This window comes from Phyllobates terribilis, unplaced genomic scaffold (genome assembly GCF_046119375.1).
Source record: "Phyllobates terribilis strain yellow unplaced genomic scaffold, ASM4611937v1 Scaffold_8__6_contigs__length_399053987, whole genome shotgun sequence".
In the NCBI taxonomy this organism is placed as follows: domain Eukaryota; kingdom Metazoa; phylum Chordata; class Amphibia; order Anura; family Dendrobatidae; genus Phyllobates; species Phyllobates terribilis.
In genome coordinates, this window is record NW_027362768.1 from 120,069,609 (window position 1) to 120,141,697 (window position 72,089).

A 72,089-nucleotide genomic window follows, 5' to 3' on the forward strand; every position below is an offset into this window, starting at 1 on the left:
GGTCAGGGCCAGGGTCGCCGTTACAGCCCCCGCTCTCCATACTCAGAACAGTGACTAAACCCGTGCCGAGGGATAACGTGTATTTTCTCCTGCCAGCTTGGGTCTACGTGTGGGCGTCAGGCAGGTTAATAATGCTATTAACCTGCAGATTAACCCACTGTATCCTCACCCACTCCTTGTAGACTGTGAGCCCTCGTGAGCATTGTCCTCGCTCCTCCTGTACCAGTCGCCGTCACGTTTTGTTCAAGATTATTGTAATTGTTTTTGTATGTATACCCTTTTTTCACATGTAAAGTGCCATGGAATAAATGGCGCTATAGCAATAAATAATAATAATATATTCAGATTAATAGCGTTATTTTCTGGTGGCAGGTTCTCTTTACGTTTCCATTCAGCTTACTTCCAGTAGCTTCTCATAGCTCTACATTCCCAACAAATGTGTAAAATTGAGCCATTCTGTGAGTAATTATCAGAAAGGTTGAGGTGGAGTAAGAGCTCTGGGGTTCTATGTTACTTGGAGAGAAGTTTAAAGAGGATTCATAATTTGCTTAAAAAAATGTATTAGTTATAGTGTTGAGCGAGCACTAAAATGCTCAGGTGCTCGAAGCTCGGGCCGAGCTCACCGTGATACTCGAGTGCTTGACCCGAGCAACGAGCCCAATGTTAGTCTATGGGAGACCCGAGCATATTTGCGGCGGGATCCCCGGCAGTCTGTAGAAAGCCTAAAAAGTGCCCAAAACTATAGTGACAGTGCACAAATGACATGGGGACAGCATGGGGATTGCCCCAGGAAGCATTTCTGACCCTCGGGACACTGCTGTCAACAACGTGGTCAGAGGTATTAAGCCACTTTTACGGGCTCAAAATAAAACGTTCAAAAACGAAACTGAAACTATTTTCCTGTGAAATATGTTAAGGAACATCCTTTCCAGGGTAAAGACTTGTGTATAAGGTAAAATAAATAACCAAAAACAAAAATACTCCTCCACACCTTGGGCTATGTTCACAAGTAGCATTTTTTATGCGTTTTTGCCCTTCACCGGGAAATGTCATTTTAACATTTTACAACCTTATCTGGCCATGTGCTGTGTGACACATGCATACAGTGCCAGTGCTGAAAAGACATGGGAAGAGCATGGGGAAGACCCCTGGAAGCATCTCTGACACCCAGGTCACTGCCTAAAAGTGTGCCCATCAGAAGTGATCCTTGCCGCATCAGAAGATGCAGACTTGCAACGATCCCTGTGCAAGTCCTTGTCCCAGGGCAGTGTTCAATTGTACCTCCCCCATTCCTTGCAATGCAAGCGCAAATATGCAGCCAACTACCCACCCACCCGCAGGCTGCAATACTATACTGCTAGCTTGCACTTGAAATGGGGCCTTTTAGTTTGGAGGAGGCCGAAGCTGGCCACTACCTCATGGCTGCGTCGGCGGCGAGGTCTCCATACTCAGTCCCATTGGACGAGCCCACCAGACAACCAGAGACTCCTCCTGTGGGCCATGGCATACCCATCAGGGGAGTTGAGAGTGCCAAGGTGAGGAGCATGATGATGATAATAGAAGTTAGCATCTGCTTTGTTTTCTTGGAATGCAAGTGTAAGTGTGCAGCCTGCCACCCAACCACCCCCAGGCTGCTATACCATACTGCTAGCTTGCACTTGAAATGGGGCCTTTTAGTTTGGAGGAGGCCGAAGCTAGCCACCACCTCATGGCTGCTTCAGCAGCGAGGTCTCCATGCTCAGTCCCCAGCCACCGCTATTTATCCAGGTAACCTTCCCCACACTTTTCTTAGCCTGGCCTACCACCCACCCATCCCCAGGCTGCAATACCATACAGCTAGCTTGCTTGCACTTGAAATGAGGCCTTTTAGGCTTGTGGAGGCAGACGCCGGTCACCATGTCATGGCTGCGTCGGCAGCCTGGTATCCATACTCAGTCCCCAGCCGCCCCTATTTGTCCCGGAGCGCCTTATACACAAGCGCGCATACCAAAACATTACCTGTGCCCTCCCCAGTGTATTTAGTGGTAAGGACAGCCTATTCCGCTGTAGTGTGTGCATGCCAACCCCCTGTTTATGGCACATGCGAAGATGCCTCCCGCCCTGCACTTGTCGTTGCAGACTTGCAACTATCCCCGTTCAAGTCCTTGTCCCAGGGCAGTGTTCAATTGTACCTCCCCCATTCCTTGCAATGCAAGCGCAAGTATGCAGCCTGCCACCCACCCACCCCCAAGCTGCAATACCATATTGCTTGCTTGCACTTGAAATTGGGTCTTTTAGGCACGTGGAGGCGGAATCTGGCCACCACGTCATGGCTGCGTCGGCGGCCTGGTATCCATACTCAGTCCACAGCCGCCCGGCGGCCAGGTGTCCATACTCGGTCCCCAGTCGCCCCGCGGCCGGGTGCCCACACACGGTCCCCAGCTGCCTGGGGGCGGCCGGGTATCCATAAACAGTCCCCAGCAGCCCCTATTTGTCCCGGTGCGCCTTTTACACAAGCGCGCATGCCAAAACATTACCTGTGCCCTTCCCAGTGCATTTAGTGGGAAAGACAGCCTAACCACAAACACGTGGACAAGTGAATGTGGCCAGGGATGGTCCATCTCACTGACGCCTTCACACTGGGTTAATATTGTGGAAGCCGGGACACAGTTGGACACTGGGATGCAACACGTCCTCCAGACATAGAGGATTGCAGGTCCTGGGTCAATCAGGCTTCAACACAAAGTTCAGAAGGTAGACAGCAGCAGTGGTCGGCCTCCTACACAACGAGTAAATTATTCATGATTATGAGGCCATCCATCTCCTTAGCTTTCTGTTCCTTGGAATTCAATCGCATGTATGTAGTAGCGGCTAGGCCTGAGGTGGTCAGCGTTTTGGCGCATATCCTACCTCCTCAGAGGATTGCTGGATGTTTTCCTGCTACTATCCCAGTTCTATGACTCCCGTTTAAGCAAAGCTTCAGGTGATGAATGATGGATGAGGTGGTGGCAAAGGAGAAAGAGCAAGAGGAACATGGACCATTCACATCAATATTAGGCCAGTCAACCACACATGTCTTGTAGGATATGTTTCTGTACCAAAAGGAGCAGTTCGGCTACACAGTTATAGGTCATACAGTGAGTGCAATGCCTACCAAAAATTTCGAGGCACTCCAATGCCCCTTGGAAGTGACATGGAAGTCAGAGGGCCTTAACTAAACCGTTTTTTCCATTTATAGCAACTGGGTCTCCTGTACACTGTTGGCCTAAGCAGTGAATGGAAGGCTTTCCAAAAATTATGAGGAACTGCAATGCCCCTTGAAACAGATGTGGATTACAGCGTACTAAAAACCTTCTATCCATTATTGGGGAGTAGGTCTCCCTTAGTGTTCGCCTATGCATTGAAAAGCAAAAGCTGACTAAAATTAGGAGGAAATGCAGTGCCCGTTGGAAGAGTCGTGGAGGTTAGAGGTAATTAAAAACAATATTTCAATGCCCCTTGGAAGAGCTGTGGAGATCAGAGTGGTTTAACAAGATGGTTTTAATGCCCCTTGGAAGAGACGTGGAGGTCACAGAAGCTTAAAAAGATGGTTTTAATGCCCCTTAAAAGAGACGTAGAGTTCAGAGTGGTTTAACAAAATGGCTTTAATGCCCCTTGGAAGAGACGTGGAGGTCCCAGTGGAATAAAAAGACAATATCAATGCCCCTTGGAAGAGTGGTGGAGGTTACAGTGGAATAAAAAGACAATATCAAAGCCCCTTGGAAGAGTGGTGAAGGTCGCAGTGGAATAAAAAGACAATATCAATGCCCCATGGAAGAGTGGTGGTGGTCCCAGTGGAATAAAAAGACAATATCAATGACCCTTGGAAGAGACGTGGAGGTCACAGTAGCTTAACAAGATGATTTTATTGCCCTTTGGAAGAGACGTTGAGTTCAGAGTGGTTTAACAAGATGGTTTTAATGCCTTTGGAAGAGACGTGGAGGTCACAGTAGCTTAACAAGATGGTTTTAATGCCCCTTGGAAGAGATGTGGAGGTCACAGTGGAATAAAAGACAATATTAATGCCCCTTGGAAGAGACATGGAGGTCCCAGTGGAATAAAAAGACAATATCAATGACCCTTGGAAGAGACGTGGAGGTCACAGTAGCTTAACAAGATGATTTTAATGCCCCATACAAGAGCCAGTCAGTACAGCATATTAAAAACATTATTCCCATTATTGGGGAGTGGGTTTCCCATAGTCTTTGCCTATCCCTTCGAAGCAAAAGCTGCCAAAAATTAGGATGGAGGAACTTGCAATGCCCCTTACAAGAGCCATGCAGTACAGCATATTAAAAACATTATTCCCATTATTGGAGAGTGGGTCTCCCATCGTCTTTGCCTATGCCTTCCAAGCAAAAGCTGCCAAAAATTAGGATGGAGGAACTTGCAATGCCCCTTACAAGAGCCATGCAGTACTTCATATTAAAAACATTATTCTGATTATTGGGGAGTGGGTCTCCCAAAGTCTTTATCTATGCCTTCCAAGCAAAAGCTGCCAATAATTAGGACGGAGGAACTTGCAATGCTGGCAACATGGACCATGATCACCCTGGTGGTATAGTGGTGGTGGAGGCTGAGGATAAGGAGAAGAGCAAAAAACAGCCGAAATGAAGAAGCGTATACCCATGTGTGGGTGTGAAGCGGTGCATGGGAATACACCTTCCGAAATAACACAGTGGATTTGACTTTATGTTACTCTGCTGTCATTTGGTGGTGATGAGAATTCTGGCCCAATCCAGCCCTTGCTCATTTTGATAAGGGTCAGCTTGTCAGGATTGTCAGTTGACAGGCGAGTGCGCTTATCAGTTATAATTCCCCCAGCGGCACTAAAAACACGCTCCGATAACACGCTAGCGGCAGGGCAGGCCAGGACCTCCAAGGCGTACAGAGCGAGTTCATTCCAAGTGTCCAGCTTGGATAACCAATAATTAAAAGGCACAGAGGTATCACGGAGGATGCTGGTACGGTCGGCAAGGTACTCCCTCACCATCTTTTGAAACTTTCCACTCCTTGTGAGAGTACCCCGCGCCTCAGGGCCTCTAAGCAGGGCGGGTCTCAGAAAACTGTCCCAGAACGTTGACAGTTTTCCCCTGCCTCTGCTGGATTGGAGTTACGTCTCTCTCACTTGTACGCCTTGGTTGGGCAACGAACTGTGACCTCTGCCGCTAGCGTGTTCAGATGGGAATTTTTTTAACAGTTCTGCAGCAAGGGCCTTCTGGTACTGCCCCATTTTTGTAGACCTCTCCACCTCAGGAATAAGAGAGTGAAAGTTCTCCTTATAGCGGGGGTCTAAAAGTGTCACCAACCAGTAATGACTGTGACCAACAATTTGACATCACGAGGGTCACTGTTAAGGCAGCGTAACATAAAGTCAGCCATGCGTGCCTGACTGGTAACGGGCAAGACTTCCGTGTCCTCACCAAGATGACGACTGACCATGCTCTCCTCCTCCTCCTCCTCCTCCCACCGGTCCTCAGGCCACCCACGCTGAACCGACGGTATGACAGTTGTACAGGTACTACCGTCTACAGCTCATGATACCAGCTCCTGTTCTTCCTCCTCCTCCTCCTCCTCCTCTCCCTCATTGTCCCCCAATGCACGTTGGGATGAGATGAGGCTGGGCTGTGTGTAATCGCCCGCTACGGCTTCTTGATCCATCTCATCATACTCTGGCTGCAATGCCTCTTCTTTAATTCTCTGCAGAGAGCGTTGCAAAAGACAGACAAGTGGGATGCTGACGCTAATGATGGTGTCATCGCCACTAACCATCTTGGTGGACTCCTCAAAGTTTGTCAGGATGGTACATATATCAGACATCCAGGTCCACTCCTGAGGTCTTATGTGTGGAGTCTGACCTGAATATCGATGGCCTTGCTGCAGCTGGTACTCCACAACTGCTCTCTTCTGCTCAAAAATCCTTTGCAACATGTGGAAGGTAGAGTTTCAACGTGTGGGGACATCACACACCAGTCGGTGTGCCGGAAGCTGCAAACACTGCTGCAACACAGCAAGGGCGGCGGAAGCTGTAGCCGACTTCCGAAAATGAGCTGACAGGCGGCGTACTTTGACGAGCAGATCTGGCAACTCGGGGTACGATTTAAGAAACCGCTGTACCATGAGGTTAAGCACATGAGCCAGGCATGGTACGTGTGTGATCTCGCCTCGCCTCAGAGCCGCCACCATGTTACGGCCATTGTCACACAGGACCATGCCTGGATGTAGGTTCAGCGGTCTCAGCCACAGATCTGCCTGCTCTTTCACAGCTGTCCACAACTCACAAGCAGTGTGAGGTTTATCACCTAAGCTTATGAGTTTCAGCGCAGCCTGTTGCCGCTAGGCTGAGGCAGTTCTGCAGTGCTACCAGCTTGTAACTGATGTGGTGATATCTGAGATGGAGGCTGAATATGAGGGGGAGGAGGAGGATGATGTACAGGAGCTGTACACTGTGGGGGCAACTCTGACTGACATAGGGCCCGCAATCCTCGTTGTGGGGAGGATGTGTTCCGTCCCAAGGTCCGACTGGGTCCCGGCTTCCACTATGTTTACCCAGTGTGCCGACAGGGAGATGTACCGTCCCTGGCCCCCAGCACTTGTCCACGTGTTCGTTGTCAGGTGGACTCTCCCAGTAACTGCATTGTTGAGGGCACGGCAGATGTTTTGGGACACGTGCTTGTGTAGTGCGGGGATGGCACAACGGGCAAAATAGTGTTGGCTGGGGACCGAGTACCGAGGGACGGCCACCGCCATAAGGTTGCGGAAGGATTCCGTCTCCACCAGCCTAAAAGGCAGCATTTCCAATGCAAACAGTTGTGAAATGTGCGAATTTAGGACTGTGGCCTGTGGGGCGTTGGCTTCGAATTTGCACTTTCGTTCAAAGGTCTGGGATATGGACAATTGAACGCTGCGGTGGGACATGGACGTTGATGCTGTTTCTTGAGAAACTGCCGTAACAAGTGAAGATTGAGAGGAGGGGGCATCTTTGCATGCAGTATGGACAGGGGATTGCCTTGCACGCACAACAGGGGGTTCTCTTACACGCACAACAGCGGAAGAAGCAGTGGTGACACCCGCTGACACTGTTCGTGGACCCTGGGGTTCGCCCCACAAAGTCAGGTGCTTTGCTGACATGTGCCTGATCATGCTGGTGGTGGTCAGGCTGGTAGTTTTGTCACCCCTGCTGATGCTGGCCTGGTACAAATGGCCTTTTTGGGGTTATCAGCAGAGTCTATAAAAAAATTCCAGACTCTGGAAGTCCTACCGGTTGTACTGGCAACGTCCCTCGTGTTGGTGTTACGGGGAACGGTTGCCCGCCTTCTGTCTGCGGCCACCACACTGCTTCTTCCTGCCTGTTGGGGTACTCTGCCTCCATCCCCCTGTGTGCTGCTGGCCTCGCTCTGCGTGTCCTCCTGCCATGTTGGGTCAGTTACTAGATCATCCACCACCTCCTCCTCTTCCACTTCCGCACCACGGTCCTCCTCCTCACTTCATGGCAATTGTGTCTCGTCATCGTCCACCTCTTGTGACAAATTGCCAGCGTCGCCTTCTTGTGGCCGTGGCTGTTCAAATATTTGTCCTTCGCTACATGGGATCTCCTCTTCCACCACTTCAAGCGGAGCAGGCGAGGGGCACAAATATGGAAATGGACCAGTGAACAGCTCTTCAGAGTGTCCAACTGTGGGATCAGTTGCTGTCTGACGACACGCGGCATGGTGGGAGGAAGGAGCATCAGGGTGAGGAGGAGTATGTGGTTGAGACTCACGGTTACTAAGACTTGACCGTGTGGAAGACAGACCGGAGGTGGTGGTGCCCAGGTGACTGGAAGTATTATCTGTTATCCAATTAATAACCTGTTCACACTGATCAGTTTGCAATAGTGGTGTTGTTGTGTGTTTCCCTAGTAATTCGGTCAAGAACTGGGAGCGAGAAGATGTGGCTGTTGGTTGTGGCACATTTTCACCTTGGCCACGGCCCTGTCCTCTGCACGCACCATCACCAGAACGTCCAGTTCCACGTCCCTTGCTACATGACTTGCCCATTGTCAATGGCAAAAGGGTAATAAAAAGGAGATTAGAACCGTGGAAGAGGAAAACCACAGTTCTAGTTCTCTAGCCTACACCAGAATCTTTTAAACAGATATATTTGTGTCTGAACAGTCAGCGAGACACTCAAGCTGTTTTTTTTTCATGGAAAAAAGGCAAAAAGGTGGATAACACCCAGATTTGAACCGTTGAAGAGGAAAACCACAGTTCTAATTTCCTGGCGTATACCAGACTTTTTTAAATAGATATATTTGTGTCTGAACAGTCAGCGAGACACTCAGACTATTTTTTTTTATGGAAAAAATGCAAAAAAGTGGATAATACAGAGATTTGAACCGTGGAACTGCAAAACCATAGTTCCAGTTATCTGGCCGAAAACAGACTCTTTTAAACAGATATATTTGTGTCTGAAGACTCACAGACACACTCAATTTTTTTTGTGGGGGGGGGGAAATACCAAAAGGTTAATAAGACGGGTATTTGTACAGTCTGATTGAGGGAAAAAAAAAAAGAGGATTTAGATGAAAAGAGAAGGATTTTTCCTGGCCTCTTAGACCTGGGGCTAAGTCTAGCAATTTGAGCAGCAGTAGCACACAGAACTGTAATGCAGTGTTTGTTGGTATAACCACTGTGTCTCCTATACAGCCTGCCTGCATGCCTGGATGGATATTAGTCCACATAAGGACTGTTTGTTTGATTTTGCAGGCTTTAGAGACCCTACACTACCTATTTTGTTGTATAAATCTCTCCCTAGCTCAGCAGCACTCTCCCTACACTGTCTGATCCGGAGCGACTGTGTCCAAGATGGCGGCGCCCGGTTTTAAATACTCGAGGTGACGCTGTGCGGCCAGCCAATCACTGTAATGCCCACAACCAACATGGCTGCGGCATTACAGTGACTGGCTGGGAATCCCTGCATGTTCATTGGCTCTGTAAAGGGCACACCTGTGAAGTGAAAACCATTTCCGGTGACTACCTCTTGAAGCTCATCAAGAGAATGCCAAGAGTGTGCAAAGCAGTCATCAAAGTAAAGGGATGCTACTTTGAAGAACCTAGAATATAAGACATATTTTCAGTTGCTTCACAATTTTTTGTTAAGTATAAAATTCCACATGTGTTAATTCATAGTTTTGATGCCTTCAGTGTGAATGTACAATTTCCATAGTCATGAAAATACAGAAAAATCTTTAAATGAGAAGGTGTGTCCAAACTTTTGGTCTGTACTGTATATGATGTAGAGATTCACACTCTCACGTAGGCATTAGGTAGTGTTCACACAGGCAACACGGTTTAGTCTAAACGTGCAGTTTTATTGCTTTCATAAACTCCAAGTGATTCAAAACCAAAAACAACATCTTATGGGCACAAAGGTATAATAGCAAATATACAATTCATTCAGCAGGCACATATATGTCAGTGTAGGCTCACCCGAACAGATTACAAGATTACAGTACTTTCTTCTGAAGCAAACTTTATACACAGAAGGGCTTCGGTCCTACTAGTCTCAGTATCTCCTTCAGCCCGAGCTCCAGCAGCTTCCAGTGCTAAACAGAAGTGTTCATCTCCATGCACGGTTCACACTGAACAGACTGGAGCTTTCACACTAAATGACATCACAGCAGGTCCTTTCACACCACCGCGACCCATACAACAGACCAGACGGAGCAGAGAAAACACCGGGGACCATCGGAAGGTAAGTATAATCTTTATTTTAAATTCTTTTTTTAATAGTTTCTATGGTACCCAGGTCTGGAGGAGAGTCTCCTCTTCTCCAGACCCGGGTACCATCCGCACATAGAATCGCATAATATCCGTATGTGCAAATGTGCTGACATGGATAATATGTGTTTCAATGCAAGTCAATGGCGGCAATTACGCTGCGTGTCCGCAAAATTAATGGACATGCTGCGTATTTTTCCGCAATGATAATTCGCACTGGAAATTTCCGCAGTATGTGCACAGCACATGTTGATTATCATTGGGGACCATGGGGCACGTATTACCAAGCGTTTTTTAAGCGTTTTCGCTGCAGAAATTCCATGGCAAAAACGCTTAAAAACGACATTGGTATAATAAGAGGTGCTACTGTTTTGCACACCTATCCTTTAGATATCAAACATACAGGACAAACATCTAAACACACAAATCACCACAGAAAACACATAGTGCAATAAGACAAACTCTGTCTGTCATAAGTCAGAACAAACCTCTCAAAGAGTGCAAAGGACTCCTACCGTAGAAAAAACTGAAACAGTCTTACCAAGTCCTGCAAATCAGTATGGCTCACTCAGTGCCAGTGTGGCATCAATCTCATAAGTCCCACTAACTGGTCACATAGAAGAGAGATAGAGGTGCGATGCTTCCTACGTGGTTCCTCTCATTCAGATTCATCAGGGGAGACTTTCATGACAGGTCCCTGCGAGACAGACTTGTACATAGCCACTACGTCCAAAGATCAGAGACCAACTGGCTTCAAACCCCTATTGAAGGATGTTATAAATGTGACAGCTGTGTTGCATGTAAGGCCATTACCCAAGCTAAAACATTTGATAGTAAAGTGACTGGAAAGGTATATAAGATTAATACATTCATCAACTGTAGGTCTAAAGGGATCATATATAAAGCTACATGCCAATGCAATGTTGAATACGTGGGAAAAACCAGGAGAGAATTTAGAAGAAGGATTTGTGAACATTTGCAAGATATAATTAACAAGAGGGATACACCCCTGGCTAATCATGTCAATATCTTACATCAGGGACGTACGGACTGCATCAAATTTATTGGTATTGATAAGATCAAATCCCCACTAAGAGGGGGTGACTGGGATAGGATTATCCTACAAAGAGAAACAAGATGGATACACGATCTACATACCATGGTACCCAGGGGACTGAATGAGCAGGTATCATACAAATGTTTTCTGTAAGATGAGGGACAGGAGAGTAGGGCTAGCCGCCGTGGAGTGGGGGCGCCATTGCTCAGGTTGAGGGTGCCAACCTCCACTGTCAGGTAGGGTTAGATGTTGAGAACCAGTTTTAGGTCTGAGATAGATGCACCCTTTTCTTCACACCCTGCTCTATTAGATATTTCTCCATAGTCATACCACTAGTCTGCCCCTCACCATCTGTTATGTATACAGAGCCTCTCCAGCGACAGTTGACATTGCATTTACTCCTGAGGGTAGCTCTTTTCTCTTTCCAGAGTCCCAAATACTTTCTATTAGGTTATCTTATATCTGTTTTGGACACACGTGGGTTTGGGAGGACCTTATGCTCATTTTTATCCCTCTACATATTTTATACTGTGGCTATAATACAACCCATACTTCAGGTGGTGGGTGGCACACGTTGAGTATGTATATATATATTTATCCGTACCCCCCCCTTTTTATCCCTATTTAGGCTACTTTGGATCCAACACCTGATAGTATATTGTCATGTCTTTTTAGGATGGGTGGCCATTAAGGGATTTATCTCTTAAGAGGGACTGAGGACTGAAGATTATATATGTATTTAGTTCACCTCTGCCCTGCTTATGTGCGGTCCCCAAGTTATGTGTGACTGCCTCTTACATAGCGCTGCTTCTCTGCGGTCCCTAAGTAGTGTATGACCGCCTAGAACATAGCGCTGCCTCTCAATGCACAAGTGCATTCCACTGCTATATTATGCGTTCCAGTGACCGGCGGCAGCACTACGTCACCAGAAATGACGACCAGGCGACTGAGGATGCGCTCCACGGCTGAAGCTTGCGCTCCAGATGCCGGAAGTAGGTCAGACGCAACCGGAAATGACGCAGCCGTGAACTCTAAGGGCGGCTGGCATAAATAGAAGCTCCATGGTGTGAGCTATTATGGCGCTCATGGTCAAATGGGACCACCTAGGAGGATAATGACAGGATGGTCAGTTTTGCTGGAGCATTCCCAGTCATGAAAGTCTCCCCTGATGAATCTGGATGAGAGGAAACGTGTAGGAAGCACAGCACCTCTATCTCTCTTCTATGTGACCAGTTAGTGGGACTTATGAGATTGATGCCACACTGGCACTGAGTGAGCCATACTGATTTGGTAAGACTGTTTCAGTTTTTTCTACGGTAGGAGTCCTTTGCACTCTTTGAGAGGTTTGTTCTGACTTATGACAAACAGAGTTTGTCTTATTGCACTATGTGTTTTCTGTGGTGATTTGTGTGTTTAGATATTTGTCCTGTATGTTTGTTATCTAAAGGATAGCTGTGCAAAACAGTAGCACCTCTTATTATACCTATGTCGGACTCTAAATTATCAGTGTTCTTAAGTGCAATTTGTGTACACCTGGTCACCATTTGCCTAGTTTCTTAGGTAGGTGTATAACTCTATTATCTTTAACCTACCTTACTGCAATATCTTCTGGGTATGCATTGAATCTGTATGGGTATAGACTTTGGCTAAAGTTATACTCATTTTAGTGGTTGATATATATACTTAGTAAAATTTTCTGCTGTAGAATTTTATATCAGTACATGCACTTGTCTCTGGATTTGGGGTCATGAGGACCTTGTGTGTTTAATTTGTGATTTGAGTAGATACTCACTTTGATCTATTTTATTGCATATCTAATAAAAGTTACATTTTAATATTACCACATCTTGCTTTTACATTTCTATTGATAGTGGCTATAATATCCCCCATTGCTTACTTGTTCTTTCATAAACAAGTTTTAGAGTTATCATTTAAATCTAGCCATCAGTGCAATAAAATGCTATGCTGTGAGTATAAGCATAAGGGAGGGCCAATTCTCCATTATATTTTGGTTGCATTAATAGTTTGTGAGATGATCTAGAAGGTTAAAATACCATAAAAAGTGAGAAAAAAACCTCAGAAATGAGAAAACGCTGAATTTATATTCACATTTGTATAATATAACCATTCTAAATGATTCTCTAATGCAGATATCCAATGTCTTAGTGAGCCATTGTCACTTCATCCTCTCAATCATAGCATCTATGTCACAATGATTTAAGGTTCCTCATTTATAAATAGTTTAAATTGACATATATCTGTCACTTTTCAATCATAAACATAGACATATTTTACTTTACTTTCTTTATGTTAATAGTCGAACAGCAATAATAGAATCCATGCTGAAAAAATAACTATTAATAATGTGCAATTGTGAATAAATCTCACAAAATTTGCATTTCATTTATTTATGTTTTTGAGTCTCTAACAAATAAACATTATTTTGGTACTTTTATTATTTGTATTTACTTACATAGCTTTTATTCTATATTTATTGGGCTGGACTGGAGTAAGCAGGGAAGAATTGATCGGTATAATCCCAGTATATTTTGGGGATACAAATAAGAGATAATATTAACTAGCAGTGTTTTTCATACAAAGGAGGGCTATGTTTAAATTTAATGTCACAGGGAGACAATCATTTCTTCACCCTAAAGACCCCTACATTAGATAGCTATATTTCCTGACTCCCCCATAAACAGGAATGGCCGGTTCCATGGAGCACTCTTGCGTTCTCAATGATAAAGCCGCTGCCAAATTCTTTTGGCAGAGCCTTTTTTCCTGGGAGAAAAAAAGAATCAGCCTCTGAAATTCAGTAGGGTGGATCCTTCTTTTTCCCAATATAATCTGTCTGGGGAGAGTTGGGAAGCTCCTATACACATTAAACTGTCGGCTTATACCGCCATATTGAAGGGGTTTAGCCGACTTAAAGTTAATGTTTATGACGGTCTTATGATTTCATTGGCATTAACACAATATTGCTCTGATCTCTTTAAATGGTTAACTTGTGTATGTTCTAGCTGTATTGGGGTCAACAGTTAGGTGTCGTTCACGTTTGTTTTTGTCATATCTTTTTCACTGACAGAACAATGATACTATTAATACTTTATATGATATCGATGATGTCGATTTTCTCACTTGTCATGGTTTTTATTTTTGCTGATTGATAGTTCGGATAAAAAAAAGGCATGTCCTACTTTGGTCCGATTTTCGGATCAAACGGATCAAATTTGAGCCGAAATTGAGCCGAAATTTTGTGACTTTTCAAGCTTTAGATGACAGAATACTGGAATTATATTGGGCATTGTATACACGCTCATTAGATGCTTCAATACAAAAGATAGAGTCAGCGTCTCTTTATTGTGACCAATGTACCTGTTTTGTTTCCTGTAACAACAGGAAGCTAAAGTTCAAAGAAGTCGCAGTGGTCAGTAAAAAATAAATTACAAGAGTTGTAATATTTATTTTTAATAAAGATTGTGATATATAAAAAAACATTGTCAAAAACATTAAAAAAAAGTACATTTAACACAAAAAAATCTTAAAGAATATGTCATTTTCTAATGATGGTTTCCCTTTAAAGTCTATAGTACATTTTAAGCATAGCTTTATAAACAGTGTTTTTTGTGTTTTTGGTGACAGTTCTGCTTTTTCAGGACTCTGTATGCTCTAAGCGTGGAATTTTTCAACATAGGCTTTTCTATAGAAATTAAAAAATGCTGGTATAAATAGCTGTAAAAAAGGAAAAAATGCCACCAAGAACACATAAAATAAGTTAGAAATACATGAAATGCATGGCGTTTTTGCATAATTTTTTAAAAAGTGTGTTTGAAGGAGCTATTTTAATGGCTAAAGATGTGCACATTTAAGATGCTTATCGCAATTCTTCTTTTTGATCGCTAAAATAACAACAGTGTTATTGCCTGTGAAGAGCATAGTTACTAACCCATTCACCCAAGCAGCATATATGGGTATGCAGATTTTTGAAAGATAAATCAATCAACACCTTTATATTTTATATCTGTTGCTGCAGTCCTGAGAATTCAGCATTTTAATTGATATGCAGATGAGGCGTTAAGTGCTTTGGGTGTGACAGAGCACTCCCCAATCCTTTGCCTCCCAAGGTTGTTTCCCTGCCTAGCATGAGTCTCTTTAGCTTGATTGATAGCTTATCTGATTTCCCTGCTTGGTGCCAGACATCTCACAGGCAGTGAACTATCAATCAAGCTAAAGAGGCTTGTGCTCAGTGGGGAAACAACCTTAGGAGGCAGAGGCTTGCTAAGTGCGCTGTCATGCCCAGAGCACTTAATGCCTCATATGCATTTTAATTAAAATACTAATTTCTCAGAAATGCAGCAACAGTAGAAGATGTAAAGATGTTGATGCATTTAGCTTTCAAAGACCTATATGTGCAATGTTGGGGGAGGGGTTGATCTTACTGGCAGATTCCCTTTAAAAGCTTATTGCAGATCAGTTGCTTACACTTTGACTATCTCAGGGTTATATTATGGCAAGGTAATTTAAATCTGCAGGTTTCTTTTTATTCACTGTGATAAAGCTATAAATTAATCTAATGTAAGGCGAATAACATCCAAAAATTGCAGCACAATTTAGCCAAGTCTAAAGTTCCCATTTTTTTTTTCATCATCTAAACGATCACAAGTTTTGGCAACTACTGGTTCTGTGAAGTTAAATAAAATTGAAAAGATCAAAGTTAAATCAGTCTTGTTGAAAGGTGAGAAGGTGAAATCTTTTGTGCTCTGCTGGATCAGAAGGAATAAAAATGCACAGTCCTCTTGTGTTCGCACATGACACTCTGTTTGATTAGGCGACTCGTTTTCATTGACATTCATCTATAGTAACCCTGTCTGTGAGGTTTATGGCTGTAGTAACTAAGAAAGTACAATAGCAAGTCACGAGTGAATACAAATACTGCAGACCATGATTAAAATGCTATTGAGTATCAATATATACAACGATGTGTAATAAAATATAAAATATATCATACATATAACTATATTATTCATTTAAAATCAAGTTCTCTACAGACACCAGATCATAATAAACGTAACATGAGAAAAAAGCCTTTTACTCATCTCCCCATTCCCCTTTGATCCCTCTGCTTCTCATTGCCACCCGTCTGGTCCTCACCAAATCTTCTGCCACCCGTCAGGTCCTCACCAAATCTTCGGCCACCCGTCAGGTCCTCACCAAATCTTCTGCCACCCGTCAGGTCCTCACCAAATTCTGATTCCCCACCGCTTGCATTGGAATCTTTGTTCCTCTCACACTGTGCCGGACTTCTGGGTGTCATGGCGCCTGGGTGGGTTCTGCCCAGGCGCACGGGAGGTCAACAGCGTCATGATATCACAACGCGCACTGTAACCTCCCACGCACCTGCGCAGAACCCACCCGGGTGCCATGACACCCAAAAGTCCGGCACAGTGCGAGAAGAACAAAGATTCCATTGTGAATTATGGGGAACAAGAAGATGCAGCAAGGACTGGATAGGTGGCGGTGAGTAGCGCAAGAACCGAAGAGGTGAGCGATGAGTATAAGATTTTTTACATTTTTTAACCTTTTTGTTGCCCATTATGATTCCGAAGCATAGTGACCAAATTACAAAAAAACCCCACAGATTTTTCTAAAATTTGAGTAAAATTCAATGCCACTCAAAACTATTCGCTCATCGTTAACAGTGGCTGTAATTGCTTCCTGCGCCGCCCCTGATGACTGGAAGGGTGCGGGCGCAGGGAGGATATACAGGTGCATCTCACTAAATTAGAATATCATCAAAAAGTTAATTTATTTCAGTTCTTCAATACAAAAAGTGAAACTCCTATATTATAGAGTCATTACAAACAGAGTGATCTATTTCAAGTGTTTATTTCTGTTAATGTTGATGATTATGGCTTACAGCCAATGAAAACACAAAAGTCATTATCTCAGTAAATTAGAATACTTTATAACAACAGCTTGAAAAATGTTTTTAAAATCTGAAATGTTGGCCTACTGAAATGTATGTTCAGTAAATGCACTCAATACTTGGTTGGGGCTCCTTTTGCATCAATTACTGCATCAATGCGGCGTGGCAGGCGATCAGCCTGTGGCACTGCTGAGGTGTTATGGAAGCCCAGGTTGCTTTGATAGCAGCCTTCAGCTCGTCTGCATTGTTGGGTCTGGTGTCTCTCATCTTCCTCTTGACAATACCCCATAGATTCTCTATGGGGTTAAGGTCAGGCGTGTTTGCTGGCCAATCAAGCACAGTGATACTGTTGTTTGTAAACCAGGTATTGGTATTTTTGGCAGTGTGGACAGGTGCCAAGTCGTGCTGGAGAATGAAATTTCCATCTCCTAAACGCTTGTCGGCAGAGGGAAGCATGAAGTGCTCTAAAATTTCCTGGTAGACGGCTGCCCTGACTTTGGTTTTGATGAAACACAGTGGACCTACACCAGCAGATGACATGGCTGCCCAAACCATCACTGATTGTGGAAACTTCACACTAGACCTCAAGCACCTTGGATTGTGGCCTCTCCGCTCTTCCTCCAGACTCTGAGACCTTAATTTCTAAATGAAAATTGGAACTCTCGGACCTTGTAGAGTGTGTCAATGACTGCCTTCTGGACATCTGTCAAGTCAGCAGTCTTCCCCATGATTGTGGAGCCTACTGGAACAGACTAACAGACCTTTTTAAATGCTTAGGAAGCCTTTGCTGGTGTTTTTTGTTTATTATTTTAATTTACTGAGATAATGACTTTTGTGTTTTGATTGGCGGTAATCCATGATCATCAACATTAACAGAAATAAACACTTGAAATAGATCACTCTGTTTGTAATGACTCTATATAATATATGAGTTTCACTTTTTGTATTGAAGAACTGAAATAAATTAACTTTTTGATGATATTCTAATTTAGTGAGATGCTCCTGTACAGTACAGACCAAAAGTTTGGACACACCTTCTCAATTAAAGATTTTTCTGTATTTTCATGACTATGAAAATTGTACATTCACACTGAAGGCATCAAAACTATGAATTAACACATGTGGAATTATATACTTAACAAAAAAGTGTGAAACAACTGAAAATATGTGTGATATTCTACGTTCTTCAAAGTAGCCACCTTTTGCTTTGATGACTGCTTTGCACGCTCTTGGCATTCTCTTGATGAGCTTCAAGAGGTAGTCACCGGAAATGGTTTTCACTTCACAGGTGTGCCCTGTCAGGTTTAATAAGTGGGATTTCTTGCCTTATAAATGGGGTTGGGACCATCAGTTGTGTTGTGCAGAAGTCAGGTGGTTACACAGCTGATAGTCCTACTGAATAGACTGTTAGAATTTGTATTATGGCAAGAAAAAAGCAGCTAAGTAAAGAAAAACGAGTGGCCATCATTACTTTCAGAAATGAAGGTCAGTCAGTTCGAAAAATTGGGCAAACTTTGAAAGCGTCCCCAAGTGCAGTTGCAAAAACCATCAAGCGCTACAAATAAACTGGCTCACATGAGGACCGCCCCAGGAAAGGAAGACCAAGAGTCACCTCTGCTTCTGAGGATAAGTTTATCCGAGTCACCAGCCTCAGAAATCGCAGGTTAACAGCAGCTCAGATTAGAGACCAGGTCAATGCCACACAGAGTTCTAGCAGCAGACACATCTCTTCAACAACTGTTAAGAGGAAACTTTGTGCAGCAGGCCTTCATCATAAAATAGCTGCTAGGAAACCACTGCTAAAGACAGGCAACAAGCAGAAGAGACTTGTTTGGGCTAAAGAACACAAGGAATGGACATTAGACCAGTGGAAATCTGTACTTTGGTCTGATGAGTCCAAATTTGAGATCTTTGGTTCCAACCACCATGTCTTTGTGCGGCGCAGAAAAGGTGAACGGATGGATTCTACATGCCTGGTTCCCACCGTGAAGCATGGAGGAGGAGGTGTGATGGTGTGGGGGTGCTTTGCTGGTGACACTGTTGGGGATTTATTCAAAATTGAAGGCATACTGAACCAGCATGGCTACCACAGCATCTTGCAGCGGCATGCTATTCCATCCGGTTTCCGTTTAGTTGGACCATCATTTACTTTTCAACAGGACAATGACCCCAAACACACCTCCAGGCTGTGTAAGGGCTATTTGACCAAGAAGGAGAGTGATGGGGTGCTACGCCAGATGACCTGGCCTCCACAGTCACCAGACCTGAACCCAATCGAGATGGTTTGGGGTGAGCTGGACCGCAGAGTGAAGGCAAAAAGGCCAACAAGTGCTAAGCATCTCTGGGAACTCCTTCAAGATTGTTGGAAGACCATTTCCGGTGACTACCTCTTGAAGCTCATCAAGAGAATGCCAAGAGTGTGCAAAGCAGTCATCAAAGCAATAGTTGGCTACTTTGAAGAACCTAGAATATAAGACATATTTTCAGTTGTTTCACACTTTTTTGCTAAGTATATAATTCCACATGTGTTAATTCATAGTTTTGATGCCTTCAGTGTGAATGTACAATTTTCATGGTCATAAAAATACGGAAAAATCATTAAATGAGAAGGTGTGTCCAAACTTTTGGTCTGTACTGTATGTTAATTTTTTCCCTGTAGCCGCTGCTGCAATAAGTCAGGCAGACATGAGTTATATGCTATTTATATGTCAATTATCCCTATATTTGGTAAATAGTGTTTTGTAGACATGACAGGTTCCCTTTAAAATATATAAATATGTGTATCAAGTATAAAAAAAAATTCATTATTTTAAGAGGTATTGATGTAACTTAGTTTAGAATTCATAAATAACTCACAGGGAAACTACAAGCCATGTACATATATAATTATATATATGTTAATATTTCCTCTGCAACCCCCGGCTTTTATTTTATACCGTATTTTATTTACGTTTTTTGTCTTTCAGGCAAATAATTGCAAAATAAGGATGTGAAATACAGTACTGTGTGTATTTATATAAAACATTAATTACACTACATTAAATCAGAATTAATTTATGTTCTGAGCTGCAAACCGCGGAATATCTGTTTATTAGGCCGGATTGCAGCACTTTGTAATGATCTCCCTCTTGTGGACAGCGCTTGTATTTAGTGATGCAGGGTGAGAAAAATCTAACGGTAAATCTCAAGAATGCGAAACAAAAATATAGATTTGTGCAAAGCCACCAAGGAGTTCTGTGGCTGTATAAAAGCACAAGCCCTCAGGCTATGAACTGGTATACAAAACCCAGGAATCCGAGCAGTCTTGTAATATCTGTAATAATGTGCAGAAAGAGCTGTACTGTTCATTAAAATACACGGTTTTATTACACCGTGTGTATGCCTTCTATATATTATTTACAAAACGTATCTATATATGATGTTGACTTTATTTTATATATATATATATATTGATGAGACATTATGACTAAATACCATACTAAAATAAGTAACATATATTTGTAGCACCCCATAGCAAAGCCTGGAGCCCCCCGACCATAAAAAAACTGTAGAAATCAAAGAACAGAATAACTATGTTTATTCGAGCAGTAATCTAAAGATAGAAGGTAACCAGAGATGAGCAAATCGATTCCAATTAATTATTTTAGCTATGTATTTCCCCAAAAATTCAGATTTACTCGTTTCTGGTCACCATTTTGCTAATTTCTTTTATGCAGGGAAATGGAGAAAGTAAAACCAAATGTATACTCGCCTTTACTCAGTCCCCTACGCTGATCTTTTGTTGTTCGGTCCTTTTGTTCTTCCACCATTCCAGTGGATAAGATTAATAGGTGGCCTATGATTGGTCAGGAAACCAGCGTAGAGCAGTGACCGAGGCAGAGTAGGAAAGGGGAGTCTAAAGGGTTTTTTAAACACTTCCTCTTGACAATTGGTTCAGTTTTGATTTAGTCCAAATTTATTTAGATTTAATAGAATTTGATCAAATCTGCCCAAATCGAATTTAAGGAGATTAGGTCATTCGTAAATGGTAGCATATTACTGAAAAGAACAAGAGAGAACTTACACAGTACAACTAGATAGCCAATACTCACCACCATATTTTTCCTGCAAATAAAACAAAAAGATATATCTGAACTTGTGTGGGCCTTATCTGCTGCCAGGTCTGTACGACCAGCTATGGTATAAGTTGTGGCCATCAGTATAGATTCATAGCACTTAAAAAATTAAGTGACTCCAGATATGACGTTGAGGAGAAAACTAAAGATGTACCAAACCTTAAATGGAACCAGATATTGTACATGCTGCCTGATCCATGTTTCACACACTGGCTGCATGATTTCAGCCTGGTATGCTTCACTCTGTAGCACTTGAAAGAAAACATACTTTAAAAGTCGGTTTCTCCCCCCTACTGCCCTGGAGTCACAGGTCTCTCCCTATACTTGCACGCAGGGAGAGACCTGTCACTCAATGGGAACAGGCAGGGAGAAGTCGCTCAAGACCCGCCTGTCCATTTAGTCTCCCAGGGGCCAGGCGACTGTGTCCTCGGCAGCTTTTAGGGTATATTTTCTACTGAAAACCTGCTGATGTGTTCAAAGCCCTGTCGACCTGTAGCCTTGCCAATAACAGAGCATTTTTCAGACTGGGTGAGCAGAGTTTTGGTTGCATTGGCTGCTAAACATTTTACCCCCATTATGTGCCATTCAGAAATTGCAAGTGGCTCTCACTGGTATATCAATGTAGTTACATTGATCTGAAGAATCACATTACCAGATCATTTTTACTGCATAAATGAACACCATAAACAGAAAACCCCAAAACATTGGCAGAATTACATTTTTTCACAATTTATTTCAACTTGCAATTAAAGGCAGCGTGTTCACCGAAGGGCTGGAGTATGGTATAGTAATGACTACAGGCAACAGTGAAACATGGTGGAGGGTCCTTGTAAGCTTGGGGCTGCAGTTCAGAAAATGGAGTTAGGGATTTAGTCAGAATTAATGGTGTCATCAATGCTGAGAAATACAGGCAGATACTAAACCATCCAAGACCATCAGGGAGTCACTTGATTGATTCAAAATTTATTCTTCAACAGGACAATGTCCCTAAGTCCTGGAAGTGATGATGTGGCCCCCACAGGGGCCTGATCTCAACATCATCGAGTATGTATATAGGGGCAGGTTCCTTAGTATACCTTCAGCCACATGAAAGTATGAGTTTGCAACCCATTTTGGGCACATCTCTTGCATATTTCCACTAACATCCCAGATATACTAGTTGGTATCTCATTACACATATAGGGATTTGAAATTGTTGTGTGGTTTTTGCAGGGGTGTTTTTTCCTCAAAGGTTTTGTGATCATTACTTTGTAATAAACCCCTCTTCACACAAAGATCATGGGATTGAATACAATTACCCCTTTTTTGTATATGCACTTGCGCTTTTTAAATTATTGTAGGGACAATTGATCCTATTACTCTGCTATTGGGTTTATAATCAATGTTTTTTTCTTATTGGGTATAACTCTATTTATTATCTTACACTTGATTATATACAAAAGATGAATTCGTAGGTATAACCATAAAACCATTTATTTATTGGGCTATGTGAAATATTTGTACGGCTATGAAGTGTTTACGTTAAGGGAACCTGAAGGTCTCTGCTTTTTAATTGTTTTTTATTTTTTGTTTTAATATATGCAACAATAAAAATATTTATTTTAATTCATTGGCACCGTACCTTCCTTTTAAGCTGAACTGATGTAGCTTATGCTTGTGTGGTAAATATCATCGATTATGTGTAGGATTACATGAAGAAACAGAAGGATTTGCACAAGCCTCATATGCAGAAGATCTGTGGTTAGTTCTCCAAAATATTTGGAACCACCTCCCTGAAGAGTTTCCCTAAAAACTGTGTGCAAGTACCTAGAAGAATTGATGCTGTTTTGAAGGCAATGAGCAGTCACACTAAACATTTTGATTTTCATTTTTCTTTTGTTCATTCATTTTGTATTTTTTAATTGATAAAAATTAACTATTAACACATCTATTTCTTAAAACTTTCTTACTTTGCAGCATTTTTTCCACACCTGCTTAAAACTTTGGCGCAATACTGTACTTGTTTTTATTTTTCAGTGGTTAAAAAAAATGTTGAACTTTGCACAAAAACAAAATAGCTTATGGCAGTATTTTAGGAGATGCAGAACTTTAAAATTTGTCCTTCAATGGACCTGTCTGAGGGTTGCAATTTTTATTGATAAAATTTTGGGTCCATACAATCTTTACACTTTTTTATTGATTTTTTGGGGGCAGTGTTATGATCAAAAATATACATATATAAATATATACAGTCATGGCCGAGAGTGTTGGCACCCTTGAAATTGTTTCAGAAAATGAAGTATTTCTCCCAGAAAATTATTGCAATTACACGTTTTGTTATACACATGTTTACTTCCTTTGTGTGTATTGGAACAACACAAAAAAACAGAATAAAAAAGGAAATTGGACTTCATTTCACACAAAACCCCCAAAATACTCCAGACAAAATTGTTGGCACCCTCAAGTTAATATTTGGGTGCAAACCCTTTGGAATAAATAATTGCAATTAATCGCTTCCTATAACCATCAACAAGATTCTTACACCTCTCAACTGGAATTTTGGACCACTATTCTTTTGTAAACTGCTTCAAGACTTTAATATTTGATGGATGCCAACACTTTCGGCCATGACTGTATATATATATATATATATATATATATATACATACTATTTTTTTTAAATATATTTTTATAAACATGTATTAAATAATGTTCACTTTATTTTTTAGTCCCACTAAAAGACTAAAACCTGTGTGTGTATTATATACGAGAGATGAGCAAATCAAATCAGATTAGTGTTCAATTTTTGGGAATCTGATAAACCTAGTGAATTTGAACAGCTTGCGATTTTATACATGCAAATCGTCTAATATGGCCACCGCCTCCAATGGGCTTTAGGAAAATGGCCTCTGGAGGTAGCACATGAACAGATCTCTGCCGAGATCTCAATCTGTGCATGCGCTGCTGCCAGTGGCTATTTTCCTGAAGCCCCACGTCAGGAAATTAATGCGCAGGGCGTGGACTCTAATCCTGCCTCACGGCCGACATGTTATTAAAGCCCAGGTTTCCACAGCCATGCATTGCCGGGACAATCCCTCCTTACAGCCCAGGGCCCACAGCATCGTCCCTCTCCTGCCACCGTCGGCTTCCTGAAGCAGGGACCCTGTCTCCTGTGACCCTACTCCATCGCCGCTGCCCCACCTGGTAAGATATGGTAAAGTCGAACTATAAGACAGACCAACATTTTATTGAAAACATTTTTTTCCTCTTTTCCTCCCCAAAATCTGGGGTGCGTCTTATGGTCCAGTGTGTCTTATAGTCAGCAAAATATGGTATATAGTGCAATATTGGAGCACTGCAGTATATAATAAAAATAGTGAAACTGACCAAGATGACAGCAATGAGTGCCTTTATTAGGCCACCAGCTGCCATGTCAACCCATCAGTTACCATGATTGCTTTGCTGGGGGAGGCAATGATAGCCGGTTCACACACAACCAAAACATTTAAATATTGCTGACAGCGGCATCTAAATGGTTAGCCAGAAGTGAATGGAGTTAGCTCCAGTTGTTGCTGCCAGTGATTGACTTTCTCCAGTTGCTGCTGCTGTCAGTGATTCACAGTGTCATCTAAATGGTTAACCAGAAGTGATAGGAACTTTCTCCTTTTGCTGCTGTCAAAGGCAGATACTGACAGTATAACACAGCCAGCACCTACCCAGTATGGTGTGTGCTCAGCCTCTGAGCGCTCTCCATACACCGGCACTATGACAGCGATGTACTATTACTATCAGGATGACCAAAGCTTTAAATGTCAGTTAGGAAAACTTTCCAAAACAATTTTATTGTAATTCTCACACAGATGAAAAAAAAGGACACCGGTGTCGTCAGCTCTAATAGATCCATGTAATAATGATGTTTGTATCTTGAGATCTGGTGGCGCTGTATTGTACAGGCCGTCGCGTAGCATCGGCGCTGACTTATTTACATAATGTAATTAACTATTTTGACATAAATGATGAAGGCAACAGGCGATGAATAAACTTCCTGGGGAATATTCACAGTAACCTATCAATAATCGGAGCTAATTATCTTCTGAACTGTAAGTTTTCTTTTTCTCTACTGTCTCCAAATACATAATAATGAATGTTCTGAGCCTAAAACCAAAGTGCTTTTTTTGTGCTAAAAATACAGTTGTTTATTCTAATGTATTGACATTCATGAAGCCAACTTGTCTTTTACTAGTGTCAGATGTGAAAATAAATAGATATTAAACTGTCAATCAGTGAAATTACAAAGTCCGGGGAACATTTCTCCGACTTCCTATGTTTGCTTTGATGGACACAGGTGTTTAAGTGTGATGAAATACCACAGGGCTTCAGAGAGAATGAGACACTCTCAGGTAGCTTTGAATTTGCCACACAGCATGGATGAAATTCCCAATCCTCCTCCCCCACGTCCCTAAATGTTGACTTCTTGAAAAGCAGCAAAAAATCCGCCTGCCTCCATGTTTTCCATACGTGCAGAATCTCCATCCATCCCTGGAGGTCATCATTGTACTTTGCATAGTTCCCGATGCAGTGCAGAGGTTGCACCTCGTGGTTTTTCTACATAAATCTGCAGTAGGAACCAGAAATCTTTCCAGATTTTCAATTATTCAGGAGACACTTCAAGCCAGTCATCTGTCACTAACAAACAAACATTAACACTATTAAAAATTAATGGTCATCTGATAGCGAAGCGAGTCTGGAGCTTGTCTCTTTTTGATGGGATCTCATGAAAGCTTTCTCGGTGGCTGAGCGCCGTAGACCATGTCTTCTTACCTTCCTGCGAGAATTCTCCATGGTTTCGTGTTATGGTTTATCTGTCAAAACACTACAGAAATTAAGATCTTTTACATCATTACAATTTAAAGGGGCCATTATAAGTGATGGAGAGATTGACAGTTGAAAGACATCTCCCCAAAGATTCCTCAAGGCATATCAATGTAAAGGTTCGCACAGCCAAAGCCTTTAGACCTTATCTTTCTTCTGTCTCTTCATTCCGGGAAGTTCTGATGGGCTATTAGTCACAGCATTGTTTCAAATAATAAAACCTTTACTCTTTTGTATTAACCCTTTAATGACCAAGCCCAAAAGGGCTTCAATGACTGGGCAAATTTTTCTTTTGGTATTGTCTCTCCGTCTTTAAGCAACTATTACATTTTTATTTTTTTTCACAGACATGGTTGCATAAGGTTTGTTTTATGCCCGATAAATTATTTTTTTTTTTCAGTATGGGTTACATATGAATTCCCGTGTAACTTTTTTAAGTTTTGTTTATGACACAAATATCGAAAAAAGTGATTTTTTTTTTTTTAGTTTCTATCATTTATATTTTTTGATGTTCATGTTTCACACCAAAAAAATGTGTTGCTTTAATTCTCCAGACTATTGCGCGTAGGTACCTAATATGTGAAGGTTTTGGATTTTTTTTTTCTTATATATAAGTAATAAAATGTATTTTATGTGAAAAATATCTGATTCATCCAAAGGCGGGGAGAATGAAGCAAGCGCTGAATGGGCGCAGGGACTGTGTGACATAACAATGTCATGCAATCCCCAGGAGAACCAGTGCTGACACTCATCGGAGGTGAGTATAAGTGTTATTATTTTACTGGGGGCATCATCCTAATTGAGAAGGGGTGATCCGAGTAGTGGACAACTGCTTTAAAAAGTGGTATTTTGTGTTGAACTTGGAGAAACAACTTATTATATTACCGTATATTCCGGCGTATAAGACGACCTGGTGTATAAGACGACCCCCCTACTTTCCTGTTAAAATATAGAGTTTAGGATATATTCACCGTATAAGACTACCCCTTTTCCAACGCATACCAAACACCGGTAAAAATAAAAAAAAAACAGATTTGAATTTAACATGGTCCTTTTTTAATTTAAATTCTTATGACATGCAGGTATATAGCAGGAAAACTGTCACTCATAAACATAAGGCATACAACAACAACATTACTATCATCCATTTTCATCAGCGGCATACACCGGTACCAGACAATTTACAACAGAAAGAATAGAGCTTCACACATAGATTAGATAGATAGAAATATGTCAGTCACATATATATGAAGTACAGTGACATTGTTGCTTACTGTACTTGTCATTTAGTGTAAAGGATTTATTTAAAAAAATAATAGTGTTTTCATGCACCGTCTCTTTAAAAAAGCCGGCCGGCAATTCAGCATCTGTAGCCGACAATTTAGAATAGAAGGAATAGAGAATCATACATAGATTAGATAGATAGAAACATGTCAGTCACATATATATGAAGTACAGTGACAGTGTTGATTACTGTACTTGTCATTTAGTGTTAAAATAAAGGATTTATTTAAAAAAAAATTGGCGTGGGGTTCCCCTTAATTTTAGTCTCTAGCGGAGGTTAAGCAGACAGCTGGGGCAGATGTTTGAAGCCTGGGAAGGGGGTAATACCCACGGAGCTTCCCAGACTACTAATATCAGCCCCCAGCTGAATACCTAGCCTTTACTAGCTATTAAAATGGGGGACCCCCCCAAAAAAATGACGTGGGGTCCCCTCTATTTTCATAGCTAGCAAAGGCTAGGCAGACAGCTGGGGGCTGATATTAATAGCCCAGGAAGGGTGCCATGAATATTGGCCCCCTCCCAGGCTAGAAACACCAGCCGTCAGCCGCCCCAGAAATGGCGCATCCATAGGATGCGCCAATTCTGGCACTTAGCCTCGCTCTTCCACGCTGCCCTGGTGCGGTGGCAGGGGGTAATAGGGCTGGGGTTCATGTCAGCGCCAGCTGCCATGAAGCCCAGGTTAGTAATGATGGGCATCTATAAGACACCCCCATTACTAACCTACAAAGTGTTAAAAAGAAAAAACACACACTACACCAAGAAAAAAATAATTTATTTGAAATAAACCACACCATTTTATTTAATTCTTAGTTTACTAAAAAAAAATAGTTACCTGTCCACGTTCCTGCGCTGATCTCCCATGCACAGCTGTCACATCTGGAGATGGTGACAGCTGTGCATGGCTGCTGTAAGCTCACGCTGCCGGGAACACGTCCGCTCCCGGCAGCGGGAGCCACTGACTGAGGTCACCGGAGTGCATTCAGTCAGCGCAGCTCCGGAAACCTCCTTTACGGCACTGCTGTACCGTGGGAATTTCTCACGATACAGCAGGGCCGTAAAGCAGCTAACCGGAGCAGCGCTGCCTGAACTCCGGCGAACCCGCTTATGCAATGACGGGGCTGCTTTACGGCCCCGTCACTCTAGCGGCGGCAGCGGTTCAGAGCGGTCACATTCTATGTGGCTGCTCTGAACTGGAGATCTTCGTGGGACACTCGTGGACTACTACGGAGGAGTAAGGATAAGGTTGTGGTTTATTATTTTATATTTTATTACAGGAGATCGATGGCTTCGGGGAATTAGGTGTCTAGGTGAGTATAGGTGTAGTTTTTTATTTTTTACTTTATTTTAGGTGGCGATCGGCGGGGACAGGTAATGTATGAACTAATTTATTGTAGGTAACCACTGGCCACCAATGACATGTATTTAACATTTATTGGGGACACAGTAGGGCAATTTATATAGCAGGATCAGGCTGATGGGAACTACTGCTCCCATCGAGCTGATCCTGCTGGCAGGAGTGGACGGGGGACAGACATAGGCCGATGGGAGTAGTAGTGTCACATCGGCCTATGTCTGCCTGCACGCACACACCCGCACACATCGCACAGACACCGCGCACACCCGCAGACATCGCACAGACACCGCACAGACACCGCACACACCCCCAGACATCGCAGACACCGCGCACATCCGCACACACTCGCAGACATCGCACAGACACATCGCACAGACACCACGCACACCCGCACACACTCGCAGACATCTCACAGACACCGCACACACCCGCAGACATCGCACAGACACCCCACACACACTCGCAGACACACGCACAGACACCCGCACACACCAATCATGATGGGTCTGGGAGGTGAGGCTGACCTGTGCGACCGTGGGAAAGTTCATGTGAGTTCATGCAATGCAGTCAAGCATAAACTCACATGAACCCTCTGAGGGCACCGCGGCGACTTCAAATGAACAGCTGATCGGCATCACCTGATACCTCAGCTGTTCATTTGAAATAACCGGCGGGAAAGCGCAGCACAGAACGGGAAAGCCGGTGGTGAAGTCTTTTCACTGCCGGCTTCCCCGCCCGGGTCCTTCGCTCCCCGCTCCTTTGTGCTGCACTCCCCGCCCGGTCCTAACTTACGATCGGGATGGGAGGTGGCGAGGGGAGCGGAGGATCGGGGTGGGAGGCTGCGGGGAAGCAGTATGGGGCTGTGTGATTGTTTAAAAGCCGGCGGCTTTTTACCGCCCGCCGGCTTTTAAACAATCAGGAGAATTCTCCCACGCTGGGATGGCATTCTGATGACAGGCTGGATCTCAGCTGAGCTCTGCCATCCAGCTTGTCATCCTTCAGAGACACTGCAGAGCGCAGGCATTATGGGAACTTCCGATTCCGGTATTCGATATTGTAAAAGTATCGGAATTAAGTATCGGAATTCCGATACCGCGAATATCGGCCGATACCCGATATTACAGTATCGGAATGCTCAACACTACTTGTCACAGAAGCGATGCGAACTTCCCAGCTCCAGACACAGCGCAGCGCTTCTGTGACAAGTGAAAGCTGTCGGCACAGAAGCCCTGCGCTGTGTCCGGAGCTGGGAAGACACTGCGATGTGTCAGAAAAGTTCGCTAGGTTCTGTCTGTCTCCGCTGCTGGGAATACGCTGCGCTGTGTCCCAGGCCTGAGAAGACACAGCGCAGCGATGTGTCAGTTTCAGCACAGAAGCGCTGACTGTCTGGACCTACCGCCGCCGTATTTTAACTCCCTCCACCTTATATTAACTCCCACATGGCAGGGATACGGCCACGGCAGCTTATTAACACCCCCAGAGTATCCCCGCATGTCAATTTCTGAAAGTTCAAAACATTACCGGCGTATAAGACGACCCCAGACTAGACAGAAGATTTTTCAGTCTTCAAAAGTCGTCTTATACGCCGGAATATACGGTAGCTGTTTTGAGCTATTAAAAGGGAATCTGTCATTGACGCGCCCCCTGGGCCATATTCGTTAGTGGGAATATCCGGAGCCGGATCAGATGGGGGTTGTAGTCTTCCGAGTGGCTGTGACCCGGTCCGTGCCCAGGGTGTCAAACTCAGTTGTATGTGGCAGTCCTACAGATGTTATAAGTTCTTTATTGTCGACTACGCCACCCGTTGTATTGCGGTCACTATGGCCGCCGCTGCAGCAGGGTCCGCTGAGGCTGATGGTATAGGTGCAGCTTGTGATGGTATAACCCCCAACGGGTGGGGTATAGCCTCAGGGGGATCAGGTGCAGAGGATGGGAGTTGTGGTGATGCAGTGTAGACGGCAATCAGAGACAGAGTCGGGTTATGCAGTTTAGGATGTTTACTCACTGCTGATGTTCTGGTCACTCCAGCTTCGAGTGACCTCCCGAGCCGTGCTGCGTCCACCAGGTTCTGGATCCAGCCAACTCCCAAATAAGTCCGGAGCGTGACCCTGAGCTCTCCTTCTGTCCTTTCTCTGGCCGTCCCCACTATTGATCCACCCAGGTCCAGCTCCCTCGGGCCTTCTGTGGGGAGACCCTTGGCCTGGGGTTCCCTGACCCTCCTCGTGGTATGCCTTCGTGGTGGATGTGGTGGGTGACCGTGACAAACGCTGCCCACGGTCTCCGGTCTCTGGCTGGGGAGTGTTTTTGCCCCCACCAGCTTGGGTTCCGGTACCCTGTGCCGACTCTTCACCCGGGGATTTAAGTTGGGTTCTTGGAGTCCTTTTCTTCTGGTTCCCCCTCTGGGTCTCTCTCTCTCCTCTCTCACTCTGGGTCTCTCTTCTCCTCCGCTCGCTGACTTTCTCTCTGCAACTGACCCTGTCCTTAGTTGGTGCCCACCTTATATACACCCTCTATGTGTGAGCTCAGGTTACCAGCACCCAATGAGCTCCTATCTTTACCCAGGCTGCTCCCCCTATCTGCCCCTACACTACTTGGGATGTACCACCCCCCTCCCACTCCAGCCAGGAACAGACTCGGTCGTACCTGCACATTTCTAAGTGGGAGTACCGTCGGCCTGCTCCTCGGAAATGGGATGTGTGTAGTGCATGCAGCCTACCGAGCTCAGATCCACACTCCATCCTTACCCGGGAGTGGAATATCACACCTCTGGATTGAGGTGCAATACCCCTGTAGCAGCCGAATCCTCAGGGTGCTACATCATCAGTAAATGATCTACTGTTTGAATCAGGTTTTAAAAACAAAATTAGTAATCTTGCAATTTTCATAATGGAAATTGAGGCTTTTTTAGACTCAAACTTCTTGCCCTTTCGGGAAGAGTTTTCAACAGGCTCCTTATCAGCAGAGGCAGGATTACAGTGACGGGTTACACCTCTATATACGGCTGTTAACACAGGATCCATCGGTCACAATAGGCGATATCGCATCTCCCCCTGTTTCCCCTCATTTCACATTGACCTTTCCACATGCTCTTTAAATGCTTCAATATATCAAATAGTGTAGGAATCTTTTGATTATGGCTAAAGTACACATGTTGTTTCCTGAAACATCACGTAGTTGAAGTCTAAAAAGGCCCCACTGGCCATTGTGAAAACTGCAAGATTTCTATTATTTTTATAAAGATTTTATATGGAAAAATATATTGTCAAAAATGTGAATAAAATTCATTTAAAACAAAATCTGATTTAAACATTAGGGCATTTTCTGATGATAGTTTCCATTTGAATTGCTTTTTGTTAAAAGTACTTTATTGCAAACAATAGAAAGTTTGCACATTTTGTTATTAAACCTAATTCAATGGGGGTTGAATAATTTTGATTTTAACTGTACATAGGTCACATTTATCAACAAGGGAAAATCACATTTTATTCTCTGCTCTATCTAAATGGAGAACGGGATTTGTGAATAAGCAAACAGAGGATGGAGACTTCATGTCACAGGCATCACTGTCTATCATGGATGAACTTGGCCTTGCTGTCGGAATTGCTCACCCCGGATTCGTAGATCTGTCCACCCATTTGTTGTCAGTCCATGTACATTTCATTTCTGAAAAGCAAACATCAAATGCAAATCAAGACATGCATGAGAAGCATTGACAAGTGATTAATGTTATCATGCAGGGTATTACTGTACTGGGCAGCGAGACTTAGAGAGCAAAACTTTCTAGAACATCAAAATAATGATTATTGTTCTTGCCTGTATTATTATTATGTCAGATTCACACATCAATTGAATCCATGGAGTGACCTTTGGGGTATCTGGACCCACACTTAACAGGTTCATACAGGACTATGAGTCTGTTGAGCCCCGGTTGGGACACATGTGGCTGGTTCGAGAATCACAGACCGTGACACACATCTGTGTGAATGCAGGTTTCTTAGTAGAAATTATCTTGTTTTAATTATATTATATATTATATTATTATTAACAATAATTCTAATTTTATTACTATGTGCTTGGGGCTTTGAAGAGGCACTATCCCAATGTCTTTGATGCAGCCAGATACTATGAACATGTGAGGGTTTTTTCTCTCTTCCTGAATTGTCACCACTACCACCCAGTGATGATCCAGTACTTTCTATACCAGTGTTTCTTAGCCTTTGTAGTAGGCAAATTTGTATATAAAAAAGACTAAAGATGTCTCACTTTGTACACAATGAAAACCCTGAAGTCAAGAAGGTGAAGACCAGAAGTCAAGCTTGCTTTGCTTAAATACCATCCAGAATTGCTTGATTGACATGATTGACACGGTACATCATCCCAAGCCTTCATGAATTTTCACATATGCACTATTGGTGTCCACTAGTGATGGGCGAGCACTAAAATGCTCGGGTGCTCATTGCTCGGGTCGAGCACATTGGAATACTCGGGTGCTCGACCCGAGCAACGCGCCCAATGTAAGTCTATGGGAAACTCGAGCATTTTTCAGGCGGCTCCCCCCCGCGTCTTCAGAGGCCTTGAAACTGCCCAAATCGATGGGAACAGTGCTCAAATGATATGGGAACAGCATGGGGAAGACCCCTGGAAGCATTTCTGACTCCCAAGTCACTGCTGTCAATTGTCAGAGGTATTACCCCACTTTTACGGACTCACAATAAAACATACAAAAATTAAACCAAAATTGATTTTCCTGGGAAATATGTTAAGGAACATCCTTTCCAGGGTAATGACTTATATGTAAGGCAAAATAAATAACAAAAAACAAAAATACTCCTCCACATCTTGGGCTATGTACACACGTAGCGTTTTTGCACTTTTGTATTGCTTTCAACCGTGACAAATGCATTCACTGGGAAATGTCATTTTAACATTTTCCAACCTTATCTGGCCATGTGGTGTGTGACACATCATCAACCACATCCTGTTTCATTTATGAAGGAGGGACTCTGAAAGTCACAAACCTATTTTTATAGGGCCATCAGGCGGCCTTTACTATTCTTAAAGGGCCAGCAGTCGGCCCTCGCTATTGTTAGAGAGCTATCAGCCGGCTATGCTTTGTTGTTCCCATTATTAACGAGTGGGTCTCCTATACTGTTATTGCATATGCGGTGAAGCAACGGCTGCCAAAAATTTTGAGGAACTCCAATGCCCCTTACAAGAGACGTAGAGGTCAGAGAGCCTCCTAAAAACAGTGTTCCCATTATTAGGAAGTGGGTCTCCCATAGTGTTTTCCTATGCAGTGAAGCAACGTCTCCTATACTGTTACTGCATATGCAGTGAATGGCAGGGCTGCCCAAAATTTGGACGCACCCCAATACCCCTTTGAAAATTTGGACGCACACCAATACCCCTTTGAAGAGACTTAGTGGAGGGCCTCATGAAAACAATGTTCCCATTATTAGGAAGTGGGTAAAACATACTGTTTGCCCATGCAGTGAATGCAAGGGCTGACAAAAATTTAGATCTACTCCAATGCCCCTTGGAAGAGACGTAGAGGAGGGCCTCCTGAAAACAATGTTTCCATTATTAGGAAGTGGGTCTCCCATTGTGTTTGCCTATGCAGTGAATGCAAGGTTTGCCAGAAATTTTGCAGGCACTCCAATGCCCCTTGGAAGAGACGTAGAGGGCCTCATGAAAAAATGTTCCCATTATTAGGAAGTGGATTTCCCATAGCGTTGGCCTATGTAGTGAATGCAAGGGCTGCCAAAAATTGGAAGGCACTCCAATGCCCCTTGGAAGAGACGTGGAGGAGGGCCTCATAAAAAAATGTTCCCCTTAGAAAGGAGCGGGTCTCCTATACTTGTAATGCCCATGCACTAAGTGTATGGCTGACAAACATTTACCCCTGGGGGGTATACATGAACATACTGTATAAAAAAGATTTTTTACAGACATCATAAACACCCCTTAAAAAAATTATGTGGGTGTTGCATCACAGACCACGGTAACCCTGGTGATATGGTGATGGAGGATGAGGAGAAGGAGGAGGACAAGAGCAAATAGCCAAAATCAGGAAACGTATACCCATGTGTGGGTGTGAAAAGGTGCATGAGAATACACCTCCCAAAAAACGACACTGGATTTGAGTTTATGTTACATTGCTAACATTCGGTGGTGTTTTGAAGTCTGGCCCAATCCAGCCCTTGTTCATTTTTATAAGAGTCAGCATGTCAGCATTTTCAGTTGACAGGCGAATGCGCTTATCAGTTATAATTCCACCAGTGGCATTAAAAACCCGCACTGATAAAACGCTAGTGGCAGGGCAGGCCAGGACTTCCAAGAGCCAGTTCATTCCAAGTATCCAGCTTGGATACCCAATAATTATAAGGCACAGAGGAATCACGGAGGATGTTGGTATGGTCGGCAAGGTACTCCCTCAGCATCTTCCCAAACTTTGCACTCCTTGTGAGAGTACCCCACGCCTCAGGGCCTGTGCGATGGGAGGGGCTGAGAAAACTGTCCCAGAACTTTGACAGTGTTCCCCTGCCTCTGCTGAATTGAAGTTGTGTCTCTCTCACCTGTAGTTCTTGGTTGTCCAACAAAGTGTGCCCTCTGCCGCCAGTGTTTTCAGGTGGAAATTTTTTTAATAGTTCCGCAACAAGGGCCTTCTGTTACTGCCCTATATTGTAGACCTGTCCGCCTCAGGAATAAGAGATATAAAGTTCTCCTTGTAGCGTGGGTCTAGAAGTGTCACCAACCAGTAATGATTGTCACCCAAAATTTTGAGAACACGAGGGTTATGGGATAGGCAGCGTAACATAAACTCAACCATGCGTGTCAGATAGCTAACAGTCAAGACTTCCGTGTCCTCACCAAGAGGACGACTGACCATGCTCTCCTCCTCCTCCTCTCTGTCCCCAGGCCATCCACGCTGAACAGACGGAATGACAGTTTTGCAGATAGTACCGTCTATAGCGCATGAAACTAGCTCCTGTTCTTCCTCCTCCTCTTCCTCATTGTCACCCAATCCACATTGGGATGAGATGAGGCTGGGCTGTGTGTAATCACCCTGTATGGTTCCTTGCTCCAAATCATCATGCTCCGCCTGTAATGCATCCTCTTTGATTGTGAACAGAGAGTGTTTCAGAAGACAGAGAAGCGGCATGGTGATGCTAATTATGGCGTTATCGCCGCTCACCATCTTGGTGGAGTCCTCAAAGTTTTGAAGGATTGTACATATGTCTAACATCCATGTCCACTCCTGAGGTCTTATGTGTGGAGTCTGAACTGAACACCGACAGCCTTGTTGATGCTGGTACTCAACAACTGCCCTCTTCTGCTCACAAATCCTTCCAAACATCTGCAGTGTAGCGTTCCAACGCTTGGGGACATCACACACCAGTCTGTGAGCCGGAAGCTGCAAATGCTGCTGAAACACAGCAAAGGAGGCGGAAGCTGTAGGTGACTTTCTAAAGAGGGCACACAGGCGGCGCACTTTAACAAGCAAATCCGGCAGCTTCGGCTAGGATTTGAGAAACCGCTGAACCACGAGGTTAAGCACATAGGCCAGGCATGGTACATGGGTGAGCTCGCCTCGCCTCAGAGCCGCCACCAGGTTCCGGCCATTGTCACACATGACCATTCCTGGCTGTAGGTTCAGCGGTGTGAGCCACAGATCTGCCTGCTCTTTCAGAGCTGTCCACAACTCTTCAGCATTGTGCGGTTTGTCACTAAAGCATATTAACTTCAGCACAGCCTGTTGCCGCTTGGCCGAGGCAGTGCTGCAGTGTTTCCAGCTTTTGACTGATGTGGTCATTTCGGAGATGTAGGTTGAAGAGTAGGAGGAGGCTGAGGAGGATGAGGTGCAGGAGCTGTAGACTGTGGGGGCAACCCTGATTGACCTAGGGCTTGCAATCCTTGGCGTTGAGAGGATGTGTTCCGTCCCAAGGTTCGACTGGGTTCCGGCTTCCATTATGTTAACCCAGTGTTCCGTCAGCGAGATGTACCGTCCCTGCCCACAAGCACTTGTCCACGTGTCCGTGGTTAGGTGGACTTTTCCGGTAAATGCGTTGTTGAGGGCATGGCTAATGTTTTGGGACACGTGCTTGTGTAATGCGGGGACGGCACACCAGGAGAAATAGTGGCGGCTGGGGACCGAGTACCGAGGGATGGCCACCGCAATCAGGTTGCGGAATGCTTCCGTCTCCATGAGCCTAAAAGGCAACATTTAGAGCGCAAGCAGTCGCAAAATGTGGGAATTTAGTAGTGTGGCCTGTGCGTTGTTGGCCGAGTATTTGCGCTTGCATTCCAAGGACTTGGTATGGACAACTGAACGCTGCGCTGGGACGAGGACGTGGACGTGCTTCCTGATGCTGCTATTTGAGAGTGTGCAACAACAGGTGCAGGGAAGGAGGCATCTTCGCATGCACCATGGACAGGAGATTGACTTGCATGCACAACAGCAGAAGAAGCAGTGGTGCCACCCGCAGACACTGTTCCTGGACCCTGGGGTTCGGCCCACAAAGTCGGGTGCATTGCTGCCATGTGCCTGATCATGCTGGTGGGAGGCAGGATGGAGACATGGGGAGCAGGATGGAGACATGAGGGGCAGGATGGAGACATGTGGGGCAAGATGGAGACATGGGGGAAGAATGGAGACAGAATAGAGTCATTGGGGGACTGATATAGACTTGAGGGACAGGATGGAGACATGGGGGGCAGGATGGAGACATAAGGGGCAGGATGGGGAAATGGGGAGCAGAATGGAGACATAGAGGCAGAATGGAGACACGGGGGTAGAATGGAGACATAAGGGGCAGGATTGAGACATGGGGAGCAGAATGGAATCCATGGGGGGCTGAATAGGAAACATGGGGGGCAGGATGGAGACATGGGGAGCAGAATGGAGACATGAGGGGCAGGATGGAGACATGGGGGGCAGGATGGAGACATGAGGGTCAGGATAGAGACATGGGGGGCAGGATGGAGACAGCATGGAGGCAGGATGGAGACATGAGGGGCAGGATGGATATATGAGGGGCAGAATGGAGACATGGGGGCAGGATGGAGACATGGGGGCAGGATGGAGACATGAGGGGCAGGATGGAGACATGAGGGGCAGAATGGAGACATGATGGGCAGGAGACATGGGGGCAGGATGGAAACATGGGCAGGATGGATACATGAGGGTCAGGATGGAGACATGAGGGGCTGGATGGAGGCATGGGGGGCATGATGGAGGCAAGGAGGCAGGATGGAGATATGAGGGGCAGGATGGAGACATGAGAGGCAGGATGGAGACATGGAGGGCAGGATGGAGACATGGGGAGCAGGATGGAGACATGAGGGTCAGGATGGAGACATGAGGGGCGGGATGGAGACATGGGGGAAGAATGGAGACAGAATGGAGTCATTGGGGGACGGATATAGACATGAGAGGCAAGATGGAGACATGGGGGGCAGGCTGGAGACATGGGGGGCAGAATGGAGACATGAGGGGCAGGATGGAGACATGGGGAGCAGAATGGAGACATGGGGGCAGAATGGAGACATGGGGGGTAGAATGGAGAAATAAGGGGCAGGATGGGCAAAGGAGGAGAACGACTCAGCATATATTGCAAGAAAATATTTATTCATTAATATAAAAAGATAGATAAAGATTCAGACAATGAGGTAACCAGATGATAAGGTGCTTTCAAGTCAGATACACTTATAATAGTATGATCATAATAAACCCATGGATTAGTATAATTGTACATTGCCCATAATAATAATAAAAATTGTAAATAGTAAATTTAAACAAGTGAACTGGGGTCAGGGACACCGGATCAACCTATACTGCATGATCCCACTAACTGCTAAATAGACAGGGGTGGAAGAAAACCAGTGTTACACATAGGAAGCTCTGTGTCCAATTCTAAATGCTAGAAACATATTGATCCAATGGGATAGTTACCTGGCAAGAAAGCACTGCCCGAATGGGGAGGGGATGGTGAGGGTGAAGGCCCAACGCGCGTTTCGCGGCGTCCCAGGCCGCTTTCTCAAGGGCAAGTAGTGTCCACATTGTGCCCCAGGATGCATATATATGTATCTCATATCAACTGAACTGGACTGAATTGTCTGCCTACTCTACATCTTCAGTGGGTCCTCATATCTCAACATCCAATGTCCCTAATAAAATGCAGACCAGAAAGTCCAATAAAACGAAAGGATCGAGTCATGCTGGCCCTGTGGTCTCCTCTCAGGGCGGGCTTCAGATAATTAATCTGTCCTCACACACACTATCTAGGGCACAGATCGAGGTCCTGGGGAGGGGATTGTCTTTCTCTCCCACTAATGCTTTTAATCCGTTTTCAGCGATAAAGGGCCTACATCTCTTCTCTCGCAGATTGATATTGAAAAAGTTGCATTACAGGTGTAACACCTCTTTTGGGCTACCACGGTACGCTGGGTGTTATAGGGGGTCTCACCTCTCTAGGGCGCAGTGCCTCCACCCGAATCTTGATTGGAGCTCTCACTGGGACTGCAGAAGGACTGGTATCTTCTGCCAGGGGCTGATTCTGATTCGGGAAGCCCCTGCCACAGCTCAGTACACACTCATCCGGGACAGGAGTAAAACGGTTTAACAGGTTTATTGCTATGCAGCAGAAATGAGGTGGATTTAAAGAAATAACATACAATACAGGTAACGGTGCTCTATAAAAATCATATACACATCACAATCTAATTCTTCCCCAACCCTGCAAATATAACGTAGCAGGGTTTCCCTTTTCTTGTATTAACTCAGTCCAAACGTTGGGGCCCAGTTGCCACGGATGTTGGCGCGCAAATTTATAACTGTTGGTGCACTTAGATGAACATTAACGTAAAAAGTCTGGGGCGTAGTGTACTCACTGTAACTGGCGCTGGTAGAACCACAAGTCTCAAAAGGGGCACTCACGGTGCGTCTCAACCGGTCGTATGTTTCCCTGGACACCAGCTGGGGGCGGCAGGATTCAGGCCTTTATACGGTGGGAGTGCCGGCAGAACTCTCCGAGTCCTTGATGTCACTTGCTTCACCGGGTGACAGGGCTGTGCTCTCTCCAGCAGCACGGGTATATCAGAGGGGACGGCAACGCTCCACAGTGTAGAGGGATACAAGTCCACAGCGCTCCGTCTTTCACAACAACAAGCTGCCACACTTCATTTCCTCTCTAGTTTTACTTTCACTTTCTCTCCAGTTCCCTCCCCCAAGTCCCTCCTCCCTCCTATCCTTCCAGGCTGTGTCATCTGACTGAAACAAGGGTCCATGGGAATTGCAGTCCACTGCAGCTCAGGGAAAAAACAATTAGTGTCTGTAAGTCCCAGTATACAAGTAGCTGCTCTGACAGTTCCATGTGCAGGTGTTACACAGGCGTCCTGGAGTCATAGATACTGTGGTGGCCGAGGAGGAGGCGTTAAGGTGCTTAGAGGAATTGGCAGATGAACATAATAATCATCCACGAGGTGGGTTCCCTCAATCAATTATGCCCAAATCTACAAGATTTCCCCCCTTTTCTCTTTGCCCAGCGGTGGATATATTCACCAAACTCGTCACTGAGGATTTTCTAAAATCATCTACAAAACGGAAATTTGATAATCTTACGCAACAACATCGTCAGGCGTTACAACAACTCCAAGAACTCAGTGATGTAGTTATTAAGGGTGCAGATAAGGGGGGCAATATTGTAATCTGGCCTATCCAGAAATATGAACGCGAGGCATTCCGACAATTGAGGGACCCTCATACTTATACTAAACTAACATCTTGCCCCTTGACTTACTTCTCGGCCAAACTACAGGATATCTTGACTCAGGCCCTTGAATGCGCAATTATATCCAAAAAGGTATATGAGGATTGACAGTTGCCTTCCCCAGGACCCCGACCTTTTACCTGTTACCTAAAATCCACAAGGACCCCGTCGACTACGCCCGATTGTGTCCGGTATTGGGGCGCTATGTAAGCCCATATGTATATTTATCAACTACTATTTGAAACCTTTAGTGGTTAATTTACCATCTTACGTAAAGGACACGACGGACGTCCTTACGAAGGTCGACGGCGTCATTGTGGATGAAGGGACTCTCTTAGTCACTGCCGACGTCGAGAGCCTATACACCAGCATTGACCATACTGGTGGTCTGGATGCGGTCCGCCTCTTTTTGGGGGCCTCCGACCTGGACGGCCACTTGAGTGAACTCATCCTGGAGCTGCTGGAGTTTGCCCTGACCCACAATTTTTTTGTTTTTAAGGATCAATTTTATCTCCAAAAGCGTGGCACAGTCATGGGGGCAACCTGCGCCCCATCCTACGCGAATCTCTTCCTAGGGCAGTGGGAAAGGGAGATTTTCAATGGGGTGTATGTGCCGGCCGGCCACCATGTGCTGTGCTGGCTAAGATATATTGATGGTATTTTATTTTTGTGGCGGGGCTCCGTCCAACAGCTCGGGGAGTTCATGGACTCTCTCAGCGTGAATCGATATAATATCAGACTGACCTACACTTTTGACACTAGAAGAGTGGACTTTCTGGATATCTCCTTGAGTATTGATGCCAATGGGGGTATCCAGAAGGATGTATTCAGGAAGCCCACTTCAGTCAATTCCTTGATCCACGCTGAGTCTGCCCACAGTCCGGCTACCATTGGGGCTGTCCCGGTCGGACAGTTCCTGAGAATGAGACGGATCTGCTCCACTGAATAGGGCTTTGAACGCCAGGCACAAGAGTTAAAACAACGGTTCACACAGCGTGGTTGTAGTCGGAGATGTATTAGGAGGGGATACGACAGGGCAGTCAACACCCTCCGTATCTCCCTTCTCCATCCTAAAACACCAGTAATGGGGAGGGATGAGACTATTCAGTTCATCTCCACCTATAACCATGAGTGGGACAACATGAGAGCAATCCTTCAAAAACATTGGGGCATTTTGATGGTGGAGCCCGCCCTGAGGGGATACCTCAGGAACAGCCCTTCCATGACACATGACACCTAGGAGATGCCGCAATCTCGGTGACATCCTAATGAAGAGTCATTATGTAGCACCTATACCACGCCTATTTGGCTCTGGGGGTCCGTTGGTAGGTAACTTCAAATGCGGGCACTGTGTGGCATGCCCCAATGTCCTCCGTTGTACTAGCTTCTGTTCGGCTGATGGCCATAAGACATTTGACATTAGACATCATATCACCTGTGGTACGTCTAATGTCATCTATTATGCTACCTGCAGCTGCTCACTAATTTATGTTGGGTTGACATCAAGGGAGCTGCAGGTACGCATACGGAGCATATTCGGGACATTGTGGCAGCTAGTTCGGCTAATGACCCAGATCAACTCAAGACGATACCACGTCATTTCAAGGCCAAACACAATTGTAACCCCCGCTCCTTCATGGTGCGCGGCATTGATGCAGTGCACATGGGGATTCGGGGGGGCAATGTTAAGAAGATTCTTGCCCAGAAGGAGTCACAGTGGATCATGCGCCTGAACACAGTGACACCTAATGGCCTGAACGAGTCCTTGAGCATTTCCTCATTTCTATAGCCATAAAGTTTTTCCTGCACACTTTTATTCACCATTTATGTATTATACATTTGGGTCGGGTGAATATAAAAGAAGTTATTTCTACATGTTTTTAATGTTGATGGTTTTATTGATTATTTTTCCTTTTCTATTCTTTTCTTTTCTATCGGTCCATATTTATGAAAGCCCTCTTAATTTCATCTGTGCCTGGAGAGCAGTGAGACCTGAATTTGCATACTGGACCTTTTGTCTTGATGGGAGTGATGATTTACCGGGATCTACAATTGCTATTGGCCGCATATGCGTGACTTCAATTTGTATATGATCTTTCCGGGATAATAGTTTTTCTATATAAAGTATTTATTGTCTGATTACGATTTTCTTACTGCATATTTATTCTCCCTGTCTCACCTACTCTCCACCTGGTTTACCGAATTCTTATAAGAAGTGCTGCAGCGCTATTTACTTACGTGGTGAGCACGTGCCAGCGGTGGGGGTCGTGTCGCGTGCTCGCCTGGCCGTCTGTATGCTGCTCTGTGCCTGCGTGGAATTCAGTTCCGCGCCTGCGAGGTAGCAGCTTGACGGCCGGGGCACGTGCGGCTCGCTCCCTGATCCGCGCGCATGCGCCGTTATGGCATTGGCCCCACGTCATGTGACCTGTGAGGCACGCCCCAGTATAGCTGGCCACTTTCGGGTGCGGGCCTCGCTCCCCAGCTGCAGACAATTGAGTCCAGTTCAGTTGATATGAAATACATATATATGCACCCTGGGGCACAATGTGGACACTACTTGCCCTTGAGAAAGCGGCCTGGGACGCCGCGAAACGCACTTTGGGCCTTCACCCTCACCATCCCCTCCCCATTCGGGCAGTGCTTTCTTGCCAGGTAACTATCCCTTTGGATCAATATGTTTCTAGCATTTAGAATTGGACACAGAGCTTCCTATGTGTAACACTGGTTTTCTTCCACCCCTGTCTATTTAGCAGTTAGTGGGATCATGCAGTATAGGTTGATCCGGTGTCCCTGACCCCAGTTCACTTGTTTAAATTTACTATTTACAATTTTTATTATTATGGGCAATGTGCAATTATACTAATCCATGGATTTATTATGATCATACTATTATAAGTGTATCTGACTTGAAAGCACCTTATCATCTGGTTACCTCATTGTCTGAATCTTTATCTATCTCTTTATATTAATGAATAAATATTTTCTTGCAATATATGCTGAGTCGTTCTCCTCCTTTGCCCATGTCATTTTCAGCATGCATATGGATAGATGTCTGTCAAATAGATAGTAATTTGTCCATTTCTCTGTATACCAGATGGTATTTTTTGTGTATTTAATAAGGGGCAGGATGTAGACATGGGGAGCAGAATGGAGACATGGGGCAGAATGGAGACATGGGGGGTAGAATTGAGACATAAGGGGCAGGATTGAGATATGGGGAGCAGAATAGCGACATGAGGGGCAGAATGGAGACATGGGGGCCAGAATGGAGACATGGGGGAAGAATGGAGACATGGGGGGCAGAATGGGAAACATGGGGGCAGATTGGAGGCATGGAGGCAGAATGGAGACATGGGGGCAGGATGGAGACATGGGGGCAGGATGTAGGATATTATTACTGCTGTGATGCATTTTATTTTTGAAGATACTGTTTTCAGTGGGTTGAGGGTCCAGTTACTGTGCAGGGCGACACTGTGTCACTTTTTTTTCTTCATCTGGTGCAGTGTAGAAGTTGGGGAAAAATTGGGGAATATGCTCTGTAAGCTGCTCTAGATAACTGTGTTGTTTTATGCAGAGACAAGTCTTGGCTGGAAGAAGTGATGGTGGTCTGTGCAGGCTGAAGAGGAACGGCGAAAAATGAAGGATTTCAACTAGAGACGTCACTGATGAGTCAGTGTGTTATCTGTACAATTACACTATACACTGTATACTATGTACAGAGATCTTGTGTATGATGGCACTTATGGTAATATTAGTATTCTGTTTTTTTATTAATGATAAGTATTGTAGTATTCGGTCACTATGTGGTGGTAATATGTGATCTGGTCACTGTGTGGTGGTATTTGTTCCTTGTATCTTGTATTATTCGGTTACTATGTAGTGGTAATATGTTATATGGTCACTGTGTGGCGGTATTTGTCCCTTGTATGTGGTATTATTTGGTCACTATATGTCTGGTAATATGTAATCTGGTCACGGTGTGGCGGTATTTGTCCCTTGTTTGTGGTATTATTCGGTCACTATGTGATGGTAATATGTGATCTGGTCACGGTGTGGTGGCATTTATCCCTTGTATGTCGTATTATTCAGTCAGTATGTGGTGGTAATATGTGATCTGGTCACAGTGTGGTGGCATTTGTTCCTTGTATGTGGTATTATTCGGTCACTATGTGGTGGTAATATGTGGTCTGGTCACGGTGTGGCGGTATTTGTCCCTTGTATGTGGTATTATTGGTCATTTTAAAAAATGTGTGTGACACATTCCCTTAAATAAAAATATAACTAAAAAGAATATTGGGTATTATAAGAAATGTTTAATAGGTTAGACTAGGGCTTGGCCAGAAGAGTCTCCTCTAGCGGCTTAAATTTTTTTTGGCCAAAACAAAAGCTGCTGGCTATGTATGTGATATGGTGTTCGATGGGAACTGTTAATGCGTGATTGGTGAAGACAAGGTGCAGAAATTAGAGTTTTTCCAAGAGTGGGTGGTGGGACTATGGAAGGTTTGAGGGATGGAGGCAGAGCTAGTGTGGAGACTGGGAGGAGTCTCAAGGGGGCCCGAAAATTTTGCCAGTATGGGGCCCGAAATTCTTGATGGCAGCCCTGCCTATGGGGCACAATGCACTGAAATGGAAGCTGAGGGATATAAAAAAGGGGCCTGTTTCTGTCAGTGGTGTAATTCTACGTGACTTCAGCCTAAGGACCATGGTTCCAGCTGGTAGATTACAGAACTGCTCTACTGTCCAGCACTGAGCGCAGAAATTCATTTGGATAACCCAGGTTGGGACAATCCAGTCACCTGTCCACATACCTCACTGTTCTCGGTCAGCTTCCTAAGCTTGCCGCTACCTCCTCTCAGTGGGTGCCCACCAAAAGTAGGGTGCTATTGGTTGGGTTAGTTGGCCCTGGATGCCCTGAAGTTGCAGAGGTTCTAGTTCCTGGCGAGCCAGGGGGAGGGTGTGACTCTGTTACTTGTTACTTGTCTCCCTGCTGGAAATGTACTATATGCTAATAACTGTTGGTGATCCAAAAAAGTCTTACCAGAGGGTGGTACCCTCACCCTATGCTTTCTGAGAAGTATTCTGCCCACAGGGAAGGTGTGCAGGCATTCAGCTCGGCCCGTGCGGTCTTTCTAAAGACAGCCAGGCCAGTGAACAAGAGCACCCACTGACCCTCATGTCTCCACAAATGTTTTACTTTCATGTGTCATTATTTGTAAGCCAAATCGAGGATTGGCTATAACATACAGAAGGTACAATTGTTCTATCCATCATATTTATATTTCTCTATAGACATTTGACTACACTGTGGCTTATAGAAAGTATTTGTAAGCCAAAACGATGGGTGACTATAAAATACCCCCAAAAAAGTACATGTGTTTGCATAATCATATTCATATTCCTCTATAGGCGGCATTACCAGTGTGAGACATGTAGATGAGGAGAGCAGACTGTCAGTCATTACATGTCTCACACTGGTAACTCCCCTTTTCATTTAAAATAATCTCTGGAGGAAGATTCTCGGGAGATCTATGTCTGGTCCATAGATCTTAACAGATCATTTACATATTAAGAAAAACTGGGTGTGGGGAGGACACTACAGGTCCCTAGTGCTCCAGGACCCACTTTACAATGAGGTATTCTCATTCCCTCCTTCACAGGCATCCTTTTTTTTATTCCTATCAAGATTTATTATAGTGGCTCTAATATTCCATTCAGAGCCCACTTTTCCTTGTTTAACATAACTGAAACTCACATTGGATATACTCTCCTTGTCGCACTTGCGCAATATTGGGGGTAGTAGTTCTTTGTTTTACATGCCTCATATTGTTAGGGGTAATTATCTAACCTCGTTTAGGTGTACAATCCTGTAGGTGCTTTATATGACATCTTTCATATTCATTAGACCACATTGTGTATCCCATCCCCCCTATTTTTGGAGGTTTATTTTCCTTGTCTAATTTTTTACATTTTTTAATCCTTATTTGAAATAAAATTGTTTATATTTTATTTTCACGTTGTCAGAATCTCTTCTTGTCTGGCGGTTATATGCCGCTGTAGATTTTTCTGTGGTATTATAGTTTGGAAGCTGTCTGACCTCATGTTTTTGGACTAATTTTTGATTTAATATTAAGAAAAACGTTGACTCCTCTGGAATAAGACATCGAATTACAAATATCAAGGTATCAGTTTTCGCTGCCAATGACAAAACTGCAAATCCTCTACTTGGAAAATACACGTATAACACTCCCTTTGAAGCTCCTTAATTGAACCACAGTCCTTTTATCCCTTTCCCACATTAGGATGTGAATTAATGTCCTGGGAAAGGGTCCACATGTGCGGAGGAAGCAATTGAGTGATTCTTGCTATTTTACATCAGTCCATAACTGCCTTAGCCCCAGCGGTTAAGCATTTGAATGCTTCTCAATCTCAAACAGTGGCCATGCTCCGATGCGGCTCCCATTGGCTCCCCGCAACACAATCATGGGGGACCGTTGACTACCATAGAAATTGGAGATGTGCTGAAGATGTGCAGACTTTGCCACTGATCAGGGTATTTTTTAGGTTGTACCTACAATACAATGTGCTTTTATCAGATACATGCTTACCAAACACTTTATTAGAGTGTACTTGGATCCAAGAAGAAAGTCTAAACTCACAAATCACAGAATCTAAAATCATTATCAAAGCAAACTGAAAATGTGGTCATTAATGCCCAAGATTAAACGGATAATTAGAACTGCTGTACGGCAAGATAGCATCTTCACTGTGGGATGAGCAGCAAGGATCCTGGCCGTCTGCCCGCTCGAGGTAGCCTGCAGCATCCCCTCATCTCTTTAAACAATTTCTCTCCTTCCTAATTTATGCGCACTTGCCATATGAAAGCAAGCCATATGAGCTGCTTTTCTGTCTCTTAGCAGTCTGTTCAAACTCTGAGGCCTCTGTTGGAGTCTGCCTTTATGATTCATTGACTCAGATTTCCTGTAGAGCGTACATCATGTCAGCTATGCCCCATACAGTTTTGTATCCATTATAACTTGTGCCCAGCAAACAAGACACCAAAGACGGGGAATCTATATGTGAATAACTAGCTCCTTTCTTGGCTCCCGACAAAAGATGAGCACTTTTTGCATTCCTCAATTCCTAGGTGATGAGTAACAATAAAAAAAGAGATAGAAAAAAAAGAAAGAAAAGAAAACCACTGCGAGATGACTTTAATGAACAGGTCAATAACCAATTTACAAGTTTAAGAAATTAGTCTTGTCAGGCAATTTAGGAAGATTTTTTACTTTATTTTAAATAATTTAATCTGTTATTTTGAAGGGAAGACTAAAAGTTTCTTGGCACCAGAAAATGCCTTGAATTTACAAGCAGATATACTATTAAGTCTTGGCTAGATTTAATTTACTTGTAACAAAATTGAATGACATGATGTCTGGGAAATTAAGACAATTCAAAGACAATGGGAGCAAAGAGCGGAGCTTAGACATGTCTCCGGTAATTTGACTAACCTTGGTCTTTTAGATTATTTTAAAAGCAACCACCCGGAAGTCATAATTACTTCTTACTTAGTTTTTTAAGTGCGCATTTGGTTTAAATTTTGATCAAGATACACAAGAATTACCACTAAGGCACTTGAGGTGTTATTATTTTTTGTTAAAGAGGTTTCCTATCTCATACACACAGGATATGCCACAAATGCCTGATTGATGTGGGGCTCAAAATGGGCACCTTACAACATTAATGTCTGCAAGGGGAATACACCTTTAAGACTAATGAAAGGGTCCCTCTGGGAAGAAGAAACCTTGGTAAAGAGCTATACAAAAACACTTCTCCTTGCCAGGGGTGTAGCAAGTAACCAAGTGACCTCATGGCAATACTTGGAACATGGCCCCCCTTCACTATGACCACATCATCAACAAGTGCAGAACGTGAAACACATACGATTATTTTGGATTCTCTAACACACGGTGATGTCACCATACAGGGATAATGCACACAGTGATGTCACAGCACAGAGATAATGCACACAGTATTATCATAGTACAGTGAAAATGCAAACAGTGATGTCACAGTACAGAGATAATGCACACAGTAATGTCACAGTACACAGATAATGCACACAGTGTTGTCACAGTATAGAGAAATATAAAATAACTTTACAGTACAGGAATAATGTACACAGTGGTTTCCTAGATGTCAGAGTAGAATAATAATGCACACAGTGATGTGACAGTACAGTTAATAATAAACTCAGATATGTCACAGTACAGTGATAATGCACACAGTGATGTCACAGCATAGAGATAATGCACACAGTATTATCATAGTACAGTGATAATGCAAACAGTGATGTCACAGTACAGAGATAATGCACACAGTAATGTCACAGTACACAGATAATGCACACAGTGTTGTCACAGTATAGAGAAATATAAAATAACTTTACAGTACAGGAATAATGTACACAGTGGTTTCCTAGATGTCAGAGTAGAAAAATAATGCACACAGTGATGTGACAGTACAGTTAATAATAAACTCAGATATGTCACAGTACAGTGATAATGCACACAGTGATGTCATGGTACAGTAATAATGCACACAGTGATGTCACAGTACAGTAATAATGCACACAGTGATGTCACAGAACAGTAATAATGCACATAGTGATGTCACAGTACAGTAATAATGCACACAGTGATGTCACAGTAAAGATTCAATTCAATTACATCAGCACCTCTCAGGTGAAATGTCAATTTAATGGTAAATCTGTTCTTGGCTATAAATCAAACTCCTTTCAAGGGTTTTTCACGAAAAATTAAGTTAACAGATAGGGATTAATTGTTGATCACTAGGGGTTCTGGAACCTGAGAACAGGACTCTATAGTCCTGTCCTGGATAGAGCTGAAATGCCTGTGTTCCATTCATTGTCTTTGGGACTGGAGAGTACAGCACCTCTGTTTTTTATTAGTCCCACAGAATGGAGCACAGGCCACACATCAGCAAGGTATTCCCTAACCCATGTGCAATAATAATAATAATAATTTTTATTTTTATAGCGCCAACATATCCGCAGCACTTTACAATTTTTGGGGGGACTTGTACAGACAATAATAAGCATAACTCAGATATCAAAAGGAGTGATGTCCCTACTCGCAAGCTTACAGTCGTAAGAAATAACTTGATTTTTTTAGGAATAACCCCTTAAGATATGCTCACATAGGTCAGATTTGTGGTGGATTTCTCCATTGCGAAATCCCTTCACCACAATGCAGCGCCAAGATCTCTCTTAGCATATGTCATTCCCATTATAAGCATTGGACACACTCCATATATACAATGGTGACCAAAAGTTTTGCATTTTTTTTTAAAGTGTGATTAATTCTGTCTGGTTGTTGTGATGACATTTTCTTGGTGAGTTTAGTAAACCAGAAGCAAATGACTGTCAGCTATAAGAAAATTGTTTTGACATTGTTTTATCCCTTTAAGTGTTAGTTTTCAACAGTTGCTGGGCCAAATGTTTTGCATATTTTATCATGGGTAGTCGAATTTTGTCTAAGATATATATTTTTTATGTGTGTGTTTTTAGGTTGAAACATGGCAAAGACAAAGCCAAATTTATCACCAGATGTCAGGAAACTTATTATTCTGACAGTGTAGTCAGGTAAAAGCCAAAAAGAGGTAGCTATGGAATTCAGCTGTTCTCAAGTGACACGTATATTAAAGAAAGAAAAAGAAGGTTATGGAACAGCTGACAAACCTAGAAGTGGACGACCACTGAAAACTTCCTCCAGAGTTGATCACATTATTGAGAAAAAGTCAGTATCTGATGCCCATAAAAGTGCTGGACAGATTTCGCACAAAATGAACGAAGAATATGGGGTCAAAGTGAGTCACCAAACTGTGATGTGACGGCTAAGAGCAGTAGGGTTGAATGCGCGAGTTCCAGTCGAGAACCTTTCATCTCTGCAAAGAACCGGAAGGTCCAACTTGAGTTTGCCAAAGAACACAGCCAATGGAAAGAGACAGATTGGTCTAAGGTGTTGTGGTCGGAGGAATCCAAGTTCATTTTGTTTGGTAGTGATGCTAAGCATTAGATATACCACCCAATTGGAAAACGTAATGATGTAAGGTACCAAACACCTACAGTGAAACATGGTGGTGGCAATGTCATGGTTTGGGGCTGCTTTTCTGGATCTGCCATTGGCCCTCTGCATAGAGTTGATGGAGATATGAATGCTATCATGCACAAGGGTATACTGGAGAACGTAATGCTGCCACATGGTAAAACCAAAGTAGGCAGGGGATGGAGATTCCAGCAAGACAATGATCCTAAGCACACATCCAATTTAGTAAAAAAATTGTTAGTAAAGAAAAACGTTCACCTGTTGCAATGGTCAAGCCAATCACCTGATTTATACCTTATAGCGCACCTTTGGGATGAGTTTGGGGCGATGAGTTAGGAGGACCAGTACCCATAGCAATAAAGATGAATGGAATCCCTCAAGATGTGTTGAATACCCTAGTGGCTTCAATGCCCCGTCGGTGTGGTGCAGTAATTACAACAAGAGGTTATGCTACAAAATACTAAGTTATGGCATTGTAAGCAATGAATTACTCTCTATGTTGTGATCAATAAATAGTATATGCAAAACTTTTGGCAGTCAGTTTTCTTTAATTAAATGACCAGACCTATATTCAAAAGCATTTTGGTTAAAATTAATTAAGATCTTGCATGATGACAACTTCATGCAATTTCAATTCAGCAGCAGGGAAATGGCATCACAACAACCAGACAGAAGTAATCACACTTTTAAGAAAAAGTGCAAAACTTTTAGTCTCCACTGTACATTGCTTACCTATACAGCAAATGTGCACCACAGACATAGTGTGAACATAGCCGTATCATTAAAAAATATACAGGGCCTTCTAGCCCTTAGACTGTAAGGACATTTAACATGATTGTTCCTGAGTTAATAAAGGGTAAAATGTTGCACTTGTTACAACTAGCATTTCATGGAGTGATCTGTAAAAGAAAGCCACATGTTATTTAGTGCAGTTATTGACAATCTTTGATCTGAGACCAGAAAACAGCCTAATTACCTGAATAAGCCATTCTCTTGTTAACACCCGTACTGTGACCACTTGTTATTCTATAGCTGTCACATCACAGAGGGGTTTCATTATGGGGAGAAAGTGAACAAGATCAAATGCCCTGGCATTGATTCCAATCAGATAGACAATGGAAGGCCAAAGTTGTCATTAAAGTATAGTAACAAGATCCAGCTCCAGCGAGATATGTGCAGTATACTAGAAAGTGATTTAAGGTTTTACAGAATGAGACCAGAGAGAGAAAAAGAAAAAAAAAGAAGGGCTTAGAGTTGAATCAGAGATTTCATGGCCAGGAATAAATCTTCAGAGTCTTTATCAATTGTTTAATTTCACTAATAATTTGCTTCCATATAGAAGCTAGACAGATTATTACTAGTGTTGAGCGAGCACTAAAATGCTCGGGTGCTCGAAGCTCGGGCCGAGCTCACCGTGATACTCGGGTGCTCGACCGAGCAACGAGCCCAATGTTAGTCTATGGTAGACCCGAGCATTTTTGCGGCGGCACCCCCGGCAGTCTGTAGAAAGCCTAAAAAGTGCCCAAAACGATAGTGACAGTGCTCAAATGACATGGGGACAGCATGGGGATCCCCCCAGGAAGCATTTCTGACTCCCAGGTCACTGCTGTCAACAACGTGGTCAGAGGTATTAAGCCACTTTTACGGGCTCACAATAAAACGTTCAAAAACGAAACTGAAACGGTTTTCCTGTAAAATATGTTAAGGAACTTCCTTTCCAGGGTAAAGACTTGTGTATAAGGTAAAATAAATAACCAAAAACAAAAATACTCCTCCACACCTTGGGCTATGTTCACAAACAGCATTTTTTATGCGTTTTTGCACTTTGTATTGCTTTCAACCGTGACAAACGCATTCATCGAGAAATGTCATTTTAACATTTTACAACCTTATCTGGCCATGTGCTGTGTGACTCATGCATACAGTGCTTAAAAGACATGGTAACAGCATGGGGAAGACCCCTGGAAGCATCTCTGACACCCAGGTCACTGCCTAAAAGTGTGCCCATCAGAAGTGATCCTTGCTGCATCAGAGGATGCAGACTTGCAACTATCGCCGTGCAAGTCCTTGTCCCAGGGCAGTGTTCAATTGTACCTCTCCCATTCCTTGCAATGCAAGAGCAAGTATGCAGCCTGCCACCCACCCACCCCCAGGCTGCAATACCATACTGCTTGCTTGCACTTGAAATTTGGTCTTTTAGGCACGTGGAGGCGGAATCTGGCCACCACGTCATGGCTGCATCGGCGGCCTGGTATCCATACTCAGTCCCGAGCCGCCCGGCGGCAGGGTGTCCATGCTTGGTCCCCAGCCGCCAGGGGGCGGCCGGGTGTCCATACTTGGTCCCCAGCCGCTCCGCGGCCGGGTGCCCAAACATGGTCCCCAGCCGCCTGGGGGCGGCCAGGTGTCCATGAACGGTCCCCAGCTGCCCCTATTTGTCCTGGTGCGCCTTATACACAAGCGCGCATACCAAAACATTATCTGTGCCCTTCCCAGTGCATTTACACTGTGTTCCAAATTATTATGCAAATAATATTTTCTCAGATTTTCCCAAATTACCTATATGAATTGCAGTCATTGTAATTTTCCAGTCAAATAACTATTAGAGTACAATTGAAAGGTTTTTGTACAAACTGCCTATGATAACAGTATATTTTTAAAAAAATAAAAAACTCAAACTGCACTCAAAATGCATGTTCCAAATTATTATGCACAGCAGAGTTTTCAACCTTTTCATTTTAATAAAGAACAAAAAAATGGTCATTTTTGAAATTATAAGCATTAGCAGGTTATTACAAACTGAAATCAAACAGTTTTCAACTCAAAACTTTATTCTAGGTGATGTTACATTTGCACATAGGACCCCTTGTTGGAAAGGAGCTTCTGAACTCTCTCGTCCATTGAATTTGTCAGGTTTTGGATGGTTTCTGCTTTAATTGTTTTGCATGAGGACAGAATACCCTCCCAGAGCTGTTGCTTAAATGTGTACTGCCTCCCACTATCATAGAAACTCCTTTTGATGATGCTCCAGAGGTTCTCAATGGGGTTGAGGTCAGGGGAGCATGGATGCCACACCATAAGTTTGTCCCCTTTTATGCCCATAGCAGCCAGAGATGCAGATGTGTTATGTGCAGCATGAGACGGGGCATTATCATGCATGAAATGATCTCGATGGTCCAGATGGATGGAGTGGAGGATGGCTGGTTGATGGACACCCCATGCAAACACGGCTACGGCGCTAATAAGGAGGAGGTGGAGTAATGTTTTGGGCTGGAATCATGGGGAGAGAGATTGTTGGCCCTTTTAGGATCCCTGAAGGGGTAAAGATGAACTCCATAATGTATGCTGAGTTTCTCAAACAGCACTTCCTTCCATGGTTCAAGAAGAAGAACCGTGCATTCCGCAGCAAAATCATTTTCATGCATGATAATGCCCCGTCTCATGCTGCACATAACACATCTGCATCTCTGGCTGCTATGGGCATAAAAGGGGACAAACTTATGGTGTGGTACCCATGCTCCCCTGACCTCAACCCCATTGAGAACCTCTGGAGCATCATCAAAAGGAGTGTCTATGATGGCGGGAGGCAGTTCACATCTAAGCAACAGCTCTGGGAGGGTATTCTGTCCTCATGCAAAACAATTAAAGCAGAAACCATCCAAAATCTGACAAATTCAATGGACGAGAGAGTTCAGAAGTTCCTTTCGAACAAGGGGTCCTATGTGCAAATGTAACATCACCTAGAATAAAGTTTTGAGTTGAAAACTGTTTGATTTCAGTTTGTAATAACCTGCAAATGCTTATAATTTCAAAAATGACAATTTTTTTGTTCTTTATTAAAATGAAAAGGTTGAAAACTCTGCTGTGCATAATAATTTGGAACATGCATTTTGAGTACAGTTTGAGTTTTTTATTTTTTTAAAAATATACTGTTATCATAGGCAGTTTGTACAAAAACCTTTCAATTGTACTCTAATAGTTATTTGACTGGAAAATTACAATGACTGCAATTCATATAGGCAATTTGGGAAAATCTGAGAAAATATTATTTGCATAATAATTTGGAACACAGTGCAGTGGGAAGGACAGCCTAACCACAAACACGCGGACAAGTGAATGTGACCAGGGATGGTCCATCTCACTGACGCCTTCACACTGGGTTAATATTGTGGAAGCCGGGACACAGTTGGACACTGGGATGCAATATGTCCTCCAGACATAGAGGATTGCGGGTCCTGGGTCAATCAGGCTTCAACACAAAGTTCAGAAGGTAGACAGCAGCAGTGGTCGGCCTCCTACACAACGAGTAAATTATTGATGATCATGAGGCCATCCATCTCCTTAGCCTTCTGTTCCTTGGAATGCAAGCGCATGTATGTAGTAGTGGCTAGGCCTGAGGTGGTCAGCGTTTTGGCGCATATCCTACCTCCTCCGAGGATTGCTGGATGTTTTCCTGCTACTATCCCAGTTCTATGACTCCCTTTAAAACAAAGCTTCAGGTGATGAATGATGGATGAGGTGGTGGCAAAGGAGAAAGAGCAGGAGGAACAGGGACCATTCACATCAATATCAGGCCAGTCAACCACACATGTCTTGTAGGATATGTTTCTGTACCAAAAGGAGCTGTTCGGCTACACAGTTATAGGGAATACAGTGAGTGCAATGCCTACCAAAAATTTCGAGGCACTCCAATGCCCCTTGGATGTGACATGGAGGTCAGAGGGCCTTAACTAAACTGTTTTTTCCATATATAGCAACTGGGTCTCCTGTACACTGTTGGCCTAAGCAGTGAATGGAAGGCTTTCCAAAAATTATGAGGAACTGCAATGACCCTTGAAACAGAAGTGGATTACAACGTATTAAAAACCTTCTACCCATTATTGGGGTGCTGGTCTCCCTTAGTGTTCGCCTATGCATTGAAAAGCAAAAGTTGAGTAAAATTAGGAGGAAACGCAAGGCCCGTTGGAACAGACGTGAAGGTTAGAGTTAATTAAAAACAAAATTTCAATGCCCCTTGGAAGAGCTGTGTAGTTCAGAGTGGTTTAACAAGACGCTTTTAATGCCCCTTGGAAGAGACGTGGAGGTCAGAGTGGTTTAAGAAGATGGTTTTAATGCCCCTTGGAAGAGTGGTGGGGGTAAAATTAGCTTATCAAGATGGTTTTAATGCCCCCTGGAAGAGTGGTGGAGGTCACAGTAGCTTAACAAGATGGTTTTAATGCCCCTTGGAAGAGTGGTGGAGGTCACAGTAGCTTAACAAGACAGTTTTAATGCCCCTTGGAAGAGTGGTGGAGGTCTCAGTAGCTTAACAAGACGGTTTTAATGCCCCTTGGAAGAGTGGTGGAGGTCAAAGTAGCTTAACAAGACGGTTTTAATGCCCCTTGGAAGAGTGGTGGAGGTCACAGTAGCTTAAGAAGATGGTTTTAATGCCCCTTGGAAGAGACGTGGAGGTCACAGTAGCTTAACAAGACGGTTTTAATGCCCCTTGGAAGAGTGGTGGAAGTCCCAGTAGCTTAACAAGACAGTTTTAATGCTCCATGGAAGAGACGTGGAGGTCACAGTAGCTTATCAAGACAGTTTTAATGCCCCTTGGAAGAGACGTGGAGGTCACAGTAGCTTAACAAGACAGTTTTAATGCCCCTTGGAAGAGTGGTGGAGGTCACAGTAGCTTAACAAGAAAGTTTTAATACCCCTTGGAAGAGACGTGGAAGTCACATTAGCTTAACAAGACAAATTTAATGGCCCTTGGAAGAGTGGTGGAGGTCAAAGTAGCTTCAAAAGACGGTTTTAATGCCCCTTGGAAGAGTGGTGGAAGTCCCAGTAGCTTAACAAGACAGTTTTAATGCCCCTTGGAAGAGACATGAAGGTCAGAGTAGTTTAACAAGACGGTTTCTATGCCCATTGGAAGAGCGGTGGAGGTCACAGTAGCTTAACAAGATGGTTTTAATGCCCCTTGGAAGAGTGGTGGAGGTCACAGTAGCTTAACAAGACAGTTTTAATGCCCATTGGAAGAGACGTGGAGGTCAGAGTGGTTTAACAAGATGGTTTAAATGACGCTTGGAATAGTGGTGGAGGTCACAATAGCTTAACAAGACAGTTTTAATGCTCCATGGAAGAGACGTGGAGGTCACAGTAGCTTAACAAGACAGTTTTAATGCCCCTTGGAAGAGTGGTGGAGGACACAGTAGCTTAACAAGACAGTTTTAATGCCCCTTGGAAGAGACGTGGAGGTCAGAGTGGTTTAACAATACGGTTTTAATGCCCCTTGGAAGAGTGGTGGAGGTCACAGCAGCTTAACAAGACGGTTTTAATGCCCCTTGGAAGAGACGTGGAGGACACAGTAGCTTAACAAGACAGTTTTAATGCCCCTTGGAAGAGACGTGGATGTCAGAGTGGTTTAACAAGACGGTTTTAATGCCCCTTGGAAGAGTGGTGGAAGTCACAGTAGTTTAGCAAGACGAATTTAATGCCCCTTGGAAGAGTGGTGGAGGTCAAAGTAGCTTAACAAGACTGTTTTAATGCCCCGTGGAAGAGACGTGGAGGTCACAGTAGCTTAACAAGATGGTTTTAATGCTCCTTGGAGGAGACGTGGAGGTCACAGTAGCTTACCAAACGGTTTTAATGGCCCTTGGAAGAGTGGTGGAGGTCATAGTGGTTTAACAAGACAGTTTTAATGCCCCTTGGAAAAGACGTGGAGGTCAGAGTGGTTTAACAAGATGGTTTTAATGCCCCTTGGAAGAGTGGTGGAGGTCACAGTAGCTTAACAAGACGGTTTTAATGCCCCTTGGAAGACACATGGAGGTCACAGTAGCTTAAAAAGACGGTTTTAATGCCCCTTGGGAGAATGGTGGAGGTCACAGTAGCTTAACAAGAAGGTTTTAATGCCCCTTGGAAGAGACGTGGAGATCAGAGTGGTGTAACAAGACAGTTTTAATGCTCCTTGGAAGAGTGGTGGAGGTCACAGTAGCTTAACAAGACAGTTTTAATGCCCCTTGGAAGAGACGTGGAGGTCAGAGTGGTTTAACAAGATGGTTTTAATGGCCCTTGAAAGAGTGGTGGAGGTCACAGTAGCTTAACAAGACAGTTTTAATGCTCCTTGGAAGACACGTGTTGGTCACAGTAGCATAATAAGATGGTTTTAATGCCCCTTGGAAGAGTGGTGGAGGTCATAGTAGCTTAACAAGACAGTTTTAATGCCCCTTGGAAGAGACGTGGAGGTCAGAGTGGTTTAACAAGACGGTTTTAATGCCCCTTGGATGAGTGGTGGAGGTCACAGTAGCTTAACAAGACTGTTTTAATGCCTCTTGGAAGAAACGTGGAGGTCACAGTGGCTTAACAAGACGGTTTTAATGCCCCTTGGAAGAGTGGTGGAGGTCACAGTAGCTTAACAAGAAAGTTTTAATGCCCCTTGGAAGAGACGTGGAGGTCAAAGTAGTTTAACAAGACAGTTTTAATGCTCCTTGGAAAAGTGGTGGAGGTCACAGTAGCTTAACAAGACAGTTTTATTGCCCGTTGGAAGAGACGTGGAGGTCAGATTGGTTTAACAAGACGGTTTTAATGCCCCATGGAAGAGACGTTTAGGTCAGAGTACCACAACAAGACAGTTTTAATGCCCCTTGGAAGAGACGTGGATTTCACAGTAGCTTAACAAGACGGTTTTAATGCCCCTTTGAAGAGTGGTGTGTGACACCCCAGGGGTCTGGTTGTCACAGTGATAGAGATATTACGTCTGAGAGCAGGTGGGAGGTCCTTTGGTCAGGGATCCTGTGCATGCCACACCTCCTGCCCAGCCTTGGGAGGGGAAGAACTTCCCCTGTATAAACCCGGGGCTGAGGCAGGGTTAGTGAGTCCAGGAAGAGTAGAGACAAGAGCAGCATAGGAAGCAGCAGAGTCACAAGGAGTCAGGGGCTGGCAGCTAAAGAGCTCGCCCTGACTAAGAAGATTCTTTACCGGACCCGGAGTCCGAGGCTGTGGGGACTAACTTCTACCCAGCAGCAGAATCCGTCAAGCAGGGGATTTCAGGTCCCCTGGCCCAGAAGCCCGAAGGCCCGGTCGCACGCGTGGGACCAGCACCGCCATCGTGGAGCGGAAGCCATTAGAAGGCCCCGAGTCACCGGCCATACGGGTGAGCACCACACGGTACACTCAGGGACGTGGGCTACTTACATCAGCTTCTAGCAAGGTAGCCAGAAGAGTACAGTCAGCTTGGGAGGCCTACAACTACGCCTGGCCAGGGGAGATCCCATCTGCTCAAGGACTGACCAGGCCCCGTTCGCTAGCAAGTACTCCGGGAGGGTCTATCGTTGTTACCAGTAAAGACCCTGAACGCTACCATACCGTCTCTGAGTGGTTCCTGCTACCCCCATCATCCACGTCGGCTGCCCTGAGGCCATACCCCTCCCGTTGGGGGTTATACTATCACGCTGCACCATCCTTCCACCGGCCTCAGCGGTCTGCCCTGCAGCAGCAGCCCCCTGGCTGCATTCAACGGGTGGCGTAGTCATCAACCATTTTCTACCGCTAACAGACTGCCGTCCAGTTTGACTCCCTGGGCACGGACCGGGTCACTGCCACGAGACTACAACCCTAAACAGATCCGGCTCCGGGTAAGCTCCCGCGTGCGCAACGCAGCGCGACACAGGCCCAGGGGCGCGTCAACTTTGGCGTAGTCGGCAGGATCACGTGCCCGCAACCACCGGGTACTGCGTGCCTGAAAAGCAAAGACTGTTCAAACTTACCAGTGGTGAAGATTCCCGCCATCGGTGAAGATTCCCGCCATCCGGCGCCATCTTCAGCCTTCTTCCCGCCATCGGTGAAGTTTCCCGCCATCCGGCGCCATCTTCAGCCTTCTTCCCGCCATCCGTGGAGTTTTCCCGCCATTGGACGCCATCTTGAGGACGCCGCGCGGGAAGAAGAGGGGCGTGGACTCCGAAAGCGCGCGAGAACTGAAGCCCCGCCTCACGTCCGGACGTTGCGTAAGGTCCTGGAAGGAGCCCAGCAGACGCCGACGTCACAGGAGCGCGACGGAAGGTCCTCAACCCTGACGATCCACTGCGGAGCCGCGGCCTACGGAACAGGATCATCGCAAGGTAGGCCACGGTCCACTAGGGGGGAGGAAGATGTCGGATACGGAAGAGAGCTCCACTGCCTCAACCCCCGCCAGCGCTACCGCTGTTGCAGTTATGCCCTTCACCATGCCCTATATCCCGGGAGCAGCTTGGCTACCCCAGTACTCAGGGGAGTCACATACCCTGCATGACTTTAGAGAAAAGCTGGATAGCCTCTTCCAGGTGTACCCCCTCACAGAAGAGCAAAAAGTGAGCATCCTGGTGGCCCAACTAACTGGGGCAGCCAAAAGGGAAGTAAAATCCTGGCCACCTGGGAGGAAGACTGTCGCAGGGATACTAACCCGGCTGAAGGACACCTTTGATACCCGCACCTCAGCCGAGATTAAACTTAGATTCTACGGGTGCAAGCAGCGAGCGCATGAGAGTATAAGGGACTATGCACTCAACCTACAAGAGGCCCTGAGGGCCATTAAGCAGACCGACCCTAATGGAGTGGGAAACGAGGACAGGCTGTTGACCGAACAATTTATAGAGGGTTTATATTGCAATGCCCACCGCACCCAGTTGCGGGCAATGGCCTTACAGGACCCTCATCTAGAATTTGCACAGTTCAAGGACAGAGCCATCCGGGTGCTCCGAGAACCGGCACCAGGTGGCGTTGTGACCCACAGACGCCCCACTACCACTTACTACCAGGAGGCGGCGCCCTTGTCAGCAGGGCCTGTGGGAGCTGATGCGCAGGCTTTGGACAATGACCCGGCTCCAGACCTACACCATCAGGTCCAAGAGCTAGCTAAAAGCGTTGCTGCGCTAACCCGAACTGTGCAGTCTTTACAGGTTTCCACTCCAGGGAAGATCCAGCTGGCATCCGGACCGGAGGACATCCCGTGGCGTCGACCAAGGAGGACCCCACCGGCCAGAGGATGACCCAGTGACCGATACAGCGAGGACGGACGACCCATCTGCCGCCGCTGCAATCAACCCGGACATATGGAAAGGTACTGTTCTTTAAACGGGCACAACCTGGGGTAGAGGGCCAACCCCCAGGAAAAAGATCACCAGGCCCATCGAACTGGCGCGACAGATATGTGGGAGGACGTCCAGTCTTGCCTGTGGTACTGGATGGCATTCCCATGAGTGCCCTACTGGACACCGGGTCACAGGTCACCACCATCCCGTACGTGCTCTTCAAGCAGTACTGGAATGACTCGGATATTACCCGCTACCCTGACGACGACTTGAGTATCATCGCCAGCAATGGTCAGCCCGTGCCACAGATCGGATTTAAAGAGGTGACCATCAAAATTGGTAGAGTCGAACTGGCCGCACAGGGACTGATCATTGTAGATATTGACAAACATGAGAGTCACCCAAAAATAACTCTAGGAACTAATGTAATTGAAAATTGTCTTGCAGAGGTGATTTTCCTTTTACAGCAGGTTGCCAAGAATGCCAGCTCCGGCGAGCAGCTTGTGCTCCAGAAAGAGATCCGGGCACTGATGCAACGGCAACAAGTGGAACTCTCCGGCGGTGAGATTGGTAGCGTAAGAATGTGTGACCCTTTTCCTATTGCCATGCCCCCAAAAAGTGAAATGATGATTTGGTGCCGGGCAGCTATTGGTCTGAGAGGTAGAGATTACCAGGCAATGGTAGAACCAGTTTACTCAGACAGTAGGCCCACCATTTTGACAGCACGGGGGGTGGTCAATGTACGCCATGGGAGGGTGCCCGTTCGCATAATAAATATCGGGGAGAGGGAAGTGTACCTGCCCCGGTATGCCACGCTAGCCAAATTATATACCACTAATCAAAATTCTATACAATCTGTGGAACCCTTGCCTCCATCTCACCCGGAGGAAGGTAACGGCTCTAAGAAAGACATGGAGGACTGGTGTCAGCAACTACATCTGGGTACTGACTCCACTCCCTCACACCAGAAACAAGGAGTCTATCGGGTGGTTCAAGAGTATGAGAGAGTGTTTAGTAAACACCCGTTAGACTTCGGGCGAGTCAAGGGGGTAGAACACCGCATCCCCACGGGAGATCATCCTCCCATAAAAGAGAGGTATCGACCCGTACCCCCTGCACATTACCAACACGCCAAGGGGATGCTTAGAGACATGAAAGAGGCTGGGGTAATCCGGGATAGCTGTAGCCCCTGGGCAGCCCCACTAGTTTTAGTCAAAAAGAAAGACAACACCATGAGGATGTGTGTAGATTACCGGAAAATCAACCGTATCACACACAAGGATGCGTACCCCTTACCAAGGATAGAGGAGTCATTGGCTGCTTTAAGATCTGCTAACTTCTTCTCTACCTTGGATCTCACTAGCGGGTACTGGCAGGTTCCTGTAGCAGAGGCGGACCGGGAGAAGACCGCATTCACCACCCCGATGGGACTTAGCGAGTTCACCTGCATGCCGTTCGGACTCTGCAACGCCCCAGGAACCTTCCAACGATTAATGGAGTGCTGTCTGGGCCACAGAAACTTCGAGACGGTCCTGTTGTACCTGGACGATGTCATCGTATACTCCAAAACGTATGAGGACCACCTGAAACACCTGGCGGAGGTGTTCGAAGCTCTGGCGAGTTACGGCCTAAAGGTGAAACCCTCCAAGTGTCACCTCCTGAAACCAAAGGTGCAATACCTGGGACACGTGGTGAGCGCTGACGGAGTGGCTCCCGACCCCGATAAGATCACCGCAATCAAAGGATGGCCAAGCCCTTCCAGCGTAAAAGAAGTGCGGCAGTTCCTAGGGTTGGTAGGCTACTACCGAAGGTTTATTCCCGGTTTCACCAAAAAGGCGGCGCCTATGCAGGACCTCCTGATAGGCCAGTCCCGGAAGGCCAAGAACCAGAAGCCGCCCTTCAAATGGGAAGAGCTAGAGGAAGAGTCCTTCCGCCAGCTGAAGATGGCCCTCACGGGGGATGAAATCTTGGCGTATCCGGACTATAGCCAGCCCTTCATCCTCTACACCGACGCCAGTAACGTCGGGCTAGGAGCCGTACTGTCCCAGATTCAGCAGGGGAAAGAGCGAGTAATCGCCTATGCCAGCCGAAAACTGCGACCCACCGAAAGGAATCCCGAGAATTATAGCTCATTTAAGCTAGAGTTCCTGGCCGTGGTATGGGCAGTCACCGAGCGCTTTAAGCATTACCTCGCTTCTTCCCGGTTCACCGTATACACGGATAACAACCCGCTGACACACCTGGACACGGCAAGACTCGGTGCCCTGGAGCAGAGGTGGATGGCCCGTCTGTCCAACTACGAGTTCACAATTAAATACCGGGCAGGGCGCTCCAATACCAACGCGGACGCCCTGTCCAGGATGCCCAACCTGCCGGACGGAGGAGAAGATCCGGAGGGACTGGAAGAAGTTGAACTCCCTGCGTTCCACCGTCATGGGACTATCCAGTATTCCCACCGGGTAAGGAGTAAGCAGGCTGCTACGTTGAACCCCTTACCTCACTACAACTGGGCGGAAACGCAAGACAGCGACCCTGCCGTCCGACTGGTGAAGGAGATGCTGACTCGCCCGGAGGCTAGCCTGGAATCAGACGCTCCAGAGGAAGCCAAACAACTATGGGCAGAGAAGAGTCGACTGTTCCTTTACAAGGGGAAGTTGTGCCGCAGAATGGTTAACTCCAGGACGCATGAACTACTCTGGCAAGTAGTGGTGCCACGAAGAGACGCAGCCATGGTGATGGAGGCATACCACGACGGAGCTGGACACTTCGGGTGGAAAAAGCTGGAGTTCCTGCTGCGCGAGCGGTTCCACTGGGTAGGCATGAGGGGAACCATCGAGAAGTGGTGCAGAGACTGTGGCCCGTGCAATCTGAGAAGGAAGGACCGGGCCAGCCAGAAGACTCCCCTGCAGTCCATCGTCACCCGGCAACCGTTGGAACTGGTAGCCTTGGATCATGTAAAACTGACCCCCAGCAGAAGTGGCTACGTCTACGCGTTAACCATCGTGGATCATTACTCCCGGTTTCTGGTTGTCGTCCCCGTCAAGGACTTAACGGCTCGAACAGCAGCTAGAGCCTTCCAGCAGCACTTTTGCCGTCCACACGGGTACCCGGACCAAGTGCTGACGGACCAGGGACCTGCCTTTGAAGCGGAGGTCTTCCAGGAATTCTGCAATCTGTATGGCTGCCGGAAGATAAGGACGACACCCTACCATCCGCAAACTAATGGACTTTGTGAGAAAATGAACCAGGTGGTAATGGATCTTCTAAAAACGTTGCCCCTGGAAGAACGCAGTCTGTGGCCTGAGAAGTTGCCCGATCTGGTGGACCTATACAACCACATCCCGGTAGGTTCCACCAACTGTACCCCGGCTTACCTAATGAGGGCAAGACCTGGTAAGTTACCTGTTGACCTGGAAATGGGAGTCCTGACGCCCGAGGACACTTCACCAGAAACAGACTGGGACACAGAGAGGCAGCAGCAGTACCGGAAAGTACAGGAGAGCGTGGAGCGAAGTCTCTGTCAGGCTAGGGAAAGACAAGAGAAGACTTACAACCAGTATGCTCCCGCTGTTCCCCTGGTACCCGGAGAGCAGGTCTTGAAGAGGAAGAGACGGCTCCACAAGTTGGACGACCAGTGGGAGAAGGACCCGTACACCGTACTGCCCTCAAGCCACGAGAACCCGAAGGTCTGTACCATCAGTAAAGACGGAGGGGAAACCACAGCCATTGTATCCCGGGACCACCTGAAGAAGTGCCCCGAACAACTGAGGAACCCTGAGGAGGAACAGGAAGACCATCGACCCGTGGAAGAAAGGGAAGATATGGTTAGTACCGTGCTCGGGGACTTCCCTCGGTCTTGGACTCAAGTCAATGGTGCAGTTGTGGTACCCGTACTCACCTTCCTCCAACCATCATCCCAAGAACCTACGGAGCAACGGGTAGAGCTGGAAGAGCAGCCGGTCCAGGAGGCAGAAGACTCCACCCAAGCGGAACAGGAGAATCCACCCTCTGCTTATAGTGAGCCTGCCGTACCCCTAGTGAGACAAAGAGCCGGTAGACAGCTGCCCAGTTTACCCTTGACAGCTCCTACACCCTGTAGTTCAGGGCCAGACAGTCAGCTCCGTAGGTCCACTAGGGCCACTAGAGGCCAGTTACCCGCACGTTGGAGGATCTAAATATTTAAGTTGTTTTACAATGTTTACCTGTTTATTGTTGCTTGTGTGTAATTTTGTGTTTCTAGTTGTTTTTAGGAGTCTTCGGTGGATTTACCGGGAATCCTTTGTATATAGTTGGAGCGTAACCCAGGATGGACTAGAGACTGTTAAGGACTCGGGGTAGGACAGACCCCTACCTGGTTACGTCTCCCTGTGTTGGTGAAATGGACACCTTTGCTTTTCTTCAAAGACTGCACCCGGTTGCGGACATCCGTGACCATCTTATTGTGTTTCCTTATTGTATTTTATTGTTCTTTGATATACCTTGTTATATTTTTCTAAAAAGTGTTTAGTCCCGGAGTACTAAATTTCACTAGGGGGGAGTGTGACACCCCAGGGGTCTGGTTGTCACAGTGATAGAGATATTACGTCTGAGAGCAGGTGGGAGGTCCTTTGGTCAGGGATCCTGTGCATGCCACACCTCCTGCCCAGCCTTGGGAGGGGAAGAACTTCCCCTGTATAAACCCGGGGCTGAGGCAGGGTTAGTGAGTCCAGGAAGAGTAGAGACAAGAGCAGCATAGGAAGCAGCAGAGTCACAAGGAGTCAGGGGCTGGCAGCTAAAGAGCTCGCCCTGACTAAGAAGATTCTTTACCGGACCCGGAGTCCGAGGCTGTGGGGACTAACTTCTACTCAGCAGCAGAATCCGTCAGGCAGGGGATTTCAGGTCCCCTGGCCCAGAAGCCCGAAGGCCCGGTCGCACGCGTGGGACCAGCACCGCCATCGTGGAGCGGAAGCCATTAGAAGGCCCCGAGTCACCGGCCATACGGGTGAGCACCACACGGTACACTCAGGTACGTGGGCTACTTACATCAGCTTCTAGCAAGGTAGCCAGAAGAGTACAGTCAGCTTGGGAGGCCTACAACTACGCCTGGCCAGGGGAGATCCCATCTGCTCAAGGACTGACCAGGCCCCGTTCGCTAGCAAGTACTCCGGGAGGGTCTATCGTTGTTACCAGTAAAGACCCTGAACGCTACCATACCGTCTCTGAGTGGTTCCTGCTACCACCATCATCCACGTCGGCTGCCCTGAGGCCATACCCCTCCCGTTGGGGGTTATACTATCACGCTGCACCATCCTTCCACCGGCCTCAGCGGTCTGCCCTGCAGCAGCAGCCCCCTGGCTGCATTCAATGGGTGGCGTAGTCATCAACCATTTTCTACCGCTAACAGACTGCCGTCCAGTTTGACTCCCTGGGCACGGACCGGGTCACCGCCACGAGACTACAACCCTAAACAGATCCGGCTCCGGGTAAGCTCCCGCGTGCGCAACGCAGCGCGACACAGGCCCAGGGGCGCGTCAGGTGGAGATCACAGTAGCTAAACAAGACGGTTATAATGCCCCTTGGAAGAGTGATGGAGGTCACAGTAGCGTAACAAGACAGTTTTAATGCCCCTTGGAATAGACGTGGAGGTCAGAGTGGTTTAACAAGACGGTTTTAATGCCCCTTGGAAGAGTGGTGGAGGTCACAGTAGCTTAACAAGATGGTTTTAATGCCCCTTGGAAAAATGGTGGAGGTCACAGTAGCTTAACAAGAAAGTTTTAATGCCCTTTGGAAGAGACGTGGAGGTCAGAGTGGTTTAGCAAGACGGTTTTAATGCCCCTTGGAAGAGTGGTGGAGGTCACAGTAGCTTAACAAGACAGTTTTAATGCTCCTTGGAAGAGACGTGGAGGTCACAGTAGCTTAACAAGACGGTTTTAATGCCCCTTGGAAGAGTGGTGGAGGTCATAGTAGCTTAACAAGACAGTTTTAATGCCCCTTGGAAGATACGTGGAGGTCAGAGTGGTTTAACAAGACGGTTTTAATGCCCCTTGGAAGAGTGGTGGAGGTCACAGTAGCTTAACAAGACGGTTTTAATGCCCCTAGGAAGAGTGGTGGAGGTCACAGTAGCTTAACAAGAAAGTTTTAATGCCCCTTGGAAGGGACGTGGAGGTCAAAGTGGTTTAACAAGACAGTTTTAATGCTCCTTGGAAGAGTGGTGGAGGTCACAGTAGCTTAACAAGACAGTTTTAATGCCCCTTGGAAGAGACGTGGATATCAGACAGGTTTAAAAAGACGGTTTTAATGCCCCTTGGAAGAGACGTGGAGGTCACAGTAGCTTAACAAGACAGTTTTAATGCCCCTTGGAATAGACGTGGAGGTCAGAGTGTTTTAACAAGACGGTTTTAATGCCCCTTGGAAGAGTGCTGGAGGTCACAGTAGCTTAACAAGATGGTTTTAATTCCCCTTGGAAAAATGGTGGAGGTCACAGTAGCTTAACAAGAAAGTTTTAATGCCCTTTGGAAGAGACGTGGAGGTCAGAGTCGTTTAGGAAGACGGTTTTAATGCCCCTTGGAAGAGTGGTGGAGGTCACAGTAGCTTAACAAGACAGTTTTAATGCCCCTTGGAAGAGACGTGGAGGTCAGAGTGGTTTAACAAGACAGTTTTAATGCCCCTTGGAAGAGTGGTGGAGGTCACAGTAGCTTAACAAGATGGTTTTAATGCCCCTTGGAAGAGACGTGGAGGTCACAGTATCTTAACAAGACGGTTTTAATGCCCCTTGGAAGAGTGGTGGAGGTCACAGTAGCTTAACAAGACAGTATTAATGACCCTTGGAAGGGACGTGGAGGTCAGAGTGGTTTAACAAGACAATTTTAATGCTCCTTGGAAGAATAGTGGAGGTCACAGTAGCTTAACAAGACAGTTTTAATGCCACTTGGAAGAGACGTGGAAGTCAGAGTGGTTTAACAAGATGGTTTTAATGCCCCTTGGAAGAGTGGTGGAGGTCACAGTAGCTCAACAAGATGGTTTTTATACCCCTTTGAAAAGTGGTGGAGGTCACAGTAGCTTAACAAAACAGTTTTAATGCCCATTGGAAGAGACTTGGAGGTCAGAGTGGTTTAACAGGACAGTTTTAATGCCCATTGGGAGAGTGGTGGAGGTCACAGTAGCTTAACAAGACAGTTTTAATGCTCCTTGGAAGAGACGTGGAGGTCACAGTAGCTTATCAAGACGGTTTTAATGCCCCTTGGAAGAGACGTGGAGGTCAGAGTGGTTTAACAAGACGGTTTTAATGCCCCTTGGATGAGTGGTGGAGGTCACAGTAGCTTAACAAGACTGTTTTAATGCCTCTTGGAAGAGACGTGGAGGTCACAGTGGCTTAACAAGACGGTTTTAATGCCCCTTGGAAGAGTGGTGGAGGTCACAGTAGCTTAACAAGAAAGTTTTAATGCCCCTTGGAAGGGACGTGGAGGTCAAAGTGGTTTAACAAGAAAGTTTTAATGCTCCTTGGAAAAGTGGTGGAGGTCACAGTAGCTTAACAAGACAGTTTTAATGCCCGTTGGAAGAGACGTGGAGGTCAGAGTTGTTTAACAAGACGGTTTTAATGCCCCATGGAAGAGACGTGGAGGTCACAGTACCACAACAAGACAGTTTTAATGCCCCTTGGAAGAGACGAGGAGGTCACAGTAGCTTAACAAGACGGTTTTAATGCCCCTTGGAAGAGTGGTGGAGATCACAGTAACTTAACAAGACGGTTTTAATGCCCCTTGGAAGAGTGGTGGAGGTCACAGTAGCTTAACAAGACAGTTTTAATGCCCCTTGGAATAGACGTGGAGGTCAGAGTCGTTTAGCAAGACGGTTTTAATGCCCCTTGGAAGAGTGGTGGAGGTCACAGTAGCTTAACAAGATGGTTTTAATGCCCCTTGGAAAAATGGTGGAAGTCACAGTAGCTTAACAAGAAAGTTTTAATGCCCTTTGGAAGAGACGTGGAGGTCAGAGTGGTTTAGCAAGACAGTTTTAATGCCCCTTGGAAGAGTGGTGGAGGTCAGAGTAGCTTAACAAGACAGTTTTAATGCTCCTTGGAAGAGACGTGGAGGTCACAGCAGCTTAACAAGACGGTTTTAATGCCCCTTGGAAGAGTGGTGGAGGTCATAGTAGCTTAACAAGACAGTTTTAATGCCCCTTTGAAGAGACGTGGAAGTCACATTAGCTTAACAAGACAAATTTAATGGCCCTTCGAAGAGTGGTGGAGGTCAAAGTAGCTTCACAAGACGGTTTTAATGCCCCTTGGAAGAGACGTGGAGGTCACAGTAGCTTAGCAAGACGATTTTAATGCCCCTTAGAAGAGACGTGGAGATCACGGTGCTTATCAAGACGGTTTTAATGCCCCTTGGAAGAGTGGTGGAGGTCACAGTAGCTTAACAAGACAGTTTTAATGCCCCTTGGAAGAGACGTGGATGTCAGAGTGGTTTAATAAGACGGTTTTAATGCCCCTTGGAAGAGTGGTGGAGGTCACAGTAGCTTAACAAGACGGTTTTAATGCCCCTTGGAAGAGTGGTGGAGGTCACAGTTGCTTAAGAAGACGGTTTTAATGCCCCTTGGAAGAGACGTGGAGGTCACAGTAGCTTAACAAGACAGTTTTAATGCCCCTTGGAAGAGTGGTGGAAGTCACAGTAGCTTAAGAAGATGGTTTTAATGCCCCTTGGAAGAGACGTGGAGGTCACAGTAGCTTAATAAGACGGTTTTAATGCCCCTTGGGAGAGTGGTGGAAGTCCCAGTAGCATAACAAGACAGTTTTAATGCCCCTTGGAAGAGACATGAAGGTCAGAGTAGTTTAACAAGACGGTTTCTATGCCCATTGGAAGAGTGGTGGAGGTCACAGTAGCTTAACAAGATGGTTTTAATGCCCCTTGGAAGAGTGGTGGAGGTCACAGTAGCTTAACAAGACAGTTTTAATGCCCATTGGAAGAGACGTGGAGGTCAGAGTGGTTTAACAAGACAGTTTTAATGCCCATTGGAAGAGACGTGGAGGTCAGAGTGGTTTAACAAGATGGTTTAAATGACGCTTGGAAGAGTGGTGGAGGTCACAATAGCTTAACAAGACAGTTTTAATGCTCCATGGAAGAGACGTGGAGGTCACAGTAGCTTAACAAGACAGTTTTAATGCCCCTTGGAAGAGTGGTGGAGGACACAGTAGCTTAACAAGACAGTTTTAATGCCCCTTGGAAGAGACGTGGAGGTCAGAGTGGTTTAACAATACGGTTTTAATGCCCCTTGGAAGAGTGGTGGAGGTCACAGCAGCTTAACAAGACGGATTTAATGCCCCTTGGAAGAGACGTGGAGGTCACAGTAGCTTAACAAGACAGTTTTAATGCCCCTTGGAAGAGTGGTGGAGGTCACAGTAGCTTAACAAGAAAGTTTTAATACCCCTTGGAAGAGACGTTGAAGTCACATTAGCTTAACAAGACAAATTTAATGCCCCTTGGAAGAATGGTGGAGGTCAAAGTAGCTTCACAAGACGGTTTTAATGCCCCTTGGAAGAGACGCGGAGGTCACAGTAGCTTAGCAAGACGATTTTAATGCCCCTTGGAAGAGACGTGGAGATCACGGTGCTTATCAAAACGGTTTTAATGCCCCTTGAAAGAGTGGTGGAGGTCACAGTAGCTTAACAAGACTGTTTTAATGCCCCTTGGAAGAGACGTGGATGTCAGAGTGGTTTAACAAGACGGTTTTAATGCCCCTTGGAAGAGTGGTGGAGGTCACAGTAGCTTAACAAGACGGTTTTAATGCCCCTTGGAAGAGTGGTGGAGGTCACAGTAGCTTAAGAAGACGGTTTTAATGCCCCTTGGAAGAGACGTGGAGGTCACAGTAGCTTAACAAGACGGTTTTAATGCCCCTTGGAAGAGTGTTGGAAGTCACAGTAGGTTAACAAGACAGTTTTAATGCCCCTTGGAAGAGACATGAAGGTCAGAGTAGTTTAACAAGACGGTTTCTATGCCCATTGGAAGAGTGGTGGAGGTCACAGTAGCTTAACAAGACAGTTTTAATGCCCCTTGGAAGAGTGGTGGAGGTCACAGTAGCTTAACAAGACAGTTTTAATGCTCATTGGAAGAGACGTGGAGGTCAGAGTGGTTTAAAGGGATGGTTTTAATGACGATTGGAAGAGTGGTGGAGGTCACAATAGCTTAACAAGACAGTTTTAATGCTCCATGGAAGAGACGTGGAGGTCACAGTAGCTTAACAAGACAGTTTTACTGCCCCTTGGAAGAGTGGTGGAGGACACAGTAGCTTAACAAGACAGTTTTAATGCCCCTTGGAAGAGACGTGGAGGTCAGAGTGGTTTAACAATACGGTTTTAATGCCACTTGGAAGAGTGGTGGAGGTCACAGCAGCTTAACAAGACGGTTTTAATGCCCCTTGGAAGAGACGTGGAGGTCACAGTAGCTTAACAAGACAGTTTTAATGCCCCTTGGAAGAGTGGTGGAGGTCACAGTAGGTTAACAAGAAAGTTTTAATACCCCTTGGAAGAGACGTGGAAGTCACATTAGCTTAACAAGACAAATTTAATGCCCCTTGGAAGAGTGGTGGAGGTCAAAATAGCTTCACAAGACGGTTTTAATGCCCCTTGGAAGAGACGTGGCGGTCACAGTAGCTTAGCAAGATGATTTTAATGCCCCTTGGAAGAGACGTGGAGATCACGGTAGCTTATCAAGCCGGTTTTAATGCCCCTTGGAAGAGTGGTGGAGATCACAGTAGCTTAACAAGACAGTTTTAATGCCCCTTGGAAGAGACGTGGATGTCAGAGTGGTTTAACAAGATGGTTTTAATGCCCCTTGGAAGAGTGGTGGAGGTCACAGTAGCTTAACAAGACGGTTTTAATGCCCCTTGGAAAAGTGGTGGAGGTCACAGTAGCTTAACAAGACAGTTTTAATGCCCATTGGAAGAGACGTGGATGTCAGAGTGGTTTAACAAGACGGTTTTAATGCCCCTTGGAAGAGTGGTGGAAGTCACAGTAGTTTAGCAAGACGAATTTAATGCCCCTTGGAAGAGTGGTGGAGGTCAAAGTAGCTTAACAAGACGGTTTTAATGCCCGGTGGAAGAGACGTGGAGGTCACAGTAGCTTAACAAGATGGTTTTAATGCTCCTTGGAGGAGACGTGGAGGTCACAGTAGCTTAACAAAACGGTTTTAATGGCCCTTGGAAGAGTGGTGGAGGTCATAGTGGTTTAACAAGACAGTTTTAATGCCCCTTGGAAAAGACGTGGAGGTCAGAGTGGTTTAACAAGATGGTTTTAATGCCCCTTGGAAGAGTGGTGGAGGTCACAGTAGCTTAACAAGAAAGTTTTCATACCCCTTGGAAGAGACGTGGAAGTCACATTAGCTTAACAAGACAAATTTAATGCTCCTTGGAAGAGTGGTGGAGGTCAAAGTAGCTTCACAAGACGGTTTTAATGCCCCTTGGAAGAGACGTGGAGGTCACAGTAGCTTAGCAAGACGATTTTAATGCCCCTTAGAAGAGACGTGGAGATCACGGTGCTTATCAAGACGGTTTTAATGCCCCTTGGAAGAGTGGTGGAGGTCACAGTAGCTTAACAAGACAGTTTTAATGCCCCTTGGAAGAGACGTGGATGTCAGAGTGGTTTAACAAGACGGTTTTAATGCCCCTTGGAAGAGTGGTCGAGGTCACAGTAGCTTAACAAGACGGTTTTAATGCCCCTTGGAAGAGACGTGGAGGTCAGAGTGGTTTAACAAGACAGTTTTAATGCCCCTTGGAAGAGTGGTGGAGGTCACAGTAGCTTAACAAGATGGTTTTAATGCCAATTGGAAGA

At 45.2% G+C, this 72,089-nt stretch overlaps 1 long non-coding RNA gene across 1 annotated transcript; it reads right to left on the bottom strand.

Annotated features, from left to right (window-relative positions):
- Positions 1–24,795: 24,795 nt before the first annotated feature.
- LOC141156403 (uncharacterized) lies at positions 24,796–39,052 on the bottom strand. The gene is made up of 4 exons (XR_012247607.1): positions 38,833–39,052; positions 31,975–32,029; positions 25,678–25,718; positions 24,796–25,542 (listed from the first exon to the last, which is right to left on the bottom strand). It is a non-coding gene; the product is annotated as an uncharacterized lncRNA (long non-coding RNA).
- Between the last annotated feature and the right edge of the window lie 33,037 nt (positions 39,053–72,089).